The 72,089-nt window shown below is 33.8% G+C and overlaps 1 protein-coding gene and 1 long non-coding RNA gene across 2 annotated transcripts; both read right to left on the minus strand.

Annotated features, from left to right (window-relative positions):
• Positions 1–9,722: 9,722 nt before the first annotated feature.
• LOC147073805 (uncharacterized) lies at positions 9,723–30,482 on the minus strand. Its single transcript, XM_085944636.1, has 9 exons — positions 30,156–30,482; positions 27,481–27,603; positions 25,810–25,935; positions 22,923–23,048; positions 21,499–21,624; positions 19,903–20,028; positions 18,658–18,783; positions 17,418–17,543; positions 9,723–13,200 (listed from the first exon to the last, which is right to left on the minus strand). Exons 1-9 carry the CDS (start codon positions 30,480–30,482, stop codon positions 12,841–12,843), a joined length of 1,566 nt encoding a protein of 521 aa, XP_085800762.1. The 3' UTR covers positions 9,723–12,840.
• A 13,847-nt stretch (positions 30,483–44,329) lies between these two features.
• LOC147073806 (uncharacterized) lies at positions 44,330–47,242 on the minus strand. Its single transcript, XR_015070371.1, has 3 exons — positions 47,028–47,242; positions 46,407–46,563; positions 44,330–46,133 (listed from the first exon to the last, which is right to left on the minus strand). It is a non-coding gene; the product is annotated as an uncharacterized LOC147073806 (long non-coding RNA).
• Positions 47,243–72,089: the final 24,847 nt, after the last annotated feature.

Raw genomic sequence — 72,089 nt, forward strand, 5'->3', positions numbered from 1 at the left:
TAAAATGCCGAATCTTGTATGCAGCGCTCGAAATGTAACGCGTGTACAAATTAATGTAGTATTATACACTAGAGATTTTTAACTGGTTCGCGGAACCCTGAAATCTCTAAAAGTGAAAAACTACAATATTTTGAAATTTTAAGTAAGATTTTGCATCATAGTTAATATCAATATGAAAAAATTTTTACGAGGGAGGAACATTTTTGTAGCATCAAGGGATTGACACTATAAAATACACGCTATTGATACAGTGTGTGCTTATTGGTCTTTATTTGTAAATCCCATTAGATTTTGACAACATGACAAAGTGTAGTGAGACGATATACCATGCATCCAAAGTTTAGGCAATAAATGGATAAGGTACTCTTTTATTATATATTTTTAGAAATCTGTTAGTTAGTTACCCCATAATTAATATCAAGAATACGGTTCGCACGCATTGCTTCGGAGTGGCACATTTAACAAAATTAAAAGCGTATAAAACGAAGGGAGTTTCTCGACTAATATAACTTTTCTGATCTACATTCTATGTTACATTTTGTTATGTAGAAACTCCAATTCAATTTTGTATAATCTAAGTGAAGATTTGAATAGGATGCATTTGGAATCAAGTAAGACCCGCGTCGATGCATGCAAATTGCAGTGTAATGTGTCTGAGGCTAAACACAAACATGAGAGGCCATGTTAAAATCATCACTCTGACAGTTCACATCCTGGCATAATTAACTGTCTGAATACGATACAGCACATTAATTTAATCATTTTATTATTAAGTCCGTTCTTTCTCATTTAATGTATTCAAATAATTCTACAATTAATATGATTCAAATGTGTTAAACATCTTTTAGGGTAAATATGAAGAGGCAGTACGCCACATACGACTAGCGCTAAAGATCTACGAAGCTAAATTATTGGAAACAAACGATCCAAAATTCGCCGAGATCAACCATAGTTTGGGCGTTACTTACCTTGAACAGGTACTAACACTTTATTGTCTATTGGTCCTAGATTGTCGTAAAATAAAATAAGAATATTAGGAATCATTGTTGTGATTTTCCTACAAAATTAATATCCACTTTTCATGTCTGTGTGAGAGTTTCACCTTAACTTCCTAAATTTTAAGGTCGAAGTCTTGGCCATTTTGTAATAAATTATTGTCGTCGAAGGTAAAATCGAAAAGACTATCACATGTATCGCGTTCTATTTAGAGCCCTACTTGCAATTAGTGTGATCCTCGAAGCATATCAACTTCTTTATTTTATTCAATCCAACATGCATGTTGATGAAATCCCCTTAAATGCGGAGTCTTGTATGCAGCGCTCGAAATGTTAGCGTGTACAAATTAATGCAGTATACACTAGAGAGTGCAGTAATACGATATATCATGCATCCAAAGTTTAGGGAATAAATGGATAAGGTACTCTTTTAATATATATTTTTAGAAATCTGTTAGTTACTTGCCCCATAATTAATATCAAGAATACGGTTCACATGCATTGCTTCACAGTGGCACATTTAACAAAATTAAAAGAGTACTTATATAACTTTTCTGATCTAGATTATGTGTTACATTTTGTTATGTAGAAACTCCAATTCAATTTCGTATAATCTTATTGAAGATTTTAATAGGATGCATTTGGAATCAAGTAAGACCTGCGTCGACGCACGTAAATTGCAGTGTCATGTGTCTGAGCATCAACACAGTAATGAGAGGCCGTATTACAATCATCACTCCAGATGGTACACATCCTGGGATAATTAACTGTCTGAATACGAAACAGTGATAGTTAGAAAAGTCCTGCTTTCATAACATGTCTGTGTGAGAGTTTCACCTAAAAATGAAATAATAGTCGATACGAAGTTATTGTTTGTAATGTCATATAGTGCCATGCAGAACCGAGCTTAGAAGTGTTAGTCCTTAAAATCAGCTTCACATTCTTGGTTGGTTGGTCACAATTGGTGACGTTTTGTTGAAGAAAATAAATGATAAAGTTCATGAAGATCGCCGTCTGACAGTCCGTGAGCTCGCAATTTTGATCCTAGACGTCAGTAAGTTTACCACACATACGATTTTGAGGGGAAAATTGGGGTATACAATGGTGTGCTCATTGGATGCCCAAAATGCTGACGGAAGCTCACGAAGAAAATCGTATGAATCTTTTTAAACCTTTTGGACTGTCATTTCCTGTTCGTATTATTATCTATAGACAATAATGCGTCAGTTGTAGGATTGAGTAAACCTCTACAGTAGATTTGTGTGTATAGTTGTTTAAAAGGTCACCAGCTAGGTAAGCGAGCTATAACCCAAGAACTGCCTTGCTTCGTAGTATAATATAAAATCCTATTTTTATTAATAACCGTTGTTCCTGTTTAAAATCATAATATTTACTCTCTTTTTCCGTTTACATATTTTTTGTTAAAATATAACCAATCTTTTCTTTTCTGAATATAAAACTATTTAATTAGGAAACAGCTATATACCTTGTCTGTGATAAACTGCAGCAAAGTTGTCGAGAGTGGCGGGCGGCGACTACGTGGTGATTCTCTCCGAGGGTCGTCTCTCTAATGCTGACAGCACCGTTCAGAAAATTATCAGCACTTTCGTATTTTTCTTGATCTCTGTAATTAATAATAATGCATTTTAAATACCTACTGGAGGAAACGTACTCCTTAGGTATTTTACTATTTAATGGGACTTGACGGGGTGAAATAAATTGATTGCAGTTATCTTGTCAAAATGGAAATGCCATCACTCAAATACGTATCTAAAATTAAGGTGCTGAGGATTGAATGTGAATCAGTGACCGAATTGAGTAAACGGATTCCAAAATCAATGTCATTGCAAAATTTATATAGATACCTACCTTTAAACTTTCTAAAATCGCCCATTTTTTATTACAAGGGAAAAAATACGTTTATTAATTATTACGTTAAGTGGCACCGTTGACGTAGTATCTTTGTTCTGAGTAAACCAGACACTGGTCCTCACTGTCTGCATAAAATAGGTCAAGTGGACGCATAATATAAATTTAGAATAAATCACTAAAGACATGGTCGCAACGACTTTAATGGCTTTGAAACAAACTGTGGTGTAGAAAGCAATGGGAAGCTACCACATTAACTATTCACTAGAAATCATCATGACTGAAAAATCAAATTTCATGGCTCTCAAGTCTCCAGTAGGCCTTAAATGGCCAGAGGGTGCTAAAAATCCCCGGGCCGACTATATAGATTGCGACCTGGACTGCGCGATCAATGTAAGTAAAAAATTGCACAACGTCGTTTTGGAAATGAATGATGTTAAAATTAGATATCCTTGGTATCAGAATGAAAAAGCAGAAGAAGAAATGGCAGAATGAAAACTGACAGTGTTACCTTATATTACTCGGGAAATGATAACAGCCACCTTCAAAATAGAGTGGGTATCATGGTCACCGATAAAATCAACAGATCGCTCAATAGTAAAGTTTGTTCCCTACTCTGGCAGAGTAATGCTGTGACATCGTGAATTGTTAACCTTAATATAAATACCGATAAAAATGAAGGCTTTATTGAAGAATTTGATGCATATATAAATCTAATTCTACAATCGACGAAAGATAATGAAGATACCTTGATTATACAAAATTTCAATGCAAATATTGGTAATGGTAAAAGTGATGAAATATCTAGTATAATTTGGTCTAGGACAAAGAAATGTTCGAGGAGAAAGACTAGCTACTACAGTTCTAAAATAAACAGAGTAGGTATGGCTCTAAGTTATTATTACACATTATTCAAACTTCTAGCAATGTGATTGTATACATGGAAACCCCCACAATATTATAGCATCATAATCAAGGTAAATGTGCCGGAGAGGTGTAGGTACATGAGATTTTACAACTTTCTTTTTAGACCAAACCAAACCAAACCTAACCTAATCTAACCTACCTCAACCTAATATTACCTCATATTATAATCTTAGTTTGTGATAATGGTGTATCAAAATGTATGAAAATTTCAAATTTTCAATTAACGATTATTGGATAGAAAAACCGATGCGCCGACAGAAAATTATTGTCTACATCGAATAAACTGTTTTCGTAAAAAAAAATGTTGTAGCGATAGTTAAAATTAGATTAATAAGGTTACTGAGGGAACCACGCACAACCCAACGTTGTAACATTCAACTGAATCAAACAACAAGTGAAAAATGCACTTAATACAGAAACGGAACAACATAAAAACTACAGTCATTATATTATATCCTCAGACATAATACACAAGTGGGAGAGGATAAAAAATGTGTTCTCAATTAGAATGTTAAAGAACAGCTAAGAAGCAAAAATGGATTACAGATGAGATTATATCTTGAATGAATGACAGAAGAAAATGGAAAAATAAAAATTAAACTCGATACAAAAGAATCTATAATACCATCAAAAGAAAAATTCGCACAACTGAAGAAGAATGGATATCTGACCAATGAAAAGAAATTGAGAAATCTCCAATGAAAATATTATTCTATTAATACTATCGACTGAAGGTACTTGATGGAATTTGAATTTAAATTCTAATGGATTCAAGCTCTGTGCTATTCCATTTAAGTCGTTTTTTGCGACCCGGGGTTTGCCTTTCGGCATCGACAACGAACACACTGACAACGAACACTCATAACTCTAGCTTATATAATAAATCAATACAATAAAGTAGGTAAAAACTCCATTACCTACCTATCAAATCAAAGGTCACAATAATTTCAATAAACAAATTATGAATAGTTGAAGTGTCAGTAAAAAGCCTAATTAGTAAAAACCCTATCTTATTAATAACAATACACTCGATAGCATCTCCTATATATTATTATCCTAAGAGATTTTGGAAAACGCACCGACAGCTCATTTAAGCGACATTTTATTGTTATTTTTACATCTTCACTTCGACATGTACGCAACCGAATTATCTACCGATTGAATTGATCAAATTTGAGAAATATCTGATGATTTTCCAGAAACGTGACGTTTATATCCGATATTTTCTCATATACCGTATATGATTCAGCCATATTTCTATTAACGCACATTAGAATGACGTCTTCATCGCTTAAGACCTTCTAATCCTTCTTCTAATCGATTATTTTTATTCAAATATCGTAATGTAGGCATTGGCGCACTTTTTTCCGGTGAAAAAACCATAATCTTGGTACAATTCACTACGTAAATAAAAATCTGGCAGGCGCGTCCGCCACTGTCCGCCATATCATAGATAACGTGATATTCCAAATTTGATGTTTTTTGAATACTTCTTTGTGGCTGTTCACGCATTTTTTTTATTGAATAATTACCTAGGCTACTAATTTCCATAGATCACAATATAATTGCCATTGCAAACAATGAAAGAAATTAATACGATTTGTTATAGTCATCAAAATGTGTGATATTGTATAATATCAACCTATTTTTATCGTCCCTATCATCATCAATCTTGACCTATCCACTGCTGGATGAAGGCCTCCTCAGCCTTATTCTACTCCTTACTTACACATGAATTGTTATATTTATCAAAATCAGTGATATTATATTATTATCTACCTATCTATATATAATGCCATTATTATCACGAGCCTCAATAAATCCACGGCTGGATGAAGGGTTCCGCAACCTGATTCTACTTCTATATTATACCTATTTCTATCGTCCTTATCATCATTGACCTGAACCCATCCACTGCTGGATAAATGCCTCCCATGCCTGATTCTACTTCTTTATGTCATTTGAATTGCTGTATTTATCAAAATCGGTGATATTATATTATATATATTTCCATTATCATCATGACCCTGAATCAATCCACCGGTGGATGAAGGCCACTCTAAGTTGTTTGAATTTCAGTCGGTCATATGAATTGCTGTATTTATCAAAATTGCTGATATTATATTTACCCATTCATAATATCGTCATTGTCATCATCAACCAAGATCAATCCACTGCTGGATGAAGGTTATCACAACATAATTCTACTCTTCTTGGTCATCTATATTTTTTTTTAAATTTGTGATTTTATATACCCATCCATTTATATAGTCATCAACCTGTATCAATCAACTGCTGGATGAAGGCCTCTTTAAGCTGATTCCACATCTTTAGGTGTTATAAATTCATATTCTTATCAGAATTGTTCTATTCCTCTCAGATATAATATGTATTGCTCCATTATTTGTCTCGATATGAATATCCCGCACCGGGAAACTATATTGTTTAAGGTATTTATTTTTTATTATTTTTTTAGATTTACATTTATTTTTTATAGACAATGAAATAAAATAATGTTTAAATTTATTTTTTACAATGCTAATCTTCTTCGTTTATCTCAAAGGGACCTGTGGGTCTATTCTATGCTTATCGACCGCTAAAGTGATAAAGTGATAAATATTATCAAACTTAGGGTAGGTTTGTATCAAAATGTTAGCACTTATTGTAACAATTACACGAAGTTGGTTTTTATTGTTGCAATAAGTGCTATATTTTAACAGCACCTATCTTGCTGCTGTTAAAATATCGCACTTATTGCAACAATAAAAACCAGCTTCGTGTAATTGTTACAATAAGTGCTAATATTTTGATACAAACCTACCCTAAGTTTGATACTATTTATCAATTTAGTGTACGATAAGTATAGAATAGACCCACAAGGAGATTAATATCACGTTATATTGGAACGCTATTTATGATAATCACATAATATATTGCTTTATATTCGAATGATTGAGATGTATACTTATTTAGCATATTTAACTGCACATACCTACACATATATTGTATTAAAATTAAAATGTCAGTGGTAGCAATCGGTGATTGCCAGCTGTTCTGCTAGGCATAGCAGCCTAAGGCGGTGTTAGACGATATTGTGAAGGCCAGACTCCTGAATAGACTACGCATATGAGTCCAAATTTATATTGGCAGTGACGATTTGCAAATTGTAAAAATGACAAATCAGCGAAATGTCAAACTGTCTGACGTGAATAAAAAACCCATCCCGAAGGAAAAACTATGGCGCCATCTATGCATACTTCACAATTATATTAAAATCCAACACCGTCAAGCCGTCTGCAAGACCTAGCGAGACAGACTGGCGACCGCCAGCTGGCTTAACTAGTATTATAATAAATCGTCAAAACCTAATAGATCATTATTCTTTATAAACAATAAAAATACTACACTCAAGAGGTGTAAATCGTCAATTCTAAGAAAAATAATTAATTGGGTTAAGGGGGGACATGCTCGTCGAAGGTCAAAATTGAGTTTTTATTGTATATTCAAACCATGATCCTGGACACTCCTTAAACTTTGTAGATGATCTATTTATATAATTTTGAAGCCTTATTATTCTTTATAGTTATTTTAAACATTTGATGACTGCATGAAGTATTTTTGTTACATAAAATAGTATTCTTTTAAACCTCTCGCTCTAATGTTTTAGAATATAGTCATATTTCGGTACATAACTGTGCAGTGGTGTTAAGATTTTTTACATTTATTAATTTTTAAACGCATTTATAAAACCATTAGCATAATTTATTACGAGATAATTTTTGTAAAATATTCACGATAAAAAATTATATTGATAATCTCTGTGATCCCAAATTTGACAAGAATTAGGCATTTTATTATTCAAAAAATCGGCAAGATAACACATTTCAAGACAATTCTAAAGATATTTATTATAAGCTATGTCTTTGACCATTCAAGTGTGATAAACATCTTATGAATAATGATTGCTTTATAATAATTATTGACCTAAGAATAAGGTAGTGTTTTTTTGAAATACGCCATTTCTTTTGTCATTCCCTAGTAGTTAAGCTACAACATACGGCCGTAGTCATAAATTGACAAACTATAATTGAAGTAGGGAGTAAAATGATATTGACGCGCGTGTTTGAACATGTACCGTTTAAAAAAAAATAAAAAAAAAATCGGTTAGGTACATGTTCAAACACGCGCGTTAACATAATTTTACTCCCTACTTTAATTATAGTTTGTCATTTTATGGCTACGGCCGTATGTTGTAGCTTAACCACTAGGAAATGACAAAAGAAATGGCGTATTTCAAAAAAACACTACCTTATTCTTAGGTCAATAATTATTATAAAGCAATCATTATTCATAAGATTTTTATCACACTTCAATGGTCAAAGATATAGCTTATAATAAGTATCTTTAGATTCATCTTCAAATGTGTTAATCTTGCCGATTTTTTGAATAATAAAATGCCTAATTCTTGTCAAATTTGGGATCACAGAGATTATCAAAATATTTTTTTATCGTGAATAATTTACAAAAATTATCTCGTAATAAATTATACTAATGGTTTTATAAATGCGTTTAAAAATTAATAAATGTAAAAAATCTTAACACCACTGCACAGTTCTGTACCGAAATATGACTATATTCTAAAACATTAGAGCGAGAGGTTTAAAAGAATACTATTTTATGTAACAAAAATACTTCATGCAGTCATCAAATGTTTAAAATAACTATAAAGGATAATAAGGCTTCAAAATTATATAAATAGATCATCTACAACGTTTAAGGAGTGTCCAGGATCATGGTTTTAAAATACAATAAAAACTCAATTTTGACCTTCGACGAGCATGTCCCCCCTTAACTAATTTAATAATATTCTTACATGGTACCTACTTTTTTTATAACATTATTAAAAAAAAAAAAAAACACAAACTCGCCTAAATAATATATATAAGCTCACCATCATAAATACCATAGTGGATAGCGCATCCCCTTGTCTCACACCTGATTCGATTTCGAAGGCTTCAGTTTGCTCATTTTGCACACTGATAACTGCTAGAGTATCCGTCAGTGTAGTCTTTATTAGCCTTTAGGGAATTTCGAGTATTTTTAGGCTTTGCAGCATCTTATCCCTATTCACGCTGTCGAAAGCTTGCTTAAAATCAATAAACAGGTGGTGGAGTGTCAGGTTGTATTCGTGCGCTCTCTCCATAGTTTGCCTCATGAGATGGATGTGATCTATGGTGGATCTATTTGGTCGGAAGCAGCATTAGTATTCTCCCAGGATTTCCTCACCATAGATAATTAACCGGCTATACAGTACAGATGAGAAAACGTTATAAGCTGCATTTAGAATTGTGATCCCTCTGTAGTTATCGCACATTGTTTTGTCTCCCTTTGTCAGAATAGGCACGATTATACCCATCTTCCATCTAAGGTAAAATTTGTTTTTCCCAAATATTGAGAATTATCTTGTCGATATTTGCTTCCAGTGTTGGGCCACCACTCTTAATCAGCTCGGCTGTTATCCTGTCAGTTCCAGGTGCTTTATTGTTTTTCAGCGTTCTTAATGCTCTTTTTACTTCAGGCAGAGTAGGCTCATCAATCAATTCCTCAGCAGTGTGGTGCAATACTTCTTCCGTTTCCTCGTGATCATTACTATAAGTCTGATTTAAAAGTGTTGTGAAATAGCTGTTCTATCTTTCCATAATGTCCTCCTTTTCGATCAGCATTTGTCCTTCATTATCCTTACAGGAGTGTAATCTGGGTTAATAGGATTTCGAAGTCTTGCTTGGAATTCCCTTTTCTGGGAATCATCATTCGCTTTTTCTCTCGACAGAGCTTTGTTGCAGTTTTTCTCTTTTCTTTATAAGTTTCGTAATTTTGGCGCATTTCCCTTTGTAGGCATTTCTTCTTTGCTTCTTTCTTTCTTTTCTAACAGTGCTTACCTGCAATCATCATCAAAGCATCCTGCATCTATTTTCGCTTTATTTTCCTCCAGAATTTCTGTGGCACTCGTGATAATACAGTTTTTTGTATTTTCCCAGTCCTCATTCACATCATCGGTTATTAAAGTCATTTTTAAGTTTGTGTCTATAGATTCCTGGTATTTATCCAAAATTTCTTCATACCTCAATTTTTCAGCTTTCCATTTAGTTCTTCTTTTTTCAGTATTAAGGAGATTTTTTGTTTTAATTTTACTCTCACCAGGAAGTGATCTGAATCGCAGTCGGCTCCTCTGCAGACGCACACATCCTCCACTGTTGTCGTTCTTCTTGTCGATATAAGAATGTAATCTATTTGGTTGCATGTATTACTTCCAGGTTTTTTTGTGGATATTTTTATGTTTAAACCATGTACTACTAATTATTACATTATTTGCAGCTGCTAAGAATCATAGACGTTCACCATTATCGCTTGTCGTTTCATGCAAACTGTGCTGCCCAGCTACTTCCTTAAATGCTTCGTCTTTTCCAATTTTTGCATTGAAGTCTCCCAAGATAATTAGAGCATCGTGTGGGGAGACTTTTTCGCAGGCTCTCTGCAGATCTTCATATAATCTATCCTTAATTTCCTCGGTCGCATCGTCGGTTGGGGCATAAACGTTGATGAATGTAATATTGAAAAGTGTACCATTCAGTTCAAGTTTACATAATCACTCAATAATTGGCTCAAATCCTAGTACCGCCCTGCGGATATCAGAGCTGATTAGGAACCCAGTTCCATAGCAACCCTGCGTACCTGCAGATCCACTGTAATACAAAGTATAGTTTCTTTTATTTATGAAACCTGCGCCCTCCCATCTTATTTCCTGCAATGCAGTTACGCCCATTTTGTACTTATCCAATTCAATTGCAACCTCCTCCATCTTGCCCGGCTGCAACATAGTGCGTACGTTCCATGTGCCACATATAATATATATACATAATATAATCGTTTGTCCTTAATTCTTTGCTTGGGTCATTGGTTTATGGGGAGTCCGGGGTCCAAGGCAGTTGTTTTGGTGTTTGTCATCAGGGTTTTTTACCGTGTTGGGTGATTAGCCCTACGACGAACCATTTTCATTTGGAAATTAATTACAGATAGTACAAACCAATTATATTCATACAGCGAAATGACCAAGACTTCGAAGTAGGTAGGTAACACAAATACACATTATAGTCTTATCAATATTGAGAAAATGGAACACTTATTCTGAATCATTATCTTCTACGTCTGTATCTGGAAGTGTGTCTTTTACAGTAGTGGCAGTTGGAATGTTCAAATATTCCTCTTCTACGTCTGTATCTGGAAGTGTGTCTTTTACAGTAGTGGCAGTTGGAATGTTCAAATATTCCTGATGAAAAGGCGTGGGTGGGTATGACTTTGTCTTTGCAAAGTTTGTTAAGGTCGTAATACTTTGCCGGTGATATAGGCAGCAAACTTTTGTAACAAGTAGCTAGTGCAATTTTGGTTTTCGTTTGAACTTCTACAGAGAAAGATTCTTCTGCTTCATTCATAGTAAATGAGTATTTTACGGTAATTTTCGAGTCATCCTTTGTCTTAAATGTGGCCACCCACCCGTATTTTACTAATTTTACCCGTAAGGCTCCCTTTGAAGTATGTTTCACTTGCAATGTCCCACCTTAGAAAGTCCCTGTGTGTCATCAATTTAACATTGTACGGCATTGGATGTCTTCTCGCTGTTGTAAATACGGTATACCACTGTGAGGGGGCATAAATGATGCGGTTCTTAACAATCTTCTCAATAGCTGTACGAACCGAATCCACTGGCATATAGGTGTGGCCCGTCAGCAAAAAAATTATTTGAATAGTCTCGATGTTTTTGCAAGTTTGAAGGGTTGAATGAATCATTGCCAGAACTACCCAATTACGGTTTTGACCAGGGCGGCAGTCACGGTATAACAATAATTTTTTTACCGTTCCTCGTTCATCAACGATATTGATGTATTTATTTAATATGGTTGCGATTTCGTTAGCCCCACGGTTACCGTTCACTTCATCCCAATAAAAACAATAAACCTCACGTGTGCTACTTTCATAAAACCATAGCTTGTATACTGCAACTTTACGACAATAGTAGAAAAACATGTTATTTCCGTGAGGGGTATTAAGTGCTTTTTCTAAATCGAAACTTACGCACAAAGTACTGGGGTCAATCTCATGAATATTCTGGTGGGCTTTGATCCGAGCATATGATTGACTTTTGTCTGTTTCGTGTTCTGCTTCAAGTATTGGATTGCTTTCGCGCAATTTTTTAAATTTCAGACATTTGAAGCATTTATCCTTTTTTGGAACATGAAATGCAATGTTAAAGTTTTCTTTAAACATATTTCGAAACACTCTTTCACTTACAACAGCGTCTCCTTGTTTACTACATCGAGTTTTGTAAATTCGATACAAGCTGGACAAGCTTTTAAATTCCTGCGGAAGGTAAACTCGACTAGAGTCCTTTTGACAATAGTGAGATGGTACGGCTGGGAGACGTTTAATAAAATCAATCACGTTGATCTTTGTGGATTCTTTTGTTTTATTAGGTGGTTCACATTTGCCACGTAAATTTTCTTTGGCGGTTCCGAGGACAGCGTTGCTCACTGTGTTGTAAATGAACTTGTGTGAAACATCAATTGTTGAGATCAAAAACTGAAGACAAACCGACCTCTTACCTTCGCCTTCATTAATGAAGTATTTATAAGTAACATTACGCTTCTGTGAGTCAGAGGCATTTCGCTTTCGTTTTATAGCTGTCTTTTGACTCAAAGATACAAGCCAGTCTTTACGCTGCTGCTCTGTTGGAAGTTTCCAATAATGTCCGAATATGAGTTTTCTCCTTTCTTCGGTAATTGAACTACAGTCATTGCCACATTTTTTGAACTTTTTTAGAAGCCACTTTATCTCCATTACTTTTTGTATATTCCTGACCAGTATTCTTTGATTTCTTTCTCTCATTTCTTACATTCTTTTTTTTTACTTTAATACCGGCTTCTCCAACTACGCCGCCCTCTTCTTCCGGTTTATCTGTTGTTTTTTGTACGATCTTCTTCCTTTTCCGTGATATTTATTTCGACAAATTCTCCTCTTCATCTGTAGATCTATCCAACATCGAGGTCGATGGGCCAGCACGATCGTATGTGTTCATTCCATGAACCGGTAATCCCGATTCGGTAGAACCCATATTTGACGGACCAGCACCATCATCGTGTATCGCTGTTGCATGAGAGATGGAAGGTTGCTTGCTAGATTTACTGAAATCTTTATTTAATTTGACTGTAACTAAAGCATCTTTCTGAACAACTGATGTAGGAGTGGATGGCTGTAATTCAGTATACACAGGCGTTTCACCATCTGGTGGTGGTTGGTCATCTGACTCGAAAAGAAGATTCACGGTCTCATCCGCAGAATCATTGTTGGTATTTTCCTGAAAAAATATAATTAATTGAGTACATTGTCACCTCCGAAAGGGGGGGGGGGTGTAGGAGTTGCGCTGGCAAAGTAGGTAATAATAATACATGCCAAATAACTCACAATTCCTGGCTTGCAGGTAGGTACCTTGGGTCTCATACTTCTGAGAATTTTTGCTAACCACAGAAATATTCAACCAGACCTTCTCTAGGTACATGCTTTGAAAAGGGGCTGTGCCTTGGGATTATTATTGCTGCATTAAAATTACAGCTTGCTTGTATGTTTAAAATTGAATAAGTATAAAATTTATAATGACGCTAGGTTTTACTTTGCTTGCTTCTAGAATTAATGTAGGTATAAAAAAAATGCAGGATTTTACATATGTTAAGGGCTAGAATGATTTCATTTGTTGAAGTTGCAAAAGGATAACTATAAATTTTCATACATTTAGGCTTTCGGGCTAGAAATTTGTCTCGCAGTCAATCTGCTCATGTTTGCATGAATCCGCCCAATGATGATTCAGGCCTCATGGCCTTGGATCCTCTGAGGATGCCATGGTTTAGGCGGTAACAACATAATATCAGACAAAGTTGACGGACATTGTTTAGTAGTAGAAAGGATACAGTGGCCAAGAGTAGGCTTGCTAATCGTCCGATACGGCCTATTTCTTATGTAAATGTTTGCCATCCCACTCAGTCCTTGAAAACGTTTTTTAAACAAAAAAAAATCCCGAATTTCATTTCGTTCAAGTCCAAAACATTCAGCAATGGCTATATTAATTCAAACTGATAGTAGGACAGTGAAATTGCTCTTGTTTCTGCAGCATATAATATCGTATTGGGTGACAAACGGTCGAGTTCTGGCCTCAATGAAGTATGCTGATGCCTATAAGCTTACTTCTATAAAATGTTGAGTTGCTACCCATTCACGAACCGACAAATCCCATTTCTGGCCTCCCCGCGGCGTGACCCGGGCAATGTTTATGATGTGCAGTCCTAGACAACGCAGTCAATCCATAGCTGACAGAGAAGGGTGAAAGGCGAATCTCTGGCGCCTAAAAACGAGAGGCCTTTGGCTATGGGATGGAAACCCAGACATAAAACCTCACACCAACCCGTCTGGACAGCGTGGTGTGCTATGTCCGAAAACCCCCTGATGAAAACCAACAACAATAAATCTCGGCCCTTACTCTCCGGAGCCAACCTGACACTGATCACGGCAGCAATCAGCAAAGGAAGGCAGAGAGTGCTCCTCTGCAATCCTCGGAGCAACGGTAACGGCTGCCTACCGATGTCCATAGCCACGTATAATGCCAGAACACTATCCATCAACGCCAAACTTGAGGAACTTCAGCAAGAACTCAGCGGAATCCACTGGGATGTCGTTGGCCTCAGTGAAGTCCGACGTAAAGATGAAGCTATCATCAACTTACACAGCGGACATGTGCTCTGCTATAAAGAAACTACAAGTGGACGCACCAGTGGTGTCGGATTTATTATTCATAAAGCATGGAAAGACCGCATAGTTGAATTCGACTGTTCATCTGATCTGAGGGTGGCAAGTCTGATCATCCAAATAAATAGCAGATACCTTAAAAAGAGATATTTCATATTTACACTGAAAGATATATAAAATATTTGTATTATATTAATTGTAGAATTCTTTGAATACAATAAATGAAAAAGAATGGAACTTGAGACAATAATATATCTCATTTAGTGCTAACCACGCGCCTGGCGCGTTTGGAGTACTTGGCCATTAGATAATATATTAATAAATATGATATTTAAATTTGGTAATTAAAAAGTAAATATCTGGTCAGCAGTCAATGTATGAAACAGTAAAAAATACATAAATCATGGCAAATATAGAGAAAATAACTGAATTTTACAAATATTTCACCAAAATTGAAAATGTAAAATTCTGACAAAATGACCATAGTTTGAAAAGACATCAAATATATCTTCATCGGCCATTTATGGACACCTCACAGCACCTCCGAGAATTCCTGTCGCCCGCCAGTGTTCTTGCGTCATACAAATTATTATGTATCAGGCGCACACACAAAAAAATCACCGCAATCTCTGACGTTGCCGCCACCTGAATATGGATGCCGATTTTAAGGACTAACACTTCTAAGTTCGGTTCTGCATGGCACTCTATGACATTACAAACAATAACTATCGACTATTATTGCATTTTTATTTGAAACTCTCACACAGACATGTTAACACGTTGATCGCCATGGGGGTCACCGGTGACCGGCATTGGATTACGTTAAGGGGGCCATGGGGGTCACCGTTGACCAGCAAAGAAGACCTGCCTTAGAGTTGTTTTACAGCGCCGGCGGGCACGCGCGCAGTGTATTTTTCGATACGCGGTGACCGGCATGGCCCTTCTGTATATTACTGCCACTTGGCCTGAAAATATATCTTCCCAGTCACAAAATATATGCTCACTAATGTAAAGAATGTACATAATGAAAAAAAAAGTTTTCCTCTTAAATTGTAAATGTGTTTTTATTGATATAAAAATAAAAATTAAATAGATTTTAAAATGTAAGTTATAAAAAATATGTAAATAATAAAAAAATAGAATTACAAAAATGATTATAAGGTATGTATATGTTACGCCGAATATGCGAAATTGACTATTACATGAAATGGGCTAAATTTTGCCTAAATCATGAAAAATGCAAGCCCGTTGCCTTATTCATGAATTAGACAAAATATCTGGTGAGTGCATGAATTCCGCAGTAATTTTTCTGCCTTGTTCATGCATTGGACAAATTAGATAGTAGCGCTACGGTGGTATTTTTTGCAACTAAACTAAATGTGTGAAATGCTCGTGGATTGGTCAAAATATACGTATATTATCTATGGTCAAAATAGGTGGTCGCGCTCCGGTGGTATTTTTTGCAACTAATCAAACTAACCAAATTTGTGTCAAATGTCATTGATTATAATATAAAAATATACCAATCAATAACTAAAATGACGTTCATATCCATTTACTATGCGCAAAAAAACTAGAACTATAATATGATAACGGATGAATTTTATTAAAAGGTATTTTCGCGATTTGATTCGTGCTTGGGTATCGTACATCAGTGGCGAAGGGTGGAGGTAGGCTGTTAAGATTCGCTATAAATAGTGCACACTAAACTTTTTTAGTCAAATTTATTTGATTTTATTGAACGAAGACTACAATTTACAGATGGTGTTAGTTAGTTTTTAAAAATCAATTAAACCCAGCCTAAACGAAACCATAATAGTTTTGGTCTAATTTGGGCAATACCAGTCAGACACATGACAATGCAATTTACGTGCGTCGACGCTGGTCTCACTTGATTCCAAATTCATCCTATTAAAATCTTCAATAAGATTATACAAAATTGAATTGGAAATTCTACATAACAAAATGTAACACAGAATGTAGATCAGAAAAGTTATATAAGTCGAGAATCTCCCTACATTTTATACTCTTTTAATTTTGTTAAATGTGCCACTCCGAAGCAATGCATGCAAACCGTATTCTTGATATTAATTATGAGGTAAGTAACTAACAGATTTCTAAAAATATATAATAAAAGAGTACCTTATCCATTTATTGCCTAAACTTTGGATGCATGATATATCGTATTACTACACTTTGCCATGTTGTCAAAATCTAATGGGATTTACAAATAAAGAACAATAGGCACACACTCTATCAATAGCGTGCATTTTATAGTATCAATCTTGATGCTACAAAAATGTTCCTCCTTCGTAAAAGTTTCGTTGTATTAATATCAACTATGACGCAAAATCTTACTTAAAATTTCAAAATATTGTAGTTTTTCACTTTAAGAGATTTCAGGGTTCCGCGCGAACCTGTTGAGAATCTCGAAGACTCCGCATTTTAAGGGATTTCATCAACACGCATGTTGAATTGAATAAAATGAAGAAGTTGATATGCTTCGAGGATCACACTAATTGCAAGTAGGGCTCTAAATATAATGCGATACATGTGATAGGCTTTTCGATTTTACCTTCGACGACAATAATTTATTGCAAAATGGCCAAGACTTCGACCTTAAAATTTAGGAAGTTAAGGTGAAATTCTCACACAGACATGAAAAGTGGATATAAATTTTGTAGGAAAATGATGAAAATGAAATGACAACAATGATTCCTAATATTCTTATTTTATTTTACGACAATCTAGGACCAATAGACAATAAAGTGTTAGTACCTGTTCATGGTAAGTAACGCCCAAACTACGATTGATCTCGGCGAGTTTTGGATCGATTGTTTCCAACTTAGCTTCGTAGATCTTTAACGCTCGTTGTTTGTGTTGTACGGCCTCTTCATATTTACCCTAAAAGATGTTTAAAACATTTGAATTATATTAATTGTAGAATTTTTCGAATTCATTAAATGAGTAAGAATGGACTTGAGACAATAATATATTAAACTATTATAAAATACATAAATCATGGCAAATATGCAGTATTACCCCTATTTTACGTTTTTAAAGGGACTGAAAAAAAAAACCTAATTGGAGGGAAAATGTAAAAGAGGGGTTTTGAAAAAAAGAATGTGGATGCTGATTTTAAGGACTAACACTTCTAAGCCTGGTTCTGCATGGCACTCTAATGACATTACAAACAATAACTTCGTATCGACTATTATTTCATTTTTTATAAACTATAAACTTTTCTAGCTATTTTTCGATAACAACTTTACCTAGAGACATCACCTTAATATTAATAATTAGGTAAGTAACTAACAGATTTCTAAAAATATATATTAAAAGAGTACCTTATCCATTTATTGCCTAAACTTTGGATGCATGATATATCGTATTACTACACTTTGCCATGTTGTCAAAATCTAATGGGATATACAAATAAAGAACAATAAGCACACACTGTATTAATAGCGTGCATTTTATAGTGTCAATCCCTTGTTGCTACAAAAATGTTCCTGCCTCGTAAAAGTTTCGTTATATTAATATTAACTATGACGCAAAATCATACTTAAAATTTCAAAATATTGTAGTTTTTCACTTTTAGAGATTTCAGGGTGCCGCGAACCAGTTGAGAATCTCTAGTGTATACTGCATTAGTTTGTACACGCTTACATTTCGAGCGCTGCATACAAGACTCCGCATTTAAGGGGATTTCATCAACATGCATGTCGGATTGATTAAAATAAAGATGTTGATATGCTTCAAGGATCACACTAATTGCAAGTAGGGCTCTAAATAGAACGCGATACATGTGATAGTCTTTTCGATTTTACCTTCGACGACAATAATTTATTGCAAAATGGCCAAGACTTCGACCTTAAAATTTAGGAAGTTAAGGTGAAACTCTCACACAGACATGAAAAGTGGATATTAATTTTGTAGGAAAACCACAACAATGATTCCTAATATTTTTATTTTATTTTACGACAATCTAGACCAATAGACAATAAAGTGTTAGTACCTGTTCATGGTAAGTAAAGCCCAAACTATTGTTGATCTCGGCGAGTTTCGGATCGTTTGTTTCCAATATAGCTTCGTAGATCTTTAGCGCTAGTTGTTCGTGTTGTACTGCCTCTTCATATTTACCCTAAAAGATGTTTAAAACATTTGAATTATATTAATTGTAGAATTTTTTGAATTCATTAAATGAGTAAGAATGGACTTGAGACAATAATATATTAAACTATTGTAAAATACATAAATCATGGCAAATATACAGTATAACCCCTATTTTACGTTTTTTAAGGGACTGGAAAAAAAAACCTAATTGGAGGGAAAATGTAAAAGAGGGGTATTGAAAAAAGGAATGTGGATGCTGATTTTAAGGACTAACACTTCTAAGCTTGGTTCTGCATGGCACTCTTATGACATTACAAACAATAACTTCGTATCGACTATTATTTCATTTTTTATAAACTATAAACTTTTCTAGCTATTTTTCGATAACAAATTTACCTAGAGACATCACCTTAATATTAATAATTAGGTAAGTAACTAACAGATTTCTAAAAATATATATTATAAGAGTACCTTATCCATTTATTGCCTAAACTTTGGATGCATGATATATCGTATTACTACACTTTGCCATGTTGTCAAAATCTAATGGGATATACAAATAAAGAACAATAAGCACACACTGTATTAATAGCGTGCATTTTATAGTGTCAATCCCTTGTTGCTACAATAATGTTCCTGCTTCGTAAAAATTTCGTTATATTAATTATTAACTACGACGCAAAATATTACTTAAAATTTCAAAATATTGTAGTTTTTCACTTTTAGAGATTTCAGGGTTCCGCGAACCAGTTGAGAATCTCTAGAGTATAATACTACATTAATTTGTACACGCTTTACATTTCGAGCGCTGCATACAAGACTCCGCATTTTAGGGGATTTCATCAACATGCATGTCGGATTGATTAAAATAAAGAAGTTGATATGCTTCGAGGATCACACTAATTGCAATTAGGGCTCTAAATAGAACGCGATACATGTGTAGTCTTTTAGATTTTACCTTCGACGACAATAATTTATTGCAAAATGGCCAAGACTTCGACCTTAAAATTTAGGATGTTAAGGTGAAATTCTTACACAGACATGAAAAGTGGATATTAATTTTGTAGGAAAATCACAACAATGATTCCTAATATTCTTATTTTATTTTACGACAATCTAGGACCAATAGACAATAAAGTGTTAGTACCTGTTCATGGTAAGTAAAGCCCAAACTACGGTTGATCTCGGCGAGTTTTGGATCGTGTGTTTCCAACTTAGCTTCGTAGATCTTTAACGCTCGTTGTTTGTGTTGTACTGCCTCTTCATATTTACCCTAAAAGATGTTTAAAACATTTGAATTATATTAATTGTAGAATTTTTCGATTTCATTAAATGAGTAAGAATGGACTTGAGACAATAATATATTAAACTATTATAAAATACATAAATCATGGCAAATATACAATATAACCCCTATTTTACGTTTTTTGAGGGACTGAAAAAAAAAACCTAATTGGAGGGGAAATGTAAAAGGGGGTATCGAAAAGAAGAATGTGGATGCTGATTTTAAGGACTAACACTTCTAAGCTCGGTTCTGCATGGCACTCTATGACATTACAAACAATAACTTCGTATCGACTATTATTTCATTTTTAGGTGAAACTCTCACACAGACATGTTAAGAAAGCAGGACTATTCTAACCTATCACTAAACTCCAATCAAAAAGTGATGATTAATGTGCTGTTTCGTATTCAGACAGTTAATTATCCCAGGATGTGTACCGTCTCGAGTGATGATTGTAATACGGCCTCTCATGACTGTGTTGATGCTCAGACACATGACACTGTAATTTACGTGCGTCGACGCAGGTCTTACTTGATTTCAAATGCATCCTATTAAAATCTTCAATAAGATTATACAAAATTAAATTGGAGTTTCTACATAACAAAATGTAACATAGAATTTAGATCAGAAAAGTTATATAAGTCGAGAATCTCCCTTCATTTTATACTCTTTTAATTTTGTTAAATGTACCACTCCGAAGCAATGCATGCGAACCGTATTCTTGATATTAATTATGGGATAAGTAACTAACAGATTTCTAAAAATATATAATAAAAGAGTACCTTATCCATTTATTGCCTAAACTTTGGATGCATGATATATCGTCTCACTACACTTTGTCATGTTGTCAAAATCTAATGGGATTTACAAATAAAGATCAATAAGCACACACTGTATCAATAGCGTGCATTTTATAGTGTCAATCCCTTGATGCTACAAAAATGTTCCTCCCTCGTAAAAATTTCGTTATATTAATATTAACTATGACGCAAAATCTTACTTGAAATTTCAAAATATTGTAGTTTTTCACTTTTAGAGATTTCAGGGTTCCGCGAACCAGTTGAGAATCTCTAGAGTATAATACTACATTAATTTGTACACGCTTTACATTTCGAGCGCTGCATACAAGACTCCGCATTTTAGGGGATTTCATCAACATGCATGTCGGATTGAATAAAATAAAGAAGTTGATATGCTTCGAGGATCACACTAATTGCAAGTAGGGCTCTAAATAGAATGCGATACATGTGATAGTCTTTTCGATTTTACCTTCAACGACAATAATTTATTACAAAATGGCTAAGACTTCGACATTAAAATTTAGGAAGTTAAGGTGAAACTCTCACACAGACATGAAAAGTGGATATTAATTTTGTAGGAAAATCACAACAATGATTCCTAATATTCTTATTTTATTTTACGACAATCTAGGACCAATAGAGAATAAAGTGTTAGTACCTGTTTATGGTAAGTAAAGCCCAAACTATTGTTGATCTCGGCGAGTTTTGGATCGTTTGTTTCCAATTTAGCTTCGTAGATCTTTAGCGCTAGTTGTTTGTGTTGTACTGCCTCTTCATATTTACCCTAAAAGATGTTTAAAACATTTGAATTATATTAATTATAGAATTTTTTGAATTCATTAAATGAGTAAGAATGGACTTGAGACAATAATATATTAAACTATTATAAAAAACATAAATTAATCATGGCAAATATACAATATAACCCCTATTTTACGTTTTTTAAGGGACTGAAAAAAAAAACCTAATTGGAGGGAAAATGTAAAAGGGGGGTATTGAAAAGAAGAATGTGAAGCTGATTTTAAGGACTAACACTTCTAAGCTTGGTTCTGCATGGCACTCTTATGACTTTACAAACAATAACTTCGTATCGACTATTATTTCATTTTTTATAAACTATAAACTTTTCTAGCTATTTTTCGATAACAACTTTACCTAGAGATATCACCTTAATATTAAAAATTAGGTAAGTAACTAACAGATTTCTAAAAATATATATTAAAAGAGTACCTTATCCATGTATTCCCTAAACTTTGGATGCATGATATATCGTATTACTGCACTTTGCCATGTTGTCAAAATCTAATGGGATTTACAAATAAAGAACAATAAACACACACTGTATCAATAGCGTGCATTTTATAGTGTCAATCCTTGTTGCTACAAAAATGTTCCTCCCCCGTAAAACTTTCGTTATGTTAATATTAACAATGATGCAGAATCTTACTTAACATTTCAAAATATTGTAGTTTTTCACTTTTAGAGATTTCAGGGTGCCGCGAACCAGTTGAGAATCTCTAGTGTATGCTGCATTAATTTGTACACGCTAACATTTCGAGCGCTGCATACAAGACTCCGCATTTAAGGGGATTTCATCAACATGCATGTTGGATTGAATAAAATAAAGAAGTTGATATGCTTCGAGGATCACACTAATTGCAAGTAGGGCTCTAAATAGAATGCGATACATGTGATAGTCTTTTCGATTTTACCTTCGACGACAATAATTATTTCTAAATGGCCAAGACTTCGACCTTAAAATTTATCACTGTATCAATAGCAATGTATCATACACTGTATCAATAGCGTGCATTTTATAGTGTCAATCCCTTGTTGCTACAAAAATGTTCCTCCCCCGTAAAAATTTCGTTATGTTACTCTTAAATTCTACTTAACTCTAAACAATCTTACTTTGCAAAATGGCCAAGACTTCGACCTTAAAATTTAGGAAGTTAAGGTGAAATTCTCACACAGACATGAAAAGTGGATATTAATTTTGTAGGAAAATCACAACAATGATTCCTAATATTCTTATTTTATTTTACGACAATCTAGGACCAATAGACAATAAAGTGTTAGTACCTGTTCAAGGTAAGTAACGCCCAAACTATGGTTGATCTCGGCGAGTTTTGGATCGTTTGTTTCCAATTTAGCTTCGTAGATCTTTAGCGCTAGTCGTATGTGGTGTACTGCCTCTTCATATTTACCCTAAAAGATGTTTAACACATTTGAATCATATTAATTGTAGAATTATTTGAATACATTAAATGAGAAAGAACGGACTTAATAATAAAATGATTAAATTAATGTGCTGTATCGTATTCAGACAGTTAATTATGCCAGGATGTGAACTGTCAGAGTGATGATTTTAACATGGCCTCTCATGTTTGTGTTTAGCCTCAGACACATGACACTGCAATTTGCATGCATCGACGCGGGTCTTACTTGATTCCAAATGCATCCTATTCAAATCTTCACTAAGATTATACAAAATTGAATTGGAGTTTCTACATAACAAAATGTAACATAGAATGTAGATCAGAAAAGTTATATTAGTCGAGAAACTCCCTTCGTTTTATACTCTTTTAATTTTGTTAAATGTGCCACTCCGAAGCAATGCATGCGAACCGTATTCTTGATATTAATTATGGGGTAACAAACTAACAGATTTCTAAAAATATATAATAAAAGAGTACCTTATCCATTTATTGCCTAAACTTTGGATGCATGATATATCGTCTCACTACACTTTGTCATGTTGTCAAAATCTAATGGGATTTACAAATAAAGACCAATAAGCACACACTGTATCAATAGCGTGTATTTTATAGTGTCGATCCCTTGATGCTACAAAAATGTTCCTCCCTCGTAAAAATTTCGTCATATTGATATTAACTATGATGCAAAATCTTACTTAAAATTTCAAAATATTGTAGTTTTTCACTTTTAGAGATTTCAGGGTTCCGCGAACCAGTTGAAAATCTCTAGTGTATAATACTACATTAATTTGTACACGCTTTACATTTCGAGCGCTGCATACAAGACTCCGCATTTTAGGGGATTTCATCAACATGCATGCATGCCGGATTGAATAAAATAAAGAAGTTGATATGCTTCGAGGATCACACCAATTGCAAGTAGGGCTCTAAATAGAACGCGATACATGTGATAGTCTTTTCGATTTTACCTTCGACGACAATAATTTATTACAAAATGGCCAAGACTTCGACCTTAAAATTTAGGAAGTTAAGGTGAAACTCTCACACAGACATGAAAAGTGGATATTAATTTTGTAGGAAAACCACAACAATGATTCCTAATATTCTTATTTTATTTTACGACAATCTAGGACCAATAGACAATAAACTGTTAGTACCTGTTTATGGTAAGTAACGCCTAGACTATGGTTGATCTCGGCGAGTTTTGGATCGTTTGTTTACAATTTAGCTTTGTAGATCTTTAGCGCTAGTTGTTTGTGTTGTACTGCCTCTTCATATTTATCCTAAAAGATGTTTAAAACATTTGAATTATATTAATTGTAGAATTTTTCGAATTCATTAAATGAGTAAGAATGGACTTGAGACAATAATATATTAAACTATTATAAAATACATAAATCATGGAAAATATACAGTATAACCCCTATTTTACGTTTTTTAAGGGACTGAAAAAAAAACCTAATTGGAGGGGAAATGTAAAAAAGGGGTATTGAAAAGAAGAATGTGGATGCTGATTTTAAGGACTAACACTTCTAAGCTCGGTTCTGCATGGCACTCTATGACATTACAAACAATAACTTCGTATCGACTATTATTTCATTTTTAGGTGAAACTCTCACACAGACATGTTATGAAAGCAGGACTTTTCTAACTATCACTAAACTCCAATCAAAAAGTGATGATTAATGTGCTGTTTCGTATTCAGACAGTTAATTATCCCAGGATGTGTACCGTCTGGAGTGATGATTGTAATACGGCCTCTCATGACTGTGTTGATGCTCAGACACATGACACTGCAATTTACGTGCGTCGACGCAGGTCTTACTTGATTCCAAATGCATCCTATTAAAATCTTCAATAAGATTATACAAAATTAAATTGGAGTTTCTACATAACAAAATGTAACACAGAATTTAGATCAGAAAAGTTATATAAGTCGAGAATCTCCCTTCATTTTATACTCTTTTAATTTTGTTAAATGTACCACTCCGAAGCAATGCATGCGAACCGTATTCTTGATATTAATTATGGGGCAAGTAACTAACAGATTTCTAAAAATATATAATAAAAGAGTACCTTATCCATTTATTGCCTAAACTTTGGATGCATGATATATCGTCTCAGTACACTTTGTCATGTTGTCAAAATCTAATGGGATTTACAAATAAAGAACAATAAGCACACACTGTATCAATAGCGTGCATTGTATAGTGTCAATCCCTTGATGCTACAAAAATGTTCCTCCCTCGTAAAAGTTTCGTTATATTAATATTAACTATGACGCAAAATCTTACTTAAAATTTCAAAATATTGTAGTTTTTCACTTTTAGAGATTTCAGGGTTCCGCGAACCAGTTGAGAATCTCTAGTGTATAATACTACATTAATTTGTACACGCTTTACATTTAGAGCGCTGCATACAAGACTCCGCATTTTAGGGGATTTCATCAACACGCATGTTGGATTGAATAAAATAAAGAAGTTGATATGCTTCGAGGATCACACTGATTGCAAGTAGGGCTCAAAATAGAACGCGATACATGTGAGTCTTTTCGATTTTACCTTTGACGACAATAATTTATTGCAAAATGGCCAAGACTTCGACCTTAAAATTTAGGAAGTTAAGGTGAAACTCTCACACAGACATGAAAAGTGGATATTAATTTTGTAGGAAAATCACAACAATGATTCCTAATATTCTTATTTTATTTTACGACAATCTAGGACCAATAGAGAATAAAGTGTTAGTACCTGTTCATGGTAAGTAAAGCCCAAACTATTGTTGATCTCGGCGAGTTTTGGATCGTTTGTTTCCAATTTAGCTTCGTAGATCTTTAGCGCTAGTTGTTTGTGTTGTACTGCCTCTTCATATTTACCCTAAAAGATGTTTAAAACATTTGAATTATATTAATTGTAGAATTTTTTGAATTCATTAAATGAGTAAGAATGGACCTGAGACAATAATATATTAAACTATTATAAAATACATAAATCATGGCAAATATACAATATAACCCCTATTTTACGTTTTTTAAGGGACTGAAAAAAAAACCTAATTGGAGGGAAAATGTAAAAGGGGGGTATTGAAAAGAAGAATGTGAAGCTGATTTTAAGGACTAACACTTCTAAGCTCGGTTCTGCATGGCACTCTATGACATTACAAACAATAACTTCGTATCGACTATTATTTCATTTTTAGGTGAAACTCTCACACAGACATGTTATGAAAGCAGGACTTTTCTAACTATCACTAAACTCCAATCAAAAAGTGATGATTAATGTGCTGTTTCGTATTCAGACAGTTAATTATCCCAGGATGTGTACCGTCTGGAGTGATGATTGTAATACGGCCTCTCATGACTGTGTTGATGCTCAGACACATGACACTGCAATTTACGTGCGTCGACGCAGGTCTTACTTGATTCCAAATGCATCCTATTAAAATCTTCAATAAGATTATACAAAATTAAATTGGAGTTTCTACATAACAAAATGTAACACAGAATTTAGATCAGAAAAGTTATATAAGTCGAGAATCTCCCTTCATATTATACTCTTTTAATTTTGTTATATGTGCCACTCCGAAGGAATGCATGCAAACCTCACTCTTAATATTAATAATTAGGTAAGTAGCTAACAGATTTCTTAAAATATATAATAAAAGAGTACCTTATCCATTTATTGCCTAAACTTTGGATGCATGATATATAGTCTCACTACACTTTGTCATGTTGTCAAAATCTAATGGGATTTACAAATAAAGAACAATAAGCACACACTGTATCAGTAGCGTGCATTTTATAGTGTCAATCCCTTGATGCTACAAAAATGTTCCTCCCTCGTAAAAGTTTCGTTATATTAATATTAACTATGACGCAAAATCTTACTTAAAATTTCAAAATATTGTAGTTTTTCACTTTTAGAGATTTCAGGGTTCCGCGAACCAGTTGAGAATCTCTAGTGTATAATACTACATTAATTTGTACACGCTTTACATTTAGAGCGCTGCATACAAGACTCCGCATTTTAGGGGATTTCATCAACACGCATGTTGGATTGAATAAAATAAAGAAGTTGATATGCTGCGAGGATCACACTGATTGCAAGTAGGGCTCAAAATAGAACGCGATACATGTGAGTCTTTTCGATTTTACCTTTGACGACAATAATTTATTGCAAAATGGCCAAGACTTCGACCTTAAAAATTAGGAAGTTAAGGTGAAACTCTCACACAGACATGAAAAGTGGATAATAATTTTGTAGGAAGACCACAACAATACTGCAAAGACATTCATATATGTCATTCATATATGTCTGCAACTAGTGAAACCTAACTCGAACAATTGAGAACCAAAAAGTTTCCTAATATTCTTATTTTATTTTACGACAATCTAGGACCAATGGACAATAAAGTGTTAGTACCTGTTTATCGAAAGTTTCGGCCATAAAAAGGTTGAACTCAGCAAGATTGTCGTCTGGGATCAAATTCGTTTCATCAATCTCTAGCGCTTGTCCAGCCGGGATTACCGCCTCTTCATAATTACCCTGAAAGAAGTTTAAATTATTTTTATTATATTAATTGTAAAGTTTTTTTTGAAAACATTAAATGAGAAAGACAGACTCCTGATTATTTTTGAGTTAGCTAAGTTCAAACACAATATTTGAGTATTTCTTATTCTTGAAGGGTATGATTTCCCTTACATAATAACTTAAATGTACTCAAAATAACACTTGAGAATTGCAATTATAGCCTTACAGAATTATAAATACTCAAATTTTATGTTTGAACCTAGCTTACTCAAAAATAACCAGAATGGACTTGGTTCACTATGCTTGTGAAACACTCATTTGTAACCTATCTATCTATAGTGATGACCGGGGAGGTATCCACAATTGCCTTGGGTAAGTTGAGTGCACGTGTCTTATGAATACATATTTTTACCTTCATTAAATATACCTACTGTTAATAAGCTAACTTCAAAATTTCTACATAATTAGGAAAACTCAAAGTATACGTCATTATTAATTAATTCTTAGATATCGTTGTGCGGCCAGCCCTTGTAGTATTGTTTTGTCGACACCCCGGTCCTGGTATTAGCGCAGGGGGGTTAAAATTCTGAACCGGCCCTCTCCAACCAGATTGAGAACCCCTGCCTTTGGCTAGCTCACTGAGGGGGCGGAGAGGGTGGTCAAGTAAAGAGTTCTTAATGATTTTTGGTAACACTGCAATATAGTACACTATTTTATTTAGTTTGTGATCGCCACCCAGTGATAGGGATGACGTCAGATAGTATAAATATTACTATATATAATTTTCACGGTCACCGTGTGAAATATCAGAACCAGCTGTGTGGGTTCAAGTTCAATGTCACTCGATCTATTTTTAGCCAAGGTCAAGGCTATATAGTGACACTAATTAATTAACCTATTCTGTGCCAAGAGGTATTTGTATGGCCATATACGGAGGGCAGCGATTTTCTTTGAAAAAATAAACCTTAGTAAATATACTTTTTTTGGTTTTATATTAATACTATATCATATAGACTTACCAAATTAATACACGATGTGTCCATTGACGCCGTCATTTATCCAAATAAATAAAACTTAATGTTTCACAAAACGTCAGGGTTGTCACAACACTTACGCAGTAAAGATGAGAACGTGATAATGTATGAGAATTCTACAATGTGCTACTTTAGTCTTAAAACCATATAAAAATATAACGAATTCAAAAAAAAAATTAATAGTCTTCTACCGTGTGGTATGTCTCAAAACAAGGTTCAACGCAGAGAGCCACTTTGCACTGTTTGCACTCATACCTTGATTCTCTTCGAAGTTTCCTGGATAAACACACCACACATCTTGCCATTGTTTTGACTTTTTTTGCACTTGGAGGTGATTTTGCCATAAAATGCCTCTCTGTGAGACGCCATGGCAATTCTGAATGTCTTTTCCTAACTGAAGATTTGGAAGGCACAACACGTTTGTATTCATTAATTAATTGTCGAATGACCTCTAATTGAAATTGTGCCAACGGTACACGTTTTCCAGTTTTTTGGCAAAACAGTATGTGGCTGTTCAACAGTGAGAGGTCGATTAGATGGAAGAACATTTTTTTGTACCACCTCATTGTTTTGCGCGTCGAGTGTACACTTGACAAAACCATGTCTGATTTGTCAACTGCACCCATATTTTTATTGTAATCTTGGACACATTCCGGTTTTATTATCGGTTCATTCCGATACGTTCTTTTGCCTGTGTCGGTGAGCTGGGCAGGATGAAGAGTCGTCAGCATGGACACTTCCCTTTTATCTTTCCAGATTTGTGCCGAAATAGTGTCTGTGTGGTATGCTTTCATTTCTCCTTTTTTCAATTTCTCCGTATGCTTTGGCAATCCCTTTCGGTTTCTCCTTACAGTGCCGCAAGCATTCGTTTTCCGGTCATGTAGTTTTTTGGAACAAAATTGGGTTGGTATACCAATTGTCTACGTACAGGGTATGTTCCCTGTCCAAATATGGTTCCATGAGAGTCAAGACTACACTTCCTGAAATACCCAGGTGCATGTGTGTTACATATTCGGTGGTTTTTACAGTGTACACAATAAAATTCAGTACATATCCCGTGGCACAGTCACATATCACAAAAAATTTAATGCCAAAACGGCTTGCTTTTGATGGGATATACTGGCGAAATGACAAATTGCCTTTGAAAAGTAGCAAACTTTCATCGATGCACACATTCATGTAAGGATACATGCACTCCGTAAACTTTTTTTTGAAATAGTCCACTAGGAATCTAATTTTGAAAATCTTGTCCCCACTTATTTGTTGCGTATTGTCACAAAAGTGGAGCATGCGAAGAATGATTTGAAATCTATTGCGGGGCATCGTATCTGAGTAAATCGGAGAAAATAGTAAAATATCTGTAGACCAGTGATCTTGTATTTTATTTCTCGAATTACAGGCCATCAAAAGACATATTGCCAAAAAGAGGTACAATTCTCCTACTGTTACGTCTACCCATTGTTTCAATCTCCAACTCAACTCATTGCAGTGATTTTTGACGTATTGGTATTGTTTATTGGTTTCAATGGCAACGAAATCCATGAGCGTGCTGGTTATGAACAGTTTGAAAAACTCCGATTCTCTGCTATCAACATTTTCTATGTCCGCTCCTGACCTCGAGCTATCAAATGAATTTATTTTGGGGACAAAATCATCGGTTTCCCATTCGAAAACTGGAACAGATTCATCAGCCGGTACAGATTCATCAATTTGTGCAGCTTCATATGCACTGGGATCTTGTTCCTCTTCATCAAAATCGACATCAAAATCACTATCATCCGATTCAACAGTTATGCCAACCCTGTACATCAAATCTTCGACCTGTTCGGCATTTTCTGATGAACTTTGTGTTCCTTCCATTTTGATTAGAAAGAAGATCAAAAGGTTAATATGTAAAAAAGTTCAAATATCCCAGAAACTTGACCTATTATAAAAAGATATAACACAAAAAGTCAAATAAGTTAAACACTATGCGAATAAGTCCCGACACTAATATCCTATAAAATAAACAATTACGACACACAACACAGATTACGAAGGTTTAAAAATTACAAAATCGTACCCGTAAATTACTGAAATGAATTATAAAGTGAAAATATTTCAGCCGCGAAACCAAATTAGGTACGTCAAATACGACTTCGAATATTCAACTGGCATATATTCCAAGATGTGTCACACCTATTGTGTAGTTGTGTATATTCAGGAATCACAGTATTCCCCGTTTCTCATATGCATAAGCAAACCATAATTTCGATTGCATCTACTATAAGTAAACGGGAATCCCGGCGAGTGATTTGATAAATATCGGATCCGTGGCACAACCCTACTAGCAACGCGTTTCGGTAACCCAAGAAAGGTTTGTTTAAAATTGATGTTTCGTTGATGATAATATAGAAAATTACAAATGTAAGTATTACACCATAATCCTAAGAGATGTCGCTGTGTGGGCAATGCGATTGAATAATTCAAAACATTGCCTCGGCCGATATATTGCGTTTCAAGTGGAGCGTCTTTGCACGCGCATTTTGCATGGCTGGCCCTCTGTTCTCGGAATAGAAAAGCGTGCTAGGACGCTGGCGGCACTTATCCGGATAATTTTCACGGTCACCGTGTGAAATATCAGAACCAGCTGTGTGGGTTCAAGTTCAATGTCACTCGATCTATTTTTAGCCAAGGTCAATGCTATATAGTGACACTAATTAATTAATTAGGTTTAGTGTAATTAAATCAAAGTTCAATATTAATTTTTTAAGTATTTATTTAAACTCTGTAATTATTACAATCTCTATAATTAATTTTTATTTAGAGAAATTTATTTTTATAATTCCTCTTAAACACCTTTCTTTACAAAAATTTCATTTGTAATGAAATTCGTAGATACTTATTTTTATAAAACTTATTTTAAACATTTATAATTATTTAGAATTATTCTTATATTTACTTTTATTCATACTGGTTACGTGAATCTTCGTTACGTAGCACTTTATACAAAGGTTTGAAACCACAGGCACTCTTCTAAATGTACCTTGAGGTACTTGATAACTATATATTTATTATTAACTCATATACTTGGATGAGTAATTCCCGGCGACGTCATATACTGATGACGTATTTGGTACGTTACTACCCGCGGGAAATCTTTTTTGGGAAGATTTCCATGCGAAAAGTCTGCAGAAACTTTGCTGAGACCGTCGCAGGGCAGGAGTATAGAGCTCGAAGCGGAGAAATCTACTACTGATTTGTATGGAAAAAGTCCAGTTTATATAATGAATTCGCGGTTATTTCCCGAAAAAGATGATGTCAGGGGAAATGAAACCCTTTCCCACTATTTAAGATTTTATTGATTATCCCTTCAAACTTTAATGAATCGAAACACAAAATACTGCAGGCGGACGGAGACTATAATTACCTACGACCCGAAGTATATTACGAGAATTTAAAAACTAAAAACCAATGGGATTTTTTACTCCCCTTCTACCAGACAAATGGCAAAACCTCTAAGCCAATCACGAAAAAGTGGATTGTTTTTCCACTTTTCCGGAAAATCAGAAACTTCAACTAGGTTGGAAATAACAGCTCTTTAGATACCTATAGGTGGTGTGACTTTCAAGGTCGTCGGAAAAGCGTTACTATAGGTTTTCGTAAAATCTAGATAAATATTTTGCAAACTAAATATCAATGTTATGATAATATAAATGAAAAGTCTGTTAATAGAAAAAGATGCATGACTGCTCAGGTCTGTGGACCCGTCAACCCGTCGGTCTGTGGACATGTCAAAAGAGGTAAGTTTTCAATTTATATTCTTTGTTGAAAAATACGAAAGGAAGAAAGGGATATGTCAAAAAAAGTATAACTATTGAAAATCTCATATATTTATGCCATAGTATATCAATTTTAATAGACAAGTGCAAAAAAAAATTCCAAAAAAATGATTTTTTTCGATTTAATTACAATTTTAAGAATATACTCAAAAACGCAAATTTTGTTTTGCCTCTCCTGAAAAGTACCGATTTTCGACTTATCGCCCTCTTCCTTTCGCACACAGAATAAATCTTATTTGCTAGACCCTTAGCACTTACATTTTACTTAATATCGACCATTTGGTCACCTGAAAAACCATCCACAGTTCACTCTGAGTAGCTGAAAACTAATCAAACGGAACCATGGGACTTATTACATGTTTCTTTTAGCTTCGTCGTGAGGTTGATGTTCGCATCTCAGCATAGAAATTGACTACTAAGATCGGACCAAAATAGTTGTGACGTCAAAAATACATTAAAGAAATGCCGGCTGAAGGCCCGCATTTTGTTGCCGTGTCAGTTGTTGACCAGCTCGTGAAAGAAATATTCTAGTACCTAATCGTCACAAAGAAATTACAGAACAGTTTTTATAACAAGGATTTCAACGAGTGTTTTGTAAAAGTACCTGCTGACCAGTAGAATTTTTACTTTCTTTTTATTTTCTCATGTTGTGTTTTTATAAAATTTCTGTAAATAAAATAAATAAGTCATATTTTTTTTGAAAACGACAGCTAGGCCTCTATTTTTTTGTAATCTCCTATATATTATTATCTTACAGCTTTGCCCGTTTTTGCGAGCGATTGTGTGCCTTATTCGTCATGTCCAATAGGTTTAAATGAAAAATCGGCTCTCGGATCGTGAAATATCGGTAAACCATAGTTGACAGCCGTTTGACGAAATACCACCCTAAATCGGTGATTTTTATTCATTTCCCGATACATTTTCCAGCGACACGCCACTTTATTGACAACTGATTATGTCGGGAATTAATTTTTTCACAATGTTTGCAACACTCAAACCGGCTCACCAAAGATGGCCGCTTTAAATTTAAAATGCGTTTTAACCGATATCTACAATCGATTTTCACAAACTAATCATAATAAGATTGACCGATAAACATATTAGAACTGATTTATTTAATTTTTTGTGAATAAAGTTCTTTGTTTTAAGTTAAGTTTCTACACCTCTGACGGAAATCAAGTCTTTTGACACTTCGTATTTATCGCGCTATGTATACTCAACTACATTATTCCAATTTACTCACCACATGTATACTTATCAGATGCATTCGAGTAACTACAATTTGAAGTGAGCACAATTTTGTAATACTTAACACAGTCACAAAAAAATCACTTTTAAAAACTAGGTACCACCCGTCATTTGTTGTTTCACAGGTCACAGGTGATATTATTTACGTCTCATGATGATTTTAAAATGCACAGCACTATATAATAACTCACATTTATAACAAGTACCCGTAGATAACTATAATTATTCAAATAAACAATAACATTTATACGAATTCCGATTAAAACTGATCATTTCATTGAAACGCGGGCGCGCACGTATTGTCATTTCAACGCAAAGAATAAAATTTTTAAATTTTATGTCACTTTTGTTTTTTTTTTGTAAGGCTGTTGAATGATTTTTTTTTTGAACCAATGAAACATAATATATACATTTAATTAGCTCATTATAACCCAAACATATATTTAAAAGGTATCAACCAGCGTTGCCAACTAAAATTTTCAAAGTTCAGTAGATTTTTTGATTTTTTCTTCAAAATATCAGCAGATTGACAAACATGTATGAAATTCAACGATTGTGTTTGGTGAAAGCGTGCATATTGACATAATCTCACAAGTGTCTTCTCATAATCATAATTTCTTCTTTTACTGACAAAAATTTCAGTAGATCGAAATTTCAGTAGACATGGCAACACTGACTATGCGATCAACCCAGTGTTGCAAGTCAAAATTTAAAAATTCAGTAGATAGACATGGCAACACTGACTATGCGATCAACCCAGTGCTGCCAAGTCAAAATTTATTTTTTCAGTAGATTTTGACAAAAAATTCAGTAGATTTTGAAAAATGTGGTTTATTAGATATGATTTAAAACTAATAAGAATAACAATAACTAATAATATTAATTTATTGTAAACAATGATGATATTAATGGGTGAAATGGCGCTCTTGGGTAGAGTTACAATGCTTTTTATGTCAATTTAGAAGTGTATAACATCAAAAAAGGTCATGCGTAAATCATTTCAAGTTTTTTATTAAAAGAATCATCAGTTAATTTACAATCATGGAGAAACACAAATATCAGTAGATTTCTTGAATTTCGAAAAAAAATAAAAAATTCAGTAGGTATAATGGCAAAAAATATCAGTTGATCTACTGAAATTTCAGTAGACATGGCAACACTGACTATGCGATCAACCCAGTGTTGCCAAGTCAAAATTTAAAAATTCAGTAGATAGACATGGCAACACTGACTATGCGATCAATCCAGTGTTGCCAAGTAAATTTTTTTTTTTTTGTAGATTTTGACAAATAATTCAGTAGATTTCATAAAATGTCAGTAGATTTTGAAAAATGTGTTTTATTAGATATGATTCAAAATTAATAAGAATAACAATAACTAATAATATTAATTTATTCTAAACAATGATGATATAAATGGGTAAAATGGCGCTCTTGGGTAGAGTTACAATGCTTTTTATGTCAATTTAAAAGTGTATAACATCAAAAAAGGTCATGCGTAAATCATTTCAAGTTTATTATTAAAAGAATCATCAGTTAATTTACAATTATGGAGAAACACAAATTTCAGTAAATTTCTTGAAATTCGAAAAAAAATCAAAAATTCAGTATATTGGCAAAAAATATCAGTTGATCTACATAAAATTTCAGTAGACATGGCAACACTGGATCAACCATAGAATATTATTTCAAAATTTGATAACGTAAAAATTTTTTTATGGCTGTTAAATTTAATGATAATTTTTTAAACCAATGAAACTTATATTATATTATATTTATCCTCATATTCGTATCGTTATCATCATCATCATCATCATCAACTAGGATCAATCCATTGCTGGATGAAGGGTTCCGCAACCTGATTCTACTACTAGCAGTTAAACGAATTTGTGATACTATACCTATTTATATCATCCTAATCGACATCAACCTGAACCAATCCACTGCTGGATTAAGGCCTCCCTAGCCTGATTCTATTCCTTTCTGCATTTTAATTGCTGTATTTATCAAAATCGGTGATATTATATTTATCTACATATTCATATTGTCATTATCGTCATCGACCTGAACCAATCCACTGCTGGATATAAAGGCCTCCCTAGCCTGATTCTACTCCTTTCTGTCTTTTGAATTGCTGTATTTATCAAAATCGGTGAAATTATATTTATCTACATATTCATATCGTTATCATCATCAACTAGGATCAATTCACTGCTGGATGAAGAGTTCCCTAGCCTGATTCTACTCCTTTCTGTCATTTGAATTGCTGTATTTATCAAAATCGGTGATATTATATTTATCTACATATTAATATCATTATCGTCACCATCGACCTGATCCAATCCACTGCTGGATAAAGGCCTCCCTACCCATATTCTACTCCTATCTGTCATTTGAATTGCTGTATTTATCAAAATTGGTGATATTATATTTGTCTACATACTCATATCTTTATCATCATCATCAACAACTAGGATCAATCCACTGCTGGATGAAGGATTCCGCAACCTCATTCTACTACTATCAGCGAAATGTCAAACTGTCTGATGTGAATAAAAAATCCATCCCGAAGAGAAAACTATGGCGCCATCTATGCATACTTCACAATTATATTAAAATCCAACACCACCAAGCCGTCTGCAAGACCTAGCGAGACAGACTGGCGAGAGCCAGCTGGCTCAGCTAGTGTTAAATTAATATTTCTTAGAACACACATAGTACTTTTTTCAATTAATAGAAAGTATCACAAATTAATTACCTACATAACTATTCTAGCGATCGATACGTCAAAATCTTCTCTGCTATCATATACAAAAGAAATGACGAAAAGGCTTTTTCCAAAAATATTCCGAAAGCGGAGATGAAATTAACGAAACATGTGAACCAAATTGTAGAAATTGCCATGACCAGTACAATTGAAACGAAAACCTACCTACAACCAAGGAACTCAGAAGTATCTAACGGGTAAGGAGTAGCAGGCAACCGATCTCGAGTAAGGAAGAATCCAGGATAAACTTAAACACGTGTCAAGAATACATTATACGTCGAATACTGACAACTACTCTCGGTTTATGCATTAACGCTCATGCACACGCGCACGTGCACAATGCGTGTTTCATTTTCATAGGACACTTACACATTCAAAAGCCTGCATCTTAATTTAGTGTATTGAATATAGCCTATCAGAATTCTATTTATATTCTATTTAATCTGTTCTGTGAATACAACAGACCCGTCACTTGTTGCAATGCACAAAAGGGTATCTTGCAAATATATACCAGAAGCAAAATGCTTTGATAAAGAACTTTACTGTTGGTGTTTCATAAATATTTCAAATTATCAGAGTCAACGAGAAAACGCACTCCAATCCTAGAAAAAAAAATATAGTTCTCTGGTGACAGTTCGATCAACGGTCAACGGCTAGTGAACGAGTGTTTTGAGTTACAAACTATTTTTGCACGAAAATTCGAAATTCTATGAACCAAGAAACGCTAGATGCATTGGTATTTTTAAAATATTTCTTTTTAAAAAATAAGTGAACATATCGAATAACATAATATATTGTACTTAAGTATATCATTTATACTAAGTTTGATTTATTCGGACATTTGTTTTTTACAGCATTATGTGCATGTACATATAATATATCCACTATGACATGTGAGAATGTCAAAAAATCCATTGTATTTGTAATTCGATATTTTTGCCAACTTATGTCTATTTTTTTTATATATATTATTTATAATCTATGTATGTAGAATCGTATATTCTAATATTTTTAAATACATTCAATTTATACCTATTTTGTTTGTGCGTTTTATTAATATTTAAAAATTATTATTGTTTTCGTAAGATGTACATACTCGTTAAACAAATAAATGTACTGACGTACATATAAAAAAATATTTCGGTTATTCCCGGTTAGCCGGTTATTTAATCTTAAATTAACCATTAACCGGGTAGTATTTTTACCCTGGTTAACTGTAAGCCCTAGTCATAAACCTAAATTTCTGGTATATGGCGACTGGCTATCACATTTATATATTATTAATCTATTTAGAGGTTAAATTATACCAAATTCTTCAAAATATGCGTATTTTTCACAAATTGATAATGAAATATTACCCAAAGCGTAACAAAATCACTACAGATAATTAGATAACAATATAACCACTCAAACAGACACGTACCTACTTACAGTATAAGCTCGATAATTCGAAATCCAAGGGTCCCTGAAAATTTGATTACGAATTAGCGAAAATCGCTATAAATCGAATTTTCCAAAAAAAAAAAAAATTTTCGCTTAGGTACATGTTCAAACACGCGCGTCAACATGATCTTACTCCCTACTTCAGTTTTAGTTTGTCAATTTATGGCTACGGTCGTATGTTGTAGCTTAACCACTGGGGAATGCCAAAAGAAATGGCGTATTTCAAAAAAAAACTACCTTATTCTTAGGTCAATAATTATTATAAAGCAATCAATATTCGTATGATGTTTATCACACTTGAATGGTCAAAGACATAGCTTATAATGAGTATCTTTAGAATTATCTTCAAATGTGTTAATCTTGCCCATTTTTTGAATAATAAAATGCCCAATTCTTGTCAAATTTGGGATCACAGAGATTATCAATATAATTTTTTATCGTAAATATTTTACTACAATAATGTCGACATAAATTATACTAATGGTTTTATAAATGCGTTTAAAAATTAATAAATGTAAAAAATCTTAACACCACTGCACATTTATGTACTGAAATATGATTATATTCTAAAACATTAGAGCGAGAGGTTTAAAAGAATACTATTTTATGTAATAAAAATACTTTATGCAGTCATCAAATGTTTACAATAAATATAAAGGATAATAAGGCTTCAAAATTATATAAATAGATTATCTACTACGTTTAAGGAATGCCCAGGGTTGTGCTTTGAAAATGCAATAAAAGCTCCATTTTCACCTATGCTGAGCATGTCCCACCTTAATAAAAACATAATCTCGTTCAGGAATTTTGTGTGTAAGTTTTGTGAAAACCCAGACGTTTTGTGAAATATTTGGTTTTGATTTTTTTAATAAATGGCGAAGCAGATGACAAATTGTGGATTTATTTGGTAAGTCTCTATGATATACTAATAATTTATTGCCAAAAAATATATATTTATTAGGTTTTATTTTTTAAAAGAAAATCGCGGCCCTTCATGCACGGCCATATTAAAACTCGGGCATATAACCCGGTTAACGCATCAAAATCATTAGTCAGTCCTTCTTACATACTCATATGTTTCAATATAGCAGAGGTGTCAACAAGGTTGATCGCGAAATGATTTTTGTTGGTTCGCCAAAAATATTTAATTTATTTATTCAAAATTTGTAAGTTTTATTTATGAGTTTTCCATTTGACACACAAAACAAAGGAGAAGCATTTGCAGGAAATTTTTCGACACTTTTTCAGACGGATATGTTAAACTTGAATAGGAAATTTGTAATTTACATTAAAGCAAGAGCTTCGGAAGATAAATTTTGGAAATATTTACCAGTAGATAAGTATTCAAATCTATTAAAATGTGCTAATAATTTGTACGGCTGTTTTGGTTCGACATGATTGTGCGAATCAGCGTTTTTGCAAATGAAAATTATAAAATCGAAGTACAGCGGACGAACATTTGGAATCATGTTTGAGTAATTAGACCCCCAATTATACAAAAATTGTAGACATCTTACAATGTAGGATAAGTAATTCAAGCTCTGTCAGTAGCATCCGAAAGCTGAAAATAAATATTTTCTATGTACAACGCTTTATTTAATTTTCTTAGTAAGAATCTATTTTGGTTTAAAAATATATCTATTATATACGGGTCTAGGACGATTTGGCACCGGGACAACTGGACGCCACGGCATTCGAAAGTAAATAGACGTTAGGTACTTATTGGTAATATGTAATATTATTATTTATATTTAAATGATTATATTATGATTTAATAGTTGGTGAGAATGTAAATATGCAGACGTAAATAATGATTTAATCGTGCATATGCTTAAGTTCCAACGAAAAAAGAGTTTTTTATTTTATATAAAGCCTTAGGCATGGTAATTATCAATCAGCAATAAAGAATACATTATGTTAAGAGTAAAATGAATTAAGACTACTAAGTAGTAGATAGAAACTGATTAAAATACCTCGTCTACGTTCTGTATACGTGTCTACGACAGTGCGGCGTCAAATTGTCCGGAGTCCAGTCATCCCATTTCCATTATATACTATGAAATATGTATATATTATACATATCGTCGTCATACAAGAGAAAGTGTAAAATAGTAAATTGTTCAGGAGAGCCATTTTAACATTTGTAATCAATCTAAAAAATCCTTATATTGCATTCACATTTATGATTATTTTTGTGGGTTTAGATATGATATTGTTTCCAAGCTTAAATTCAGTTTTTCATTTTTTCCAGACAACCATTATGTTAGTCAGATAGTCAATAAAGCCAAATTCGTAAAAAATGCACTTGCTCACTTCTCTAATATGAAGACCATGGCCCCCACATCCATAAGCGGGCCCTCAGGCTAGGATCTTTGGCGGCCCCCCTACGTATCGGTTAAGTTAAAAGCAGTGTTACGCACTGTATTAACTTTTTTTAAATTGTTCAAATTTTCAAAATATTAACGCTAGTTTATCTCACTTATCTGATCAACCCGTCATGCCGGGCCCTCCCAAAGCCCGGGCCCCCAGGATAGAGCCCTGTCAGCCCCCCCCCCTTATGGGGGCCATGATGAAGACGATATATAGGTACTTATAATATATCCATAATTTCAGAAAAATTAGATCGCGGAGGATTTTTCTTCTCCAAAGTAGATCTTATGTAAAAATTAGTTGACACCCCAACTATATAAGTACATATTATTATAGACACATAGTAAAGTTGTAGATACCTCATTTTGGCCAGCCATTGTCAGATTGTTATATCGGTATGTTCCTTTCCGAAGACTGTTTCGCGAATTGACAGAGCTCTCTTAGGTAAATAATGGATCCGCTTCTTTATATTTCCCTGAAAAAGAAAAAAACATAAATTACATCTAGAGACAACTGGTGTTTTTATAATAGCGCAGCATGATATGAAAAGGTGTATGCTGGACATAGTGCGTAATGATAAAATATAAAATAATTGGATGAGGGAACAAAAGGGTGCGCGATGTAATAAAGATAGCTGAAGACCTTCAATAGCAATGTATACACAGTATTCTAATTGAATATGTTCAATAATCAGAATGATACCGCACCGTGAGTGTAAAACCAACGCATTTGCAAATTTTTCAATATCGAGATTAAATGCAAAACAACTGCAAAAGTCGTTAACCTGATAATGTAAAAGTCAAGTAACTGAAAGAACATGCAATATAATGTAGATATAAACCAAATATTATGGTTTTTTTTAGAAACTATTTCTCCTAACAAAACGAAGACTTCAAACCCTAATATATCCAAAATATATCTTTTGCAGTTGCCTTGGTTTTACACTCACGGTGCGATATATTCTTAAATCTTGTGAATTATTCGTTGAATAAAAGAAATAGTTAAGTATTCTAATTATTTGAAGAATACCTTTGTCAAATAAATTTAATTTCATTAGGATCACCGCCATTAATTAATTGTCATGTTTACTCTCTCATGATCTGAGATTGACAGGGCTCCCACACTCGCACGGCGACCATGACGTATACTATTGTCCGGCAACTTCATCTTGGCTACGTGGCAAAACTGTGAACTACAATCAGCTAATCGAACTTCTGGTTTCAAAAAAGGAACGCCCCCAAATTATTCATTACATTTTTGACAGTTGTATTGGACGCATCTATCAATTTAGGTAATTTGAAGCTTTTTATATTCAAAAGATGTCTAAAACAATACGAAGTCATGTTCGAATTATTATTAGTAAACTTTTGATTTATTGTGAAGAAGAAAAAGAGTCGCATTTAAAAGGCGAGCCTATACAATACCATATCACGAGTTGCTGTCATTGTCGGGTATGTCAAAATTCAGTGTTGTTATACTAGAAATATTTCCCCAAAACTGGGAATCATGTTTGTATATTATATAGTTGTGTGTATTGTAATCTATTTTATTAATATTTTTGACGTATAATAAATAATTAAGTATAAATGATCATTTAAGTACACTGGCAGTGTAATAATAAATTGGCAAGAAGAATATTTTCAAGAATAAACATTATTGGCATTACGGAGATGTAAAATTTACAAAAATGCTTAAAATTATCTAGATACTTATACGTAGTGTATCATTAATTTACAAGAATATCCCAAGGATAGTTTCTAGAATCATGAAAGAAATGACTACAGCGAGTGCCTCCTCTTCAAAAATCGTAACGCCTGGAAAAAATAAGATTGCATTGGACAGTATGGACTTATGTACCTTACGTCAAAAAGCGCAGGAGTTTTATACTGTCCACAAACAAGTTCCGACGCTGCAAAACTTACTGGTTTCCTTAGGAGAGTGCATGGATTTTCAAGGAAGCAAAGAATTTTTACGGCGACGGTTGCATAAGCTAGGGTTTTAATTTAAAAAAAGCCTTTCTAAAAAAAATGTTATCATAGAGAGACACGGCATAGTTGCGTGGAGTACATTCCCACAAATTCTATAATAGTTATGGATATTGCCCCTTACCATAGCATTAAAATAAATAAACCGCCAACTATGGCCAATAAAAAAAGCGTTATGCAAGAATGGCTGAAAGACAATAATATTATATTCGAAGAAAATATGGTTAAAACTAAATTAAAAGAAATAATTGATAGAAATAAACCACCACCAAAGTATTTATTCGACGAGCTGATTAAAGAAAAAGCCTCAACAGTAGTTCGTCTACCACCATACCCCTGTGATCTTAACCCAATAGAATTTATCTGGTCACTTGTGAAAAGAAGAATTGCAAGTAATAATGTTGATTGCCGAACAGCTGACACGCAGAGGCTAATAGAAGATGCTTTTGGAACGATAACACCGGACGATTGGAAAAAACAATGTGAACACACAATACATTTGGAAGAGGATTATATGGTAAAAGATAGATGTTGTGAGACTATGAGTGACCAAAGTTTAGTTTTTAGTGTCGATTTTGACAGCAGTAGTGAAAGTGAATTAGTATCGAGTGATGATGAAACCAATATGTCTGGTGTAGAATACCTCACATGATGATTGGTTTAATCAGTTTTTAATGTCGTGTCCTTGGAAATGTACTTTTAAAAGTTGTGTTGATGACCTTATGACGTTATCAATTATTTTAATCTTATTTGTATTTACGGTTAGTTAATTAATTGTCCTTGTATTTTTAAACCGATAAGTAGGTACATATTGTTTTAAAATTTATAATGTTAGGTGGTTATAATTTAATTTATAGAAAATTATTTTCACAGTAGGTATGTGTTTCGACAACAATTTTACTAAAAACACGATATAAAAGACATCTGTAAATTATAAAAAAATGTGATTGGGTCATCAAAATAATATTGAATATGTTATACCTTTCACTTCTACTTATTTAGTCATAATTTGTGTTCTCCTAATTATTTAATTAATAAATACCTGCAGCAATATTATCAGATAATGTGGGTTCAATGATATATTTCCTTCCAAATTCAATAATTACGCTGTATTAATTATCCTAATATAATAGTAATAATTAAGAGGTGAAATTATTTAAAATAATTTTTCTATTGATACTTATCGAATAATAATTGGACTCCTAAATTAATTACTTACTGAGAACTTACTGATTGATATAAATTAAAAACCTAATTTCGCGGGATTTGTTTTCTCAAAAAATGACAACACTGAGAAATATTCTATGCGCGACAAGGGCGACTTCCTGTTAAGTTCGTATCATTGAACCTGAACTGAACGAATCAAATGGCACCGTTGGATTTATTTGATTTGGAACCGTTTGGTAGAATGTCCACGGAAACGCTTTTCTGACAACTAATTAGTGTTGCCAGTACTTAAAATTAATTCATAATATATTAGTCTCTAAAACAGAAACATATTTGAAACGTCAACTTGTTATGAAATTCTAACCTCCTATCGTGGTCTACAATAATACAAATTTAACAAACTGTCGTATTCATTCATTTTAAATATACAAAATATAAAGAATGCTTCATAAATAGGTAGCCATTTAGTTAATTCATAAGATTTATAGTTATGACGAGTTTTTAAAAATTACTTTTGATTAGAGCTTTTCATAATTATTGACCACTTGTTCATGTCGACAGTATGATATTGTGACTTAGACGACAATCGAACATATTAAATTCGTTAGGTAATATAAAGATCATTCCGGGTTGATTCTTTGCCTCAATTTACGATCAAATGTGACTTCAACGCCATCTAAAGGCATCTACAGGCATCTACCATGAATTTCTAAAAATGTGTTACTAAAAACTTTGGTCAATTCTAACCAGATGGCAGTAAGTTACCATAATATGTTGCAAGTATTATTAATTTGCCAGATGAAAAAAATCGCTAGACAAAAATTCATTTACATATTATAAGAATATATTCTACTATAATATTATTATATATATATACCTATTCAAATAATTATATTTTTTTTTAAATAAGTACAATATTTTATTATATCGTATTGACATTTTTATGATTTAAAAGAAAAGTTTTAAATCAATTTATACTTGCCAACTTCTTTTTTCATTTTGAATAGAAATTTAGAATACAAAAGGCCAATATAGGGCCAAAGGAATGAAAATATGGAAGAGAAGTATTAGTCTATTGACAAATTTTTTATTTTTATTTTATAAAGTAAAATATACTATATGCACATACCAGGTCACACTGCAGATGAATATTACCTACTCTATAAACTTAGGGAAGGTAAAGAAAACAACTTGTTCATAGGAGTGGTCAATTTTAATAGAACATTACACAATAAAAATAATACAAAAACCTTATAAATAGGATAATTAAATATATTTACACTTAAAATTAGTTAAAATTATGAAATAAAACCCTAAATATGTACTTTAAAATTGCTTTGAGCTGCATCCTATACTGTGTGATACAGCTCAAAGCAAAATTGTGTGCACACGTATATATTGCATTTTATGCAAATATACCTGGTGCGGCACTTGCATCCAGGGTATCTGCACACGGATGCTGAATGGTGGCCAACGCTGTCCAAACATACCTCAGCGATCGGTTGGGGGACAACCGTTCTCCTGCGAGCTGGTGGCTCTGTGTCTACCTGCGATGTCGACATGTTTCTTGGCCGACCTCGTGCTGGCAGTGTTAAAATGTTGGCTACCCGATCTTCATACCGAATAATAGCTTTCGCTAATCTGATTCAGTACGACAACAGTCCCATAATATCCTTTCGGGGTACATTTTCTAGTTTACAATTCCGCATATACATTAGCCAACAGTTTACCACCGCCAAGTCCACAAAGTGGTTAAAAACCCTCACAGGCCATTTGCATGTCTTCATCGCAGTCCTGTAATAAGTAATTATCCGATCGCAAAGATCAATGCCACCCATCGACATATTGTAGTGCTTTACAATGGCCGGCTGAGTGGCACTGATCTGTGTGGCCCTCTGCATTGCCTTATCGTTTTTTTAATTTCTTAATCACATCGCCGAGTCTATTACTTCTGACAGTTCCAGTTAAGAACATTTTGTCGTGAAGTAACGAATCGGCGAGCTTCAAACTAGTGAAAAAACGATCAGTATAGACAATGCAGGAGGATTGGGGGGAGTCCGGCAGAGTAACTTGACCACACTTGCGCCCAGACCAAACTGCTTCATATCTCCATCTGATACCGTTCCCTTCCCTACATATATGTGAAAATCTATCACTAATCCATCTCTGGCCGCGAGAACAAAATTTTTAAGGCCTACAGGATTTGGCTTGTTAAGCACAAATTGCCTGTGTCTACAGCGGCCAGTGAACGGCATCATTTGCTCATCGATGGAGTTATGAGCAGGTCTGGGCAAAGTATGGCATTTTTCTCAATTTATGGCTTTTTTATGGCAATCTTCCAATGTTTATCTGTGCAGCCCGTGCGGTCAGCAGTGTTATCTGCAAAATGAAAGTGATTCCGCAGTTCGAAGTACCCGTCTCTGGGCATTGCTTGATTAATGATTGGAATGCTTAGATCATAACACCAGTACATTCGAGTCTGCGGAAACCTTAATGTACCCATCATAATTTGGATGACGGTGAATACGAATTTCGAATTCGTATTCACCGACCACAAGTCCCTTTTTTGTGCTGAATATAAATTTGTCTGCTCAGCAATTTTTTCGAAGAGAGCGAGGTTGAAGTATTCGAAAAAGGAGCTGAGTACATTGTCAGCAACATGCCCTCTCGCCAACAAATCTTCCTCCAATTCCGGACCAGCATTCGGCATACTGAAACAATAGGAAAAAATATTATTACATAATCCATATTTCCTCATTAATTCAAGTATTTAGCAGTAAAAATACAAATAATGATGGGCAATAATATGTTTTGATTGAAGTTTACTATTCAAACCATCAACTCCTCATTCGAGACAATCGCTACATCATGTGTACAAGATGTAATGAATTCTTGTTTTTATGCCAAAGCATGAATGAATCTAATGTATGACTGGATGGTATATAAAACCAATAAATATATTATTAAGAAAATTGTAAACCTACCATTTTGTGAGCCAGGGAAGAACCCTGGATTGTGATGTCGAAGGTTGTAAATGTCGAATGTAAATGTCGTCGCTGTTGTCGGACTCGTAACCGTCGCCGACTTCGCAGTCACTGTCGTCCAATATTTCGTCGAGTTCATCAGTATTAAAAGATTTATCTATATGTAAACAAAAAAACATATCCTCATTATATTCATATACTCGTGTTAAACTTATCACTGTAGATAACGTTTTCAATTTACGATTATGTTGTATTAAAAACACGGACACGTGTTTGAAAGCACATAAAATATTTGATTTTCTACAATCATATTATGCGAATGAAAGAAATTCACTATCTATTAGATAATTTACAAAACGTACAAGATATGCTCGATGACATTTGTCATAAACATAACCTCAAACTGACGTAAAGTATTTATAATTTTACGAAAACGATGAGTATACGCCTAAAATAATATATATTGATGATAAATGCATGATGGTGATTGAAAATACAGTATATGTAACTCTTTTAAATAATTTTTGAATGTTTGTTTGACAATCAAAACTGCGTGACATAGTTTGTCATTTTGATGTACGATAATAATATTATTTATTATACACTGAAAAGTTTACTTACTTGACAAAAATGTTACTGATGAGAAGTATCTTATCTATGCTGATGAGTCGATTCCTTCCTGTTTTCAAACAATATAATAATGGCAAAAAAATAAAGAAGAATTGTTATAAACCCGATATTCGATGTCTGTGTATTCGATCGAGAGCACGAATGCTACCATATGTTAAAATGCGAGATTTGTTTATTTTGTTGATTATTTTTATCATAAATAATGATAAAAAACAGTTTTAATTTAAGCAAATACTAATTGCAAATAATTCGCAGTTTCAAATTTTGAATATAGGCAGGTTCCTACGTATATTAAGTAAATATTGTAATTTTAATTATAAAGTTATTTATATTCATATGGCAATTTCGCGTCGAAGTTTTACCACAAACTGATCCTAGCGAAAATGAAGCAGAAAAATGTTATTTTGTCTTGTCTATGTGTGAGTTTCATTTTCAATGTCATGTTGTTGCATGTGTGTGTATTTTGTATATGTGTATTGTTTCGAAATAGTTCCACGGTGGCAGCACCGGACAGCTAAACATCGGTTGAATTTGGGCAATTATTATTGTTTCGATTTCTATCGATTCGTTAATATACAAAAATACAAGATTAAATTCAAATTACTGCCGTAAAAATTAATAAATAATATTTTTAATAGAAACGCTAAGCGTTTTTCGCGATAAATTGCGTCTAAGCCGAGGTTTTTCGATTTTAATTGCGTGCTTTCTAACCTCTAAATCGATGTTTTTTAAATTTGAAAAACAAGATATAAGGATATAATAAATTCCAATTTTCGTTTAGCGTTTCCCTGGGTAATAGATTTACGTACATTTTTATCGTAATTTTGATAATAAATCTTATGTCATTCATTCTTACCACCCGATAGAAATGTACCGAATTTGACACGTATTTTTGGTATATAGAACTCCATGATACTTCTTAATTTTTTATTTTATTTTTCTCATTACTTTTGAATATATATTTACCGATTAATAAACTTTTCTAGCTATTTTTCGATAACAACTTTACCTAGAGAGTTTGTAGTTTAGAATCTCCGTTACAAAATATAAATAAAATGAAAATAAATTCTTTGTCTGACATAATAATTATAGTAATGATATTAAATCGAACTTGCATAGAAAATAGTGCTGGATTTTGAGATAATAACACCAAAAGCGGCGTCTTGTTCGCGTATGGTTACTTATGAATAATAGGTATTGATTATTAATATATAATACATATAATTCAAGTGAACTCCTATGGTGTAAATATCTAACATATTAATATGAACACCTCACGATATATAAATGCCGAATAATGCTTATCAACACTTTGACAGATTGCCATTAGTCTATGGATCGTCCGAATTGGTTTGACGTTTCATGTCAAACCATTTCTGATGGTCCGAGAACGGTTTGATTTTCAATGATACACTGAACCAAACGTCAAATCTCAAACCTTTTCCAGTCAACTACAATTTGTATGTATATTGTCTATGGTTTAATTTGATTTGTTTCGTTCATGTTGAAAGAAACGAACCTGTTGTCGCCTAAATAATGTTGTCGTACAGTAGGTACTGTATTAGCTTGAAAGGTGGCTCACGCGCTGTAGAATAGTATATCGGGGGTTAATGGAAGTTGCTGATGTAGCCCCGATGTTATTAGTATCCATTCTGGAAGGTTACGTTGAGTGCGCGTGATATGGTACTTCGGGTAGTGAGGAATGATACAAAGTGGTTGCATTTCTTGGTTTTGTATTGTAGATAATAAGTTTGTATACACACGGCAATATACAGGACTGTCAGATTAGTTTTTATGTTGAGTTGACATGTTTACATTGTAATTTGGAATTTGATTTTAAGTTGAACGTTATGCGGAGTTGCGCACATAATTTGACTATATCGTTGAAGAGCCGGAATGCAACTAATTTATTGCCTGTCATTTCCTGTTCGTATTATTATCTATAGACAATAATGCGTCAGTTGTAGGATTGAGTAAACCTCTACAGTAGATTTGTGTGTATAGTTGTTTAAAAGGTCACCAGCTAGGTAAGCGAGCTATAACCCAAGAACTGCCTTGCTTCGTAGTATAATATAAAATCCTATTTTTATTAATAACCGTTGTTCCTGTTTAAAATCATAATATTTACTCTCTTTTTCCGTTTACATATTTTTTGTTAAAATATAACCAATCTTTTCTTTTCTGAATATAAAACTATTTAATTAGGAAACAGCTATATACCTTGTCTGTGATAAACTGCAGCAAAGTTGTCGAGAGTGGCGGGCGGCGACTACGTGGTGATTCTCTCCGAGGGTCGTCTCTCTAATGCTGACAGCACCGTTCAGAAAATTATCAGCACTTTCGTATTTTTCTTGATCTCTGTAATTAATAATAATGCATTTTAAATACCTACTGGAGGAAACGTACTCCTTAGGTATTTTATTATATAATGGGTCTTGACGGGGTGAAATAAATTGATTACAGTTATCTTGTCAAAATGGAAATGCCATCACTCAAATACGTACGAAAAATTAAGGTGGTGAGGATTGAATGTGTACCAGTGACCGAATTGAGTAGAGTAAATGGATTTCAAAATCAAAGTCATTGCAAAATTTATATAGATACCTACCTTTTAACTTCCTAAAATCACCCCCTTTTTTTATTACAAGGGAAAAAATACGTTTATTAATTATTACGTTAAGTGGCACTGTAGACGTAGTATCTTTGCTCTGAGTAAACTAGACACTGGTCCTCACTGTCTGCATAAAATAGGTCAAATGGACGCATAATATAAATTTAGAATAAATCATTAAAGACATGGTCGCAACGACTTTAATGGCTTTGAAACTGTGTCACTAGAAATCATCATCACTGAATAATCAAATTTCATGGCTCTCAGTCTCCAATAGGGTGCTAAAAATACCCGGGCCGACTATATAGATTGCGACCTGGACTGCGCGATTAATGTAAGTAAAAAATTGCACAATGTCGTTTTGGAAATGAATGATGTTAAAATTAGATATCCTTGGTATCAGCGAAGAAAAGTGGAAAGGAAATGGCAGAATGAAAACTGACAATGTTACCTTTTATTACTCGGGAAATGAGAATAGCCACTTTCAAAATAGAGTGAGTATCATAGTGACCGATAAAATCAACAGATCGGTCAATAGTTTGTTCCCTACTCTGGCAGAGTAATGCTGTGACATCGTGAATTGGTAACCTTAATATAAATACCGATAAAAATGAAGGCTTTATTGAAGAATTTGATGCATATATAAATCTAATTCTAAAATCGACGAAAGATAATGGAGATACCTTGATTATACAAAATTTCAATGCAAATATTGGTAATGGTAAAAGTGATGAAATATCTAGTATAATTTGGTCTAGAACATGGGTGGCCAACCCGCGGCCCGTATGTGGCCCGTGGAGCAGTGAGAAAATAAAAATAATATCAAATTTACGCTAGATGTGCTAATTTCGCAAATTGAGATTCGATATTGGCTCAAGATTTTAAAAAGCACCGTGTGTTTTTGCTGCATTTTTAACGCATTCTCCGTAGACGTGAATTTATTACCGGGAAATTTACAAATGGAACATTGTGAAATATGTTGCGATGAACAGTTAAAGGAGAAGATGCCTGTAGTTTAATACTAATATAAAATGAAAATAAATTGTTGGACATCCGACATGATAGCGATAATATGGTTATTAAATTAAATGCAACTTTTTCAAACAGAATATGGCTGGAATTATGAGGTATAGTAAGAACAAAAGTGGTGTCTTGTTCGCATACGATTACTTATGAAATAAGTGTAACTAAATGCAACTCCTACCGTCTAAATATCTAAAACATTAATATGAGTATCTCACGATATATAAATGCCGAAGAATGATGAGTTTAGCGTCTCGATTTTTCTTAATCCAATAAATAATGTTATAATTTTCATTGGTCACGCAATATTAGATAAATGTCAAAAAAAGACATGCGAAATATAAATTCGTGGGTATTCTGCGAAAAAGCACTAAGTCAAAATTTTGCTGTTTTGACTTAATGATGAGGTAATATTATTAAGAGTACGCTCTATAGTCTACAAAAACACACACAGTCATATCTATAAAACTGGCGAAGATAATTTATGTTATAAGTCAAAAAGACATACATCTATTCAGAGAAAAAGCACTAAATGGAGTTAGTGCATTTGCTTCTCTCATTCTCAGGCTATATTCACAAAATTCTGCGCACGAAACTACACTAAGTCATCTGAGAAGCCAACAAGCTAGCGACTATTTTGACAGAACGTAGTTCGTTTTTTACCGGGACGTAGCTACTAAGCTCAACTGCGCAGACGCAGTAGGCCGTTAAAGTTGACCGGCTTTCAACTTTTCTCGGTAGATTGTTTACAATCTGCTTGTTAGCTTGTTCGATGATGACACTGGGCGGCTTTACAGGCAAATTGTAAATTCGCCAACAAAAGTAGCTCGTAAAGTAGCTTAACGTAATTGACGCTTAACAACTAGGTACTATCAATTTGACAGATTGTCTTTAGTCAGGAGCGTCAGTGAAAAGTAGTTTGACGTTTGATAACAAACGACTTCGGATCGTCAGAAATGACCGATAGCATAGGTACCTACATCAAAATCTCCAACTGTTTCCGGGTCCTTATTGAGCATGCGCAAATCAGAAATGACATGTCAAACTATCAGAAACGTTTGCTGGAACGTACTTAATATTTGGAACATAACCCAACTAGCAGACCATAAAAAATAATACTTATACGTAAACACCATAATGACACCAGACTAATACAGTCATACAGCCGTATTCATACAGCTTTGAACCGCGCTCAACGCAGTCAGTGGTTTATCGGCCGAACAAGAAACCTATAAAAAATGAGATGCGCACAGGAATGCGCACGGAAATTAAACATGGCGGCGTCCACCTCCTGTCAGTTTGACACATGACAGGAGCATACTTATAAACATACGTAAAGAGTCGGCAAAAATGAATTCATTACAAGTTTTTGTTGGTTAGAATTGTCATTATACTATAATATATGTAATACATATAATTATAATTGAAAACCCATCAATTTTGTAGATTCGGTAGAGCATTTGCGAACTGTAAACAGTAATTGTGCCGTTTTAAAAACCCATCATGAATTTTAATCCATAGTCTAGATACAATGTTCCCGTGGTTCGATTACTCACTAAAGACGTCATAAAAAATGTAGTAGGTATTTCCCATGGATAAGATGGATTTACGTAACATTACGATAAAATAGGTACTACATAATAATATATGAGCCTACTAGGTAGTTACTGCTTTATTTAAGATATTATATATGCAATTGGAAGCAGTCTGCATTGTTTCAAAATATCACCTAAACTGTAATAAACAAGATTAAAATCTCAAACACACTGGTAAGACTGTCATAGGTTGATTGGTATATGATAATAATTAGATCCTTTTTCATTTCTGTATGGTACATTAGGAAGGATTCTTGCAGTCAATAAATGTCATCTCATAACATAAATGAAGCTAGCTGCAAGACAAAAGTGTGGCCCAGCGTTGCCATGTCTACTGAAATTTCAGTAGATCTACTGATATTTTTGGCAATATACTGAATCTACTAATATTTTCTGAAATCTACTGATATTTCTCCATTTCACAAAATTCCCACCAGCCGGGAAAAAAATTAGCCATCTTTGAAAACTTGGGAACTTCGAAGAGCCGACCATGAAAAATAGGGAACCTGCGGCCCACGGCGAAATATTTCTCCTAAAAAAAAAACAAGCCGACTATGAAAAATTGGGAACCTGCGGCCCGCGGCGAATTTTTTTTCCTAAAACAGAAATCTACTGATATTTTGTCGAATCTACTGAATTTTTTTTACACATTCTACTGAAATTAAAAATTTTTACTTGGCAACACTGGTGTGGCCACTCGATTCCTAAATAAATATTTATATTGTTAGAAGTATAAAATAAATATGTGGGTCTATTCTATACTTATCGACCGCTAAAGTGATAAAGTGATAAATATTATCAAACTTAGGGTAGGTTTGTATCAAAATATTAGCACTTATTGTAACAATTACACGAAGCTGGTTTTTATTGTTGCAATAAGTGCGATATTTTAACAGCAGCAAGACAGGTGCTGTTAAAATATAGCACTTATTGCAACAACAAAAACCAGCTTCGTGTAATTGTTACAATAAGTGCTAATATTTTGATACAAACCTACCCTAAGTTTGATACTATTTATCACTTTAGTGTTCGATAAGACAAGTATAGAATAGACCCAATGATGTCATAACTAATACATTATTTAAAGTACATGATAATTATTCATTTATAATTATTAAATTTATATGGTACCGTTTGCACATTTTACACCAATTCACAATTTCAATATTTTAAATTAATTATCGGGGAATCAAAATTCGTTTTTCACTGTTTTGTTGTATTTCACATTCATTGCTTTGCAAACAATGTTAAATAGCATTCATTTTTATTTGTCTGCCAATTCTCATATGTTTTTATTTTCATTCATTCTTTATCAACACAGTTTTAGTTTCTATTGACACAATAAAACAATGTCTAGCTTTAAAAGAAACTTCGTTTCATACATTCCCAAAATGTAAAACCTAAACAACAAAATGTATTTATTACCTTTGGTAATTATCGACTGCCACCGAACATGCAACTATTTTTACTGATAACTGATTACTGACAAGTGACACGAGCCGCTCAAATGAAATTCAAAATTCAACTGACTGTCAGAATTAGATATGCGTCGTTCTCGAACGTACGAAACTTTTAAAACTAATCTATAGCCAGCGAACGAATCGGTCCCGTGTCACCTGGCGCTTATGCAGTTCGTCGTTCGTCTAGTTCGTGCAGTATAGGAAAAAAAGAGGGTGAGGACGCGCTGCCAGGCGAACTGAATTCGTCGCTTAAGAAACAACACCGCGGAAGTCAATTAATTAAAATTTTCAGGGGAAACAAAAAACGTCTCAAAACATTGAAAATTGATTCCTTTTAACTTATTTTTTTTGTGTTTAGTTAAAAAAAAATCATTTTTTCATTCAAAAAGAATTTTTCCATAGTAGGAACACGGTGTAGGATTTTTTTACCTACCGAATGTTATTCAAAACTCAAAACAGCCAAATGGGTACTTACGCGGTGTTGTTTCTTAAAAGACGAATATGTCGTTCGGCACGAACTAAATTTGCGAGAGTGAGAGCGCCGTATAGGAAGAAAAGTGGGTGGGAAGTGCACTGCCATAGTTTAGTTCAACTATTGTTTTCATATGTAGTTTCATGGAAACGATTCCGGCGAACTAGTTACTCACCTAGTTCGCGAACTACCGTATTTTTTAACATATAGTTTCATGGTTACGAGACGAGACAAGCGATCGACTCTTATTTCTTTGCCAATTGGATTGTGCACCTTTTTTATAGGTACGTTCAGGTTGAAGGTTTCATAAAATTTTTCCGTGCATACATTGCCAACGGTTTTTCGTATAAAAAATAAGTAGGTTTGTAGTATCTAATTTAAAAGTATGACAGTTTGGATCTGTAATTTTTTGATAGATTTTTATTAGAAACTGGGTGTAATTGAATAAAATTAGAATGTAGTATGTACCTAATCGTAGATTATCTATCACTTGGACAATTATTTTTTATTAAGTTTTATAAAAGTTAAAACTAATTCAAATTAATTATGTACAATATTAAATATGTATAACAACATGCACATTAATTATTTTAAAACTACCTACTACCAGTAACGAATGTAACGATAATACAACGGTGTTGGTAACCCTTTTACAATAATGTAGTAGTAATAATAATATCTAAGTAGGTTTTTAAGATCTACGCAAACTTATGAACTTTTAATCTGTAACATACGAATGTAGGTAATCAAAATTAATAATATTTATACACCTGAGGCTTGTAATATATTTTCTATTGTTAATTTAATTCTACGGTAGTCTATTGTCATATAATTATTCAATTAATTAATAATTAGCAGTTACGCAGTGCGTAGGCCATACAGCATTGGTCTTTCATCCGGGAGACCCGCATCTGCCATTTCCTAAATAGATTTTATTAGAAATTGGGTAGGTACCTACCTATATAAGTGCAGCAAATAGACTTACATGTTTGTAAATAATGCTAAAAATACTAATACGTGATAGTGGTGAGGGGTTGAGGTAGGCTGTTAAGATTCGACATAAAAAGTGTACACTAAACTTTGTCAGTTATACTTATGTGTTTTCATTGAACCGAGAATAGGTACAATATGCAGATGGTGCTGGTTATTTTTAAAATTTAATTAAACCCTGCCTAACCAAACCATAATAGTTTAAGTATGCTATTAGCGATCTGACAAAAATAGTGCACACTTTTTTAGTCATATTCATTTGTTTTCGTTGAATTAAGAATACGTCATAATATTATATTACACGTCATGTTGTTAGATTTTTTATGAGACATAATAATATATGGGTGGGAATTAATCGCACATTGCAATAATCAAAATTCACAAAAAAAAATAACTTTCTCATTTTGTTAAGTAGGTTTCACATATTATATTAATATATTTTATATTTATTAAATATAATAATAGATATTTAAATCTACGCAAAATTGACTTGACTTGATGAGATTCCGTAGTCCGTACGCGCTAGTACTATATGTATTATTACGGAAACAAAAGACACAATTGACTTAATCTGTCCGAACCAATCACTATCCGTAATTGACTTAATCGGTCAGAGTTCTTATTAAGTGACTCATTTCCCATCTCTACCTATCTCTAAATTGGCGTATGTTCCCGACTGCGTTTCAAACGCGTAATAAATTTTGATAGTTGCACGCGCTTGTTCCCTATTACTTTTCAAACGCTGTCAACTGCAGACTGTCGACGAATGAAAGGTAAAGAGGATAAGTTTTGATAAACTTGAGTTATCCAGTCCATCAAACGTATGTACGTTATTTGAAAAACCATTTTTTTTATTTCAAATTTTTCCAAAACTGACTATTTCCAGGAAATAGTCGGTTTTGGAATATAAGATTTCGTATGCTCATAGTATTTTAACATTTTAGAATTTAATAGAGACCGTTGGTAGTAAAATAAGAACACAAAAATTACAAGGGTAAGTTATATGCTTTATTAGGAAAAATACAAAAATTAAAAAATGGCTTAATTATGATGAAAATAAAATAATTAATCTTCGTCTTCTGTCTTGGGTAGTTCAATGTCATTTGGCGCAAGCCCCAAGATATCATCATAAAATTAGTTCGCATTTGGAGGGATGGTGAAGAGATTCATGACATCATGACATCATCTTTTTTAACCTTCTTAACATATCTTATTTTATTCAATATTTGAGTAGTATCGGTAGTCATAGTTTTGTTTCTTTTTAAAATCGTAGCTCCAACACAAGACCGAGCATACACCAACAGTCGACTTTTCCCCCTTTAACCCAATGCTTACGGGCCGCACAAAATTGTGTTTTTGCTAATTGCTTTTCAAATGCAAATTAACCTCGTTAATTACAAAATTAATTAAAAGAGCCCGTAAGCATAATAATATAAGTCATCACTTAATGTTCTGTGATTTTGAAAGGGAACTTATTCAGAAGAGGTTTTATTGCAGATTTGTAGTAAAAAAAATTTAAATCTTTGCCATACACTTTTAATGTACAGTATTTTTTAAAAACTCCGATTCACTCTTATTTGTATTTGATATGGGTGGCAGAATAACAATCGGTTCATTATTAGACGTATTTAATTGAGCACTGTCGAAAAGTAAGTTATGTTCATATTTTCTATTGTGGTACTTTCTCCAACCAAACATCCAATGCATAATATGAAATGCTATTTTTCTTCTATAATGTTATTTAAAATAATGAGGTTGTACGATACAATTATTAATTGTGTATCGAAACTCGACAACTCCATAATTCAAAAGGATGTATTAAAGTATACAAAAAAAAACACTACAATATAAACATTAATTTTACCGCGTACACCATTTGGAAAACGCTACTGTCGAGCGTCACACTGCCTTTATCGTTAGCGATAGGTAGGGGGCCCGCTTCAGGATATCGGGGCCATGCCACTGGATGACTAAATTTGTCTAACGATTGTCCTTTCTTCGAGCTATGTGTCCAGCCCATTTCCATTTGAGGTTTTTAGCAAACTCTATCACATCATAAATCCTTGTTTGTTCCCTTATCCACTCATTCCTCTTTTTGTCCTTTTACTTTATGCCCAGCATGCACCTTTTCATATCACGTTGTGCTACTCTAAGTTTCTGGATCTCTCTTTTACTTAGGGTCAATTTTTCACACTGGTTGAACACTTTGCGCTTTAGGCACAGTGGGAGGTCATTTTTGAAGAAATTATTCAGGCGGCCAAAAGCTCTCCAGCCTAGCTTTACTCTGCGAACAATTTCATCAAATATACATCCATCTATAGAGACTTGTTGTGCCAGATAGATGTAGTTTTTCACCTGTTCGAGCTGAATGCCATTGATGAGGATCTCTTTTTGGCCCGCAAAGCAGTTGAACATGACTTTCTTCTTTGATACATTTATTTTCAAGCCTACTTTGTTGCTTACTTCAGCGAGTTTCTGCATTCTGCTTTGGAGGTCTTCTGAGTCTTGCAAACTACTATGTATTGTCATCGGAAAAGCGCAGATGACTCACGTATTCTCCATTTATGGGGACCCTTGTCATTCCAGTCAAGATGCCTGAATAAGTCTTCAAGGGTAGCTGTAAATAGTTTAGGTGAGATTGTATCACCTTATCGGACTCCTTTGCTGATAGGAAATGCGCGATGGTTTATGGAGGTGTTGTTGCGCTACTGTATATATATTATTATTGAAAATATTTATATAGCTCCCGGGGATTACTTGATTTCTGAGTGCATCGAGTATTGAAAATTTCTTTATGGAATCGAACGCTTCCTCATAGTCTATAAAACCCATGGATAGCGGCAGCTTGTATTCCTGTTACCGCTCTGATTTCTCTGATGACTTGGATTTGGTCCATAGTGCTGCATCCTCCTCTAAAGCTTGTTCTCCTGGCTGGTTCTCGTCTAGTACATATTGCAGACGGTTTGAGAGAATTTTATCTTAGTGGATTATTAGATTTGCATCCTTCTGCTTCTAAGGTAGGTATGGCACTTGCATCTTAATTCTATGCATATCTTGGACTAGGACTTTCATCTCTCTCCCTCTAATAAATAAAGCCTTTAGCATGCCGATTCTTAAAAAAAATCATTTTCCCAAAAAATGGAGTTGCATCCGTCTGCCTCTGAGGAACAGAATTATTAAATGGCGTTTGTGACAGATTTATCCTCGATAGACAATTTTAGTTTCCAACTCGGCTGACGACTTACAATGGTAGATCTATACCTACTTATGTGTTAAAGTTGAAGTAACAAAAAACTCATTAGAATATTAGAAATTATCTATAAGTACCTAATAATCATTTAATTACGTGTTTGTATTATTATTATTATTGTATGATTGTATATTTGTATTGTTTTGCGAAAAAAATGGAATTCAACATAAACATATTGAAAAACTCCGAGGATCGATCGATTAATGCTATGTTTGATGACACTTTCGCATAGGTAGGTACATCTAATCTCTTTCTGCCGCCCACAAGCGACGCTCAATCTGCCTACCCCCACGGGACGTCACTGATGCGAAGTAAGTAATTATTTATGTATATTTATTACAGTATTAAAAAAAAATTGTTATGCTAAATCTACTTGTGTGGAATGATAACTCAAGTTTCTCAAAACTTATCCTCTTTACCTTTCATTCGTCGACAGTCTGCAGTTGACAGCGTTTGAAAAGTAATAGGGAACAAGCGCGTGCAACTATAAAAATTTATTACGCGTTTGCGGCGTTTGAAAGGCAGTCGGGAACATACGCCAATTTAGAGATGGACAGAGATGGGAAAGAGTCACGTAATAAGGACTCTGACCGATTAGGTCAATTACGGATAGTGATCTGTGATGCGCTGGGCTCACTTGCGTCTAATCTCCAAGAAGTCGTAAGTAACCGGGAATCTGTTTCTAACGCAATGACACTAATACGCCATTACAATAAAGGTTATATTACTATAAATTCTCGAAGCTTGTATAGCATAATGGAAATGGATACGTCATATGGTCACGTGACGTCTACTTATACATCTGTGAATGACTTTCATGCACAATTTTTCGTGCGCGCCGATATGAAGTGAGTTGTCCATTTAATTGGTTCGGACAAATTAAGTCAATTGTGTCTTTTGTTTCCGTAATAAAATGTATAGTACTAGCGCGTACGGACTACAGAATCTGGTCAAGTCAAGTCAATTTTGCGTAGATTTAAATATCTATTATTATATTTAATATATATTAAATATATTTAACATACTATGTGAAACCTACTTAACAAAATGTGAAAGTTATTTTTCCATGTGAATTTTGATTATTGCAATGTGCGATTGATTCCCACCCATATATTATTATGTCTCATAAAAAATCTAACAACATGACGTGTAATATAATATTATGACGTATTCTTAATTCAACGAAAACAAATGAATACGACTAAAAAAGTGTGCACTATTTTTGTCAGATCGCTAATAGCATACTTAAACTATTATGGTTTGGTTTGGCAGGGTTTTATTAATTTTTAAAAATTAACCAGCACCATCTGCATATTGTACCTATTCTCGGTTCAATGAAAACACATAAGTATAACTGACAAAGTTTAGTGTACACTTTTTATGTCGAATCTTAACAGCCTACCTCAACCCCTCGCCACTATCACGTATTAGTATTTTTAGCATTATTAACAAACATGTAAGTCAATTTGCTGCATTTATATAGGTAGGTACCAATACCGGGGGGAATGAGGAACTCACATGTAGGTAGATATGCGGATCCGGTATCACTTCGGGTTGCAGGTTGTGTGTGACATCAGGACAAACAGGATAAATTATAATACAGAAACTTTTGATTTGACAAATTCCCCGCGCGGAGACGTTTAATTTCACTAAATTATACAGAATCAATACAGAAGGATAAACATTTTTCAATAGGTTGCCGAGAGCTTTCACTTCACACGGCGCCGATATTTAAGGGCAGGTCGGTTTGTGGCACATTTCACAGTATTGATTTCTCCACGGGGACGTATTTACGTATCATTTAATTCAGTTACGCGAGCACTTTGATATTTATCACAATATTTATCGATAACCGCGCGTGATTCGCGACATAATAATTGGCAGGCGGCCGAATACGCGCGTCACTTTTCCACCACCCACGGCGCGCGGCCCATCGCCGGTTAAAGACTTGTGTCGCACTCACGTTCGTAGGTAGATTGGGACTATCCACAAAACTATTTTGCAAAGGGGGCTTCACCCCTCGCGCCGCGGGGTGGGAGGAAGTTACTTGACAAACTTGTGAACAAATTACGGTAATTTTTACTTCGGAGTGAGCGACCATAAATGCCCTTAGTTGCAGGCAGGTACTTTCCTTTGTCACCGTGGGTACCCGAAATTTGCATCGTCGTTTTGAAAGATAATGTTTGTAATATTGTTCGTAAGGTAGGACTGTGAAACCTTTTCAGGGGTATTTTAAAATTGATGTTAAATTCCTGATACGGCATTCGAGACCTTTTTATGGAGAATCGTTGTATTTAGTAATAGTACTTACCCAATTTCTAATAAAATCTATTTAGAAAATGGCAGATGCGGGTCTCCCGGATGAAAGACCAATGCTGTATGGCCTACGCACTGCGTAACTGCTAATTATTAATTAATAATTATATAAAAATAGACTACCGTAGAATTAAATGAACAATAGCAAATATATTACAAGCCTCAGGTGTATAAATATTATTTATTTTGATTATCTACCTTCGTATGTTACCGATTAAAAGTTCATAATTTTGCGTAGATCTTAAAAACCTACTTAGATATTATTTCTGTAGATTGCAAATTAACTTACAAAATATTATAACTACATATTCACATGAGTGGAAACTTGAATAAAAAACAAACCCGTTATACCCACACATTTTATAAAGATTGTGGATAATATTTATTTTAGCAAGTAGGTACACAGTTGTTTGAACTATAATTGTGTTGGAGTTCTTTTAATTTTATTAATGGTCAAATCATACTTTACTACTACATTATTGTAAAAGGGTTACCAACACCGTTGTATTATCGTTACATTCGTTACTGGTAGTAGGTAGTTTTAAAATAATTAATGTGCATTTTGTTATACCTATTTAATATTGTACATAATTAATTTGAATTAGTTTTAACTTTTATAAAACTTAATAAAAAATAATTGTCCAAGTGATAGATAATCTACGATTAGGTACATACTAAATTCTAATTTTATTCAATTACACCCAATTTCTAATAAAAATCTATCAAAAAATGACAGATCCAAACTGTCATACTTGTAAATTAGATACCTACAAACCTACTTATTTTTTATTCAAAAAACCGTTGGCAATGTATGCACGGAAAGATTTTATGAAACCTTTAACCTAAACGTACCTATAAAAAAGGTGCACAATCCAGTTGGCAAAGAAATAAGATTCGATCGCTTGTCTCGTCTCGTGACCATGAAACTGTATGTTGAAAAATTACGGTAGTTCGCGAACTAGGTAGGTAACTAGTTCACGGGACTCGTTTTCATGAAACTACATATGAGAAAAATACTCGAACTAAACTATGGCAGTGCTCTTCCCACCCTCGTTTTTTCCTATACTGCGCTCGCACTCTCACAGATCTAGTTCGCGGCGAACGATAAATGTGGTTCGTCTGCCAGCGCGTCCTCTCACCATCGTTTTTTCCTATACTACGCGAACTAGACGAACGACGAACTGCATAAGCGCCAGATGACACGGGACCTATTCGTTTGCTGGCTATAGATACGTTTAAAAAGATTCGTACATGCGCGAACGACGCATGTCTAGATAGACCACCAGTGTTGCCAACCGTACTATAATTATAGTATTTGTACTATAATTTTGGTCCGCGTACTATGTACGATATAAAATAGGTATAGTACGCCCAAAATACTATAATTTTGAAAATCGTACTATAATTTTATATAAAAGTACTATAATTCTGCATTTGCCATTTCGCAATCGAGTGGTCTTCGAAAATTTGGAAATCTGCGGCCCGCGGCGAAATACCTAAAAAAAAAGCCGACCATGAAAACTTGGGAACCTGCGGCCCGCGGCAAAATATTTTTCCTAATAAAAACGAGCCGACTATGAAAAATTGGGAAAATTTTCATTTTCAACAGATGACAACGCGTACTATATTTTATCTCCAAATACTATAATTTTGTAGGCTCTGTACTATAATTCCACTTTCAAAATATGGCAACACTGTGGACCACATTCCACTAGTTGAATATGAGACGTCTGCCAGTAGAGTCGCAGTATATAATATCATAGTAAAGTTTAGTTTGAAGTAGCTACGAGTTTAATATTTTAGTGGTTTAGCATAAATTTCAAACGTATTATTTACTCGTTTCTGCACAGTTTTACCATATTGTTTCACCGCTTCTGAGGTATGTATTAATTGTGTTAATTACAATTAAGTAATTTTATTATTATAAATTTCGCGACATTAACAAGGAAAATCGCGTTAATTTTCTCTGCATAATAAAACCATTGTTCATGAATCGTTTACCTACTGTATGTATTTGTTAAAATAATGCATTTTTCGGAAAAGCCGGTAGGTAGCGATTTGCGCTGACAAGTCGACGTCCCGGGTTTATATCTCAGCTTTTTCAATATATTATACATGCACCATTATGTCAATAAAAGTGATCGCATGTAGGTATTGCAATGTATTACTTTTGCTACGTAATTTCTCCTTTCTCTCTGCCAGCCGCATCCTTATGACGTATACCGTGGTACAACGAACGATTCCTGTTGATTTTGGGTATACTTTTTCGAGAACATTAATTGTAAATTTCGTGCACAAGAGCATTGGTTCCGTAACTTTTTCGCGTCGCAGTACATTGTTCGGTTACTTACTTCTAAGTTGTGTGTAATATATTTCACCATGTGCTGTCCTACCGAAAAGAGATGCACGTATAGCATTGAGTTGTTCGTGTAGTATTGTAAATAATTATGTTTATTTGTGAATTTTATTAGATTTTGATACTTGATACTAATTACGAGCACCTACTTGCTAGCTTAATTGTGAATCCTTCAGAATTTTATTGTATTTTTAATTTACTAGTACCTACCTATTTTTTTCTTGTATCCTGTTGGTTTTTATTATGTATTTTATTTAGACATGAATTTGATCTTAATACTATACGGCCATCTGTTTCCGATTTAACCGCTCATGGCTAACTGCGGTACCTACCTATGGCCAATTGCATACGTAGGTACAAATTTCTAGACACGGCACTTATATTTAATATCTATTTTAATTATTTTTTTCAACGTTCATTAAAATTGAGGTGTTGAGAATTGAATAAAAACAGAGATGGTGACCACTACCAGAGAGTGACTTTACACTGTGTGCGGTTCTTGACGGTTTAAGGGAAGCCAGCGGCAAGCAACAGTGACGTCCCTAGGCAGCGCCAAAAAGCCGCCCCTTTTTTATACAGTATTTTTTATCACCCTTTCATGACTCTAGTGTCTAAGAAATGTGTTGTATTGATACATTACTAACAAAATATACACCAATAAAGCATACAAAATTAAATTTAGATATAAAAAGCGTATAAATATAATCAAGTCAGACACTTACCCGATTCATCAAAGTCTGATGTCGTATTTGGTTGATATTTCTGACACATTTGGTTTGTACCATTTAGCAATACACAGATTTGCTATTTCCACACCATTTTTACAAAGCTATTATTGTAGGTAGGTACAACATGTAAACAAAATATTTTTAGCTATTTCTATAAGTATATCAAATCTCGATTTGCCGCCCTTCGATTAACTGCCGCCCCCAAGCGACGCTCAATCTGCCTACCCCCACGGGACGTCACTGGCAAGCAAATTTTGAAAATCAGTAGCGTTCAGTAATCAGGTTAGGTTATCATTCTTGAATTCATGAATTTTGTCGAAATCGGCTATAAAAACTGCCACGGTTCCCGCCTGACTTCCCGTAAACGGACTTGTACCGCCAAACGGGGTTATTCCGCCTAGTTTTTCTACGGCGTGTTGTTAATTTGTATTTTATGATTTTTTTTTTGTACTACGTATCCATTGTTATGTGGTTTTTATGATTATTATACTTAACTGCAATTATTAAAAATAGTTAATATTATTTATCTACATTCTAATACATTGATTTTACTGATACAAATATGTAGGCGTAATAACACTTTCTCGGGGTTATCCGGCTACTTTAAAAAAATCATTGTTACAGTTACGAGGGAACAGTTATTTAGTAGAATAATACTCATAAGACGTGCTGCAAACATGTTAGATACCATAACCCATCTACATTCTTCTTTTATGTGTGTTTTTGCATCGTCACCCTTGTTTCACTGACACGTGCATACATTTTGAAGATTGAACTTAGGGTTGTGCAAAAAATATAATTAATTATTTTTTGTACATAAACTATCTTCATAATTTATGATTTGTTCTAACAAATTAACATGCAGATTAATTAGGTAGGAATATGATGTATGAAACTATTGTTTTTTTTGTGCTTATTTTTGTATTTTTGAAAGAAATATAACAAAAAGTATCTCTGTAACTGAATACAAAAACTGATTTAATGTAGCCTCTTTACATCTAATAACAGAATAGATACCAATACAATTATTATGCTTATGTGTATTTTTATATTTTTGTACTTTTTACATCATTTTATAAGACGCCCAAATAATAATAATCGTGTTGTAATACCTATTTTGGCGTTCTACTAATAAATAATAGACAATTAAAAATAATACTATTAAAAAGTGTTATGACGATCCTACACCAGGCGGAATAACACCAAAACTTCATGACGCTCTTCGGTACAAGTCCGCCTGGCGTATTTTAAGTCTTTAAAATTCAATTTATTAAACTATAGCTAATTGCTAACGTATAATGGAATGGAGAGTAAAAATATCAATATCGTACCTTTTGTATTTCTGGTAGATAAATGATGATGAATGATTGAATGATGATGAATGAATGACCATTTACAAAAGTCAAGTTTTATATTAACTAACGTATAGCTATAGATGTTTAAAGTGTACAATATGACTAACTGACAATTGAGAATAAGGCTTTAAAGATATATTTTGTCTACCCTAGTTTAAAAATAAGTAGTGGCCATACAAAAAAAATATTTTTTACTAGGCAGAATTATACTTGGAAGGCGGAATAACCCCATTTGAAGGTACCCTGTGAGCTTACTTTCATGAAAGCTTCAGGTTCATTTACCTGGAACACCCAAAGCTATTTTTTTTGGGTGCGTTCGTTTGTGCAAAATTATTAGTCCACGTTTGTGCACGATTTTTTTTCGTTTGTGCACCTTAAGGCTCGTATCATTGAACCTGAATTTAACGAATCAAATGGCACCGTTGGATTTGTTTGATTTGGGACCGTTTGGCAGAATGTCCACGGAAACGCTTTTCTGACGACTAATTATTAGTGTTGCCAGTTCTTAAAGTTAATTCATAAGAATATATTATTCTCTAAATCAGAAACACATTTATTGAAACGTCAACTTGTTATGATATTCTAATCTCCTATCGTCGTCTACAATAATACAAATTTAACAAGCTGGTCGTATTCATTCGTTTTAAATGTACTAACAAAATATAAAGAATGCTTCATGAATAGGTAGCCATTTAGTTCATTTATAGGTATGACAAAAGTTTTTAAAAATTCTTTTTGACTAAAGCTTTGCATAATTATTGACCACTTGTTTGATTGTTTTCATGTCTACGGTATGATATTATGATATTAGAAACTCTTTAATTTGTAGCTACTTCAAACTAAATATTATTATCTACGACTTTACTAGCAAACGTCTTATAGTCAACTGCAGCCAACACATCAACTGGACCACACTTATATGCGGTCGCTCTTAGTTCAGTGCTGCCATGTCTACTGAAATTTCAGTAGATCTACTGATATTTGTGTTTTTCCATAATTGTAAGTAAACTGATGATTATTTTAATAATAAACATGAAATGATTTTCGCACGCCCTTTTTTGATGTGTGACTCTTCTACAATGACAACAAAGAAAACATTGTAACTCTACCCAAGAACGCAATTTTACCCACTAACATAATCATTGTTTATGAAAAAAGAATATTATCAGTTATTGTTATTCTTATTAGTCTTAAATCATATATAATATACTACATTTTCCAAAATCTACTGGTATTTTATGGAATCTACTGAAATATTTGTCAAAATCTACTGATGTTTTAAATTTTGACTTGGCAACACTGTTGGCGCTTGCTCCTTAATACCTTTCAAACGCTGTCCACTGCTCGCTGTCGACGAATGAAAGGTGAAAGGGGATCGGACAAGGCCTGAACAAAAACGATGTACTGGTTTACAGATGTGGGAGATGGGGGTATAGGACGATTTGGCACTGGGACAACTGGACGCCACGGAATTCGAAAATAAATAGACGTTAGGTACTTATAGGTACTTTAATATTTAAAATATTTAATATTATTATTTATACTTATTTAAATGATTATATTATGATTTAATAGTTGGTGAGAGTATAAATATGCAGAAGTAAATAATGATTTAATCGTGCATAATATGTTTAATTAAGTACCAACGAAAAAGGAGTTTTTTTAATTTCATATAGGTACCTAAAGCCTTAGGCATGGTAATTCTCGATCCGCAATAAAGAATACATTATGTTAAGAGTGCAATGAATTAAAACTACTAAGTAGTAGATATAAACTGATTGAAATACCTCGTCTACGTTCTGTATACTTCAGTGCACGAAATGTAAAATTATACGAACCGGAGCGCTCGATAATTTTAAGATAATATTAACATAAAACTTATAAAAATAAGTGTGTTAATTTCTTTGTTATGTGGCCTATCTAGCTCAAATGGTCACATTTATTTTTCCACAAGGCGGAGCGAAAATTTTGGGGAGTTTATGAAACGGAACGGCGCTCCGGTCCATTCCGAGCCCTGGTATACGTGTCTACGACAGTGTGGCGTCCAACTGTCTTGAATCCAGTCGTCCCATTCGCGGAAGATAGTTTGCTAATACGCCAAATCGTAGTTTGTTGCTTAACTTAGCGTCGATAACCGTGTTGCTAAAATCGTTATTTGTGTGTTAAACATAAAGTCAGTGGTAAATATTTTTAGTTAATAATTAAATAATTAGGTAGAAAAGATGGTTCTGTGTGTTGACTGTATTAAAACGCGATAGCCGTACTGATAAGCAAGAAGAATGTATTACGATTCATGGTTAGTTGATACATGTTCGTGATAATTTATTTGTATATTATTATGTATTTTAATATTAAGTAACCTGGTGTATCTTTAAAATAACCTAAATTGTGGATATCTTTACCTAATGGTTGCATTTTGACCGCTTAAAAATACTATATAACGTAAAAAATAGAAAATTATATTTTAATTCTGAGCGTCTAGTGCGAGCACCAGCGAAATGGTCTATGGTCTCAAACATTTGTGTTGCTAGATTTCAAAATTAGCCAATTCCATAATAGATGAATTAGAGAAAAACCGCTTTTTGTTTTCTCAAATACACAGTTACAAGGGTGAAAGTATATATTATTTCAAGTATTGAATATTTAAAATGAATAAAATTCATATTTTGATAATGCAGAAATGTTAGAAATCAGTAGTTCTTCAGCAATTCACAAAACAGTGAAAAATACCTAAAGTGGACTTTTTGATTTGTGGTGATTTTGAAATGTTGCGATACATTTGTACACGAATGCGTTAGCTCGCCCACAAACCAAACGCACGGCACGCAGCTTCATTTAGCAATGCAATGGGTGGCGTCTAGGTGTATCTATAGTCTCTAAGGGTTCGGATAAGTTTTGATACAATTGAGTTTTCATTACACACACGTGGATTTCGGCGCTTGTTCTCTATTACCTTTCAAACGCTGTCAACCGCAGGCTGTCGACGAATTAAAGGTAAAAAGGATAAGTTTTGATAAAATTGAGTTTTCATATTTCGACGCTTGTTCCCTATTACCTTTCAAACGCTGTCAACCGCAGGCTGTCCATGAATGAAAGGTAAAAGAGGGTAAGTTTTGATGAAATTGAGTTTTCATATTTCGACGCTTGTTCCCTATTACCTTTCAAACGCTGTCAACCGCAGGCTGTCCATGAATGAAAGGTAAAAGAGGATAAGTTTTGATAAAATTGAGTTTTCATATTTCGACCCTTGTTCCCTATTACCTTTCAAACGCTGTCAACCGCAGGCTGTCCATGAATGAAAGGTAAAAGAGGATAAGTTTTGATAAAATTGAGTTATCATTCCACACAAGTATATTTCGCATATCTAAATTTTTTTTAATACTGTAATAAATATACATAAATAATTACTTACTTCGCATGCTTGTACGTTGGTTCTGTTTCGACATCTCCACAATCATTACCTCTTCAAAACATTGTTTATATGCAAATATGAACCGATAGCAAGTGTTTACTTAAGTCAAATTGACATCTTACGCCAAACTAAAAATTACGAAATTTCCATAAACTAAACTTTATGTCGGTGTCATAAAGACGAAACGCCGCTTACGCCGAACTGTCCTTAATCAATCGGCATTAATGTCAGTCACACAGGCGTAAAAAGGTGTTCGCCTATATGAAACTAAAATTCCATATTGATTTGTAGATACGCCGAGTAATGTCTGGCAAACCGCTATACGTACGAGTTTTATCTTTGTACATATAATAGAACTGCGTTCTAGCAAGACAATGCAATGTTTAACTCAAAACAGCTATTTTGTAATTTCGCCCTTATGATCCTAGAACCCCGATTTAATGTCAACAACACACATACTCTTGCGCAGCCCTTATGAATGAGAGCTTGGCGCATGGAACTCAGAAATAGTAAAAGTTCTATGGCTTGGCGTAATAAGGAAATTTGTTTAGAGTCAATAAATCGGCGAACTATATTTCTGTAGACGATAAGAATGCCAAAACTATATCCGTCTTCTTTTCAGTGACGAAGGGTAGACGTAGGTTGTGGATATCGGGTATACATAGTGCATACTAAATTTTGTCAGTCAAACATAACATAAGTTTTCATTGAACTCTAAATTGCAATGTTTACTAAGTTTAACTAAGATTTTAAAATTCAATTAAATCCTACTGATCTAAGCGATATAATACTAAAAAAATATTCGACTATTAGCTGCTGTCTTTCTAATGATTTTTTAATTACCACCTTTAAAATGCACGTTAATTACATCGATCGGCCGCCTGGTCATTACGCGCCAGGTGCGTCTTCAGCGTCCAAAGTATTAATAGGATGTATTCTTAATTCAACGAAAATAAATAAATACGACTGTAAACGATTGCACATTTTCGTCGGGTCGCGCATAGCACACCTGAACTATAATGGTTTGGAGATGGCAGGGCTTAATTGAATTTTAAAAACTAACAGCACCATCTGCCTGTATTCTTAGTTCAATGAAAACAAATAATTATGACTGACAAAAAGTATAGTGCGCACTATTTATGTTGCATCTCAACAGCCTACCTCCACTCCTCGCCACTGCACTTTAGACACAGAGATCCATAATTTAAGCTATTAGTAAAAAAAACTTCATCACTTGATATTAAAATATATAAGTAATAATATACTTACAAATAAACTATCACACACATATTATGTGTAAACTTACCTACATATGAAACGTAATATCTGCTTATTACTTCTCAGTACGGCTATTATAATTTTTAGTTAGACCCCTTTTTCTGATTCTATTTTTGTGACCGAATTGCATAAGCGACACTAATTCTTAAATTGAGTCATATTTTTAAAAAGTATCAACACCACCACTTAGACACAATCTTCAGGACCTTATAAAAGTGCAAATTTTAAAAATCGAACCATTGGGTGATTTAGAATGATTTTTTTTTCCAAAATTCTTAACTTTTGAACATTTTGTATTTTGTCGGTTATTCCAGATAGCCTTTCAAACGCCGTCGACGTATGAAAGGCTTAAAGGAATAAGCGACAGTTTTGATGAAATGGAGTTCTATGTAATGGATGTTCTTTTTCATGTGTAAATAAAACTAGCTTAACGGTGCATAAAAAACATACAAACTATTAAATTTCCATATGTACCTATGTGATAGTTTAATACCTATTAAATGTGTTTTAAAATAAACAGTTCGGTTGTTTTTACAACGTTTTTCTTAGCTTGTATTCTTATTTGTCCGGTGATGCTTTGTCCGGTACAAATCTTGCAATCGATTTTTAACTAATTCCCCGACTAGCTAGACATTTGAAACTTTTAGAATATATCAGAACACGATGCCAATGCCTTCTTTTAATACTTTTAGCCCTTTAAGTAGAATTGAATTCATTTTCAGTTAATTCTGTTTTGTATGAAAAGTTATTTCGACACCATTATCGGTTGCTAGGGGTCTGGGGTCCTAGCAACTAAATTATTAATATATACGTGCCTTACTATTGAAATCATTATGACATATTGTCAAGTACTTACAATTTTTTTTAAATCGTTTAAGCTAGTCAAGTCAAGTTGATATTGTTCAACAGAATTTAAAAACGTTGTATATAAAAAGTTCTTTTTTATCTTGTAATTATTTTTATATAGGTAATATTTTATCTTAACAAATCCAGTATTCTCAAAATATAAATTCATTTTAAATCAAAAATGATGCTTTAGGTAAGTAAGTAGGTACCTAGGTACATACCTAATTCATTTTGCTATTGTCAAAATATATTTTCCTTCCAAGCGGACCAACTCATCACGCTGATAGTGAAGAGGCGACGTTGGACCTAGCTCGGCCACTGCGGACGCCTGAAGAGAAGTTCAACCTGACTGACCTGTTTCTTACAAGCCACCATATTCCAACGGAAGGGCACCAAATAACATCTACAGACCTACAAAGTTATCTAAAGAATGGATGGGGGAGCCGCCGTCGAAAACTACCCAATCAAGACTCGCAGCTGGACACAATCTGACATTCGAATGACGTTTTCAAAATGGCGTCCATAGTGTAGTTCGTAGTTCAATTTTTGACCATTCTTTAGATAAGTTTGTAGGACTGTACGCTATGGCCCCCACATCCTTAACCGGGCCCCCAGGCTAGGATCTTTGGCGGGAGCCCCTTACCTATCACTAAGGACAAATACAGTGTGACGCTCCACATAGCGTTTTCCAAATGGTGTATACGGTAAAATTAATGTGTATATTTAGTGTTTTTTGCATATTTTAATACATCCATTTGAATCATAATCGCAGGCGACTTTTTTTTTTACTATGGAATCAATTTTGTGATTTGTGTGTTTATCTCACTTATCTGATGGACTCGCCTCACCGGTCCCCTAGGCTAGGACCCTGCCAGAGCCTCCCTTGTGGGGGCCATGCTGTACACGGTGTATACGGCGGAGCCACGGAATGCTGGAATGACGCAAGGAGACTGATGAGTGGTGGAGTGCCATGGAGGAATGCCATCTGGACCTACTGAGGATTTCGGATATAGTCTAGAAAAAGCATATTTCATATCTGACTCATCCAGTCCAATCCAATCAAATCCAATCATCTCATAATGTTTGATCTTAGCCAGAATGTTGCTAAAGTGGAAGGAAATACATCAAGGAAACGATTCATCAATTAGGAATTATGGAAAAAGAACGTGGATCATCGGGAAAGGTTTGATTTTATTTTACTAATCATTTGTCTATTTGATAAAGAGAAGACAAAACTTATGTTCGATTCGTTCTAATGTATTAGGTTTTATGATAATAAATAAATTTAAAAAAAATACGATTTTTATTTTACTGACGAAAATTCCCAGATCACCAATGAATGAAATCATTCTAACAAATTA

The sequence above is a fragment of the Rhyacophila brunnea genome, unplaced genomic scaffold (assembly GCF_057557595.1).
Source record: "Rhyacophila brunnea isolate RB1 unplaced genomic scaffold, BYU_Rbru_1.0 scaffold_17, whole genome shotgun sequence".
In the NCBI taxonomy this organism is placed as follows: domain Eukaryota; kingdom Metazoa; phylum Arthropoda; class Insecta; order Trichoptera; family Rhyacophilidae; genus Rhyacophila; species Rhyacophila brunnea.

Bases quoted from the DNA above. Each gene is read 5' to 3' on its own strand.
- LOC147073805 (XM_085944636.1), bottom strand. From the start codon at position 30,482: ATGGAAGGAACACAAAGTTCATCAGAAAATGCCGAACAGGTCGAAGAT. The intron at 27,604-30,155 runs GTTGCCATTGAA...AACTTCTTTCAG, and splicing joins CCAGCACGCTCATGGATTTC to GGTAATTATGAAGAGGCGGT. The intron at 25,936-27,480 runs GTACTAACACTT...AACATCTTTTAG, and splicing joins CCGAAACTTTCGATAAACAG to GGTAAATATGAAGAGGCAGT.